Source organism: Ornithorhynchus anatinus, chromosome 2 (genome assembly GCF_004115215.2).
Source record: "Ornithorhynchus anatinus isolate Pmale09 chromosome 2, mOrnAna1.pri.v4, whole genome shotgun sequence".
Lineage (NCBI taxonomy): Eukaryota > Metazoa > Chordata > Mammalia > Monotremata > Ornithorhynchidae > Ornithorhynchus > Ornithorhynchus anatinus.
The window spans coordinates 109,211,632-109,283,311 of NC_041729.1; the positions used below are offsets into that span (position 1 = coordinate 109,211,632).

Below are 71,680 nucleotides of genomic sequence, written 5' to 3' on the forward strand. Positions count from 1 at the left end.
CTTAGAGCTAATGGAAGCCAGGAAGAGCCTATCTGGTTGAGCTTGATTTACGGAAGTGACACGAGGCCTATTTTACAGTACGAACGGCTTCTTGTTTTCCCAACCGTTTACCGTTTTTTTTTTTTTAACGAGAGAGCGTCAGAAAAAGAGCCAGCGAAGGCGAGACAGGGATAGAGAGCTGATGGAGCCAGAGGGCCAGAGGCAGAGACGCAGCAAAGATAGAAAAAAAAAACCCCTCCACTGAATTGATAATAAAACAATGAGATTGATTATAAAAAAAAAAAGTATTCTCCGAGAGCACACTGGGGAGGGATTTACCCATGGAGAAAATATGAACTAATCTCGATCTTACACCTTAGACGTTTACACTGTCTTTCATGTGCACCCATTCGCCGGGACCTAGCGACATCTTTCCTTGTGGCCAGGTTATCGGGCGCATCTCAAAGCGCCTCTAATAACGAACACACCTATTTGGCGTCGAGGAGGTTTAGAGAGCCTGTATCCCTCCCCCCAGACAGCTACACAAACTCTTCCACATAGATGCGCGGAGCGGAGGTGACGGAGGGGGGAGAGGAGAAGGGGGAGGGGTGTTGATTGGAAAGTCCAGTCCGGTTTCTCTGTTGAAACGAGAGTTTCCTTAAAATGATAAAGCTAAGTCGGATGCACTAGTTACCCAGAAGCAGAACGGCACCAGAGCGTTTCTGGATTTAAAAATCTCCCCTTCCTTTCGTATAACAATAATAATAATAATAATAATAACGATAATAATAGGAGTTGAAAAAGAGAACGAGACTCAGAGATGTCACTAGCGGAGGCGGAAAAGCGGAGGGAAGAAGGGGAGGAGTGACAGAGAGGGTCCAAACTTTTTGGCTCTCTCTCTCTCTCTCTGAGCCATCCAGGATCCGTGAGCACAGAGAGGGCCACAGGCCTGCCTCGTAGAACATTGTCTTGCTACCATTCATTCATTCATTCATTCATCCAATAGTATTTATTGAGCGCTTACTAGGTGCAGAGCACTCTACTAAGCGCTTGAAATGTACAGTTCCGGCAACAGATAGAGACAATCGCTGCCCAGTCACGGGCTCACAGTCTAAACGGGAGGTGGGGGGACGGACGGACTACCTCAAGTCTAAACTAGCTCAAGTCCTCCCCCGTGCCGGCCACCAACCCAGACCAATACGAGAGCTTATCGAGGCGGAGGGACAGAAACTTGGGGGGAAACTTAACAGGCTTTCGAGAAGAGCGGCCTCCCCTAAGAGGCTAAAAAACAAAAAAAAAAAATAATAGAAAGAACAAAAATGGGCGAACCCTGACTGGCCTTTGCATCTTCGCTTTCAAATCCTTCGGGCGGGGGTAACTCTCGCCTCAGGATCTGTGGGGCTTAAGCGCTATTTTCTGGAGGACTTTTTCGACCCAAAGGTTTAGGCATCAGACACAGACTATTTCATTCTAACAAATTTATTTTCTCAATCAGCTCTTACGGAATCACTACTCAAATTAAATTACAATCAAATTATCACATCAAAAGATACCCTTATTACCTAACAACGGTCCATATTTTCATTTCATTTTGATTTGTGCTCGTCTGAAAAAAACACGTAATACAAGATCTGGGGAAAAAATAAATTACCGTTTTGCAGCAGTTCATAGGTATTCTGAATAAAATATTAAAAGAAGTCATTTAATGAAAATATAAAGCAAATATTTTTAGATCAACAACGGATCTAACAATTCTCTATTGCCGTCTTTTGAAAAGTCTGTTTATTAAAACCTACCAAAAACACTGCTTGGAAATGGCAGTATTATATAATCACATCCACAGCACCTATTCAATCAAAGTTGGCAACGGATTTAGGAGAGAAGTTCAGATAAGTGCAGCTGCAGATGCTCAGTCTTTCTAAATCCCTTTATCTGAATCAGTCCGGAAATAAAAAATAAAAATATTAATAAAAAAAATATTAGCGGTGGATTTTTTTTTTTAAGGAATCTTCCACGGTGAGTGACAGCCGTCAAGACCCCGTCTTTGACCGCCTGGACGGTTGTCCCTTGATTCATGCAACGTCCTTCTAAGACCTCCAACTTTCGGGGCCGATCCTGTCCTGCTTTTTCCTCCTCCGTTGTCTGTCCCTCTTTTTCCCCCTCCCCTGCCCCTCTTTTTTTTTTGTTTGTTTGTTTGTTTTTGTTTTGTTTCTTTCTCCTCCCGTTCCAGGGTCAACTTTGCGGGGATTTTTTTTTTTTTTGTCTTTCTTTTGTTTTGGCTTCACTCTACCGTCTATTTGCTTTAGTGCTGTGTGCATATTTCCTTCTCTGGATCAACCGGACCGTTTCATGTCAAAGTAGATGTCTGCGCGCCCCCCAAATGATGGGAGTTAGGGTCAAGAAAAGCGGGGTCCTGGAGTGCAGGGAGGCACCCTCTGATCAAACCAGATAAGGCCTTGGCTTCTGCTTCCTTTCTGGATTGCTCCCGGGAAAGGAAGAAAGAAAAAAGTTTTCGTGAATCACATTAGACAGCCCTTCGGAGAGGGGGTGGGGGGATAGGGTGGGGATGGGTGGGGGGAAAGGAGGGACGGAGGGAGAGAGGGCTGGAGGGGGGAGGAGGGAGAGGGCACCTCTTTTGGAGGAGGGTGCTGTCCACCGCTGCGTTGGGGGGGGGGGGGATGAGCTGTTGGTGGGCTCGGTTGGGAGTGGGGGATGGTTGTGGGTGGGTGGGTTGGGGTGGGGATGGTGGTGGCGGTTGGGGGGGGGGGGCTGGAAAGGGACGCACACGCACCACCTCTGCAGTTCTGGTGCATTCTGAATCTCCGTCCCTTTACTCTGGAAACCAGCCCAGCTTCATGGCTCTGCTCGCCCCCTCCCCGCTTTTCTTTCTTTCCTTTTTTTTTTTTAAAATTTTCTTCCTCCAAAACATTTTGTCGTAATTTATATATATATATATATATATATATATATATATATGTATATATATATGTATAGATAGAGGAGGCGGGGCGGGCGGGGAATCAGTCTCCACGGTCTGGACTTTTCAGATTCTGATTAGCCTTGGGATTTGCCTTTCCTTTGACTTTCTCCGTCGTCTATCCGTCTGTCTCTGATAATTTTTGTATTTTAAATCCCCCTGGCCACGGATGTGTGCAGGGGGAAAGGGATCTCTGCATATATATAGATATGTGTGTGTGTGTGTCTCCTGTCCTGCCTTTCCGCGCGTGTGTGTATGTGTGTCTCCCCCTCCCCTCTCTCTCTCTTGTCCTGCCATTCTGCGTGAGTGTGGCTCTCTCCCCCTCTGTGTGTGTGTCCCTCTCCTGTCCTGCCTTTCTGCGTGGCGGTGGCTCTCTGTCTCTCTCCCCCTTTCTCTCTGGGCGTGTGTGTGTGTCCCTCTCCTGTCCTGCCTTTCTGCGTGACTGTGGCTCTCTCTCCCCCTTTCTCTCTGGGTGTGTGACCCTCTCCTGTCCGTCTGCGTGACTGTGTCTCTCTCCCTCTCCGCGTCCCTCTCCTGCCCGGCCCTTCTGCGTGACTGTGTCTCTCTCCCTCTCCGCGTCGCTCTCCTGTCCTGCCTTTCCTCGTGTGTCTGTCCACGAGGCTGTCGCTAGGGTTTGGGGTGTGTGTGGGGGGGGGGGGGGGGGGGGCGCGCCTCTGTCTCCGTTCCCCCCGCCCCCCCAGGTCTCTCTGGCGTGGGCGCGTCTCGCCGCCTCTGTCCCTCCTCGTCTCTGCGTCTGTCGCTCTCCGGTTGGGGGGCGGGGGGCGGATCTCTGCGTGTCCCTGGCCGTCTGTCCCCCCCCCCCCAACTCCCCATCACCCTGGCGTCTCTCGGTGTCTCCCCCACCCCCCTTGCCCCCTCCATCGTGCCCCCCACCCACCCCCCCCTCCCGTCCCGCCCCCCTCCCGCCCCCAGTCCGGCCTATCCTCCTCGGTGCCCCCCTCCTCCCCCGTCCCGCCCCCCTCCCCCGCCCCCCGCTTCCCCCCCCCCCTGCTTGGTGCCCTCCCCCGCGTCCCGGCGGCTCACTGCACGCCGGTCGGCAGGCCGTGGTGGGGGGGCGTGGTGTCGGCGGCCACGTTGCCCACCTGCGAGTACGGCTCGTCGGCCGGCTGCGGCTGGATCCCCGGCGGGGTCATGCGCTTCTCCTTCTGCCGCCGGTTGCAGAACCAGACGCGCACCACCTCCTTCTCCAGCTGCAGGCTGTCCGCCAGGTTGGTGATCTCCTGGGCCGACGGCTTGGGGCACTTGAGGAAGTGGCTCTCCAGGGCGCCCTTGACACTCACCTCGATGGAGGTGCGCTTCTTGCGCTTGCGGCCCTGCGCGGCGATCTTGTCGATGCTGGTGGGGCTGCCGGTGGACGAGTCGGCCTCCTCCAGCCACTTGTTGAGCAGCGGCTTGAGCTTGCACATGTTCTTGAAGCTGAGCTGCAGGGCCTCGAAGCGGCAGATGGTGGTCTGCGAGAAGACGTTGCCGTAGAGGGTGCCCAGGGCCAGCCCCACGTCGGCCTGGGTGAAGCCCAGCTTGATCCTTCGCTGCTTGAACTGCTTGGCGAACTGCTCCAGGTCGTCGGAGGTCGGCGTGTCCTCGTCCGAGTGCGGGTCGTGGCCCGCCAGGCCTCCGGGCCCCCCTCCTCCGGGCCCGGGTCCCGCTCCTCCTCCGCCTCCTCCTCCGGGCCCCCCTCCGGGTCCTCCTCCTCCTCCTCCTCCTCCGCCTGCTCCTCCTCCGCCGCCCCCCAGGAGCGGGGGTCCCGGCGCGTGGTGGGCCGCGGCGTGCACCCCGGGGTGCGGGTGCGGATGGTGCGGGTGCGGGTGGTGCGGGGGGGGCGCGTGCGGGTGGTGGGGGTGCGGGCCCGGGTGGTGATGGTGGTGGTGATGGACGGGGTGCGGGTGCTCGCCCAGCTCCGGCCCGTCCCCCCGCACCAGCCCCGGGTGGACGATGCCCGGCCCGCCCCCGCCGCCGCCGCCGCCGCCGCCGCCGCCGCTCCCTCCTCCTCCTCCCCCCCCTCCTCCTCCTCCTCCTCCGCTCAGCATGCCGTTGACGGTGAAGCCCCCCGGCTGCGTGTAGAGCAGCGCTTGCGGGGGCGGCTGCGGCGGCTGGCCCGCGCCCAGGGCCGGGAGATGCGCGGCGGCGGCGGCGGCGGCGACGGCGGCGGCGGCGGCGGCGGCGGTGCCCCAGCCCCCGGGTGTCCCTGGTGCGGCGGGGGCGGCGGCGGGGGCGGCGGCGGCGGCGGGGGCAGGTGCGGGGGCGGCGGGGGCGGCGGGGGCGGCGGCGGGGGCGGCGGCGGGGGCGGCGGCGGCGGGGGTCCGCGGTGGTGCAGCGCGGGCCCGGCGTGGAGGTCGTCGCGCCCGGCGCCGCCCTTGCCGTCGGGGCCCTGCGGCGCGTTGGCGGCGGCGGCGGCGGCGGCGGCCGGTCCCGGGGGCGGCTGCTGCGGGCTGCCGGCCAGACCCACGGCCCCGCCGGCCCAGGGCGAGCCCGCCTCGGCGGCGGCGGCGGCGGCGGCGGCGGCGGCGGCGGCGGCGGCGGCGGCGGCGTGGGGCAGCGCCGCCACCCACTGGTGTCCGGGCCCCAGCAGGTGGCCGCCGTTGCTGGCCGCCAGGGCCCCCTGCATGAAGTCGCTCTGCACCATCTTCACGGCCGCCGGGTCCCCGCGGTAGCCGCCGGCGCTGACGGCCGCGCCGCCCGGCTGCATGGCGCCGCCCCCCGCGCCCCCGCCGCCGCCCCCGCCGCCGCCGCCGCCCCCGCCGCCCCCGCCGCCGCCGCCGCCCCCGCCGCCGCCCCCGCCGCCGTCCGGGTGCACGATGGAGCCGGCCGACAGCAGCCCGTTCCCCGCCAGGTAGGGGTTAGACGCCGCCGTGGCCATCGCGCTCCGCTCCCGCCACCCCACGGCCGCCACCACCGCGGCCGCCGCCGCCGCCGCCGCAGCAGCAGCCGCCGCCGCCGCCGCCGCCGCCGCGGACCCCGCCGCCCCCGGGCGCCTCCCGCCCCCTCCTCCCTTGCTCTGCTCCCCTCCCCCGCGCTCTCCCGCTCCCCCGCCCCGGGCCCCCGCCTCCCCTCTCTCTCCTCCTCCTCTTCTCCTCCTCCTCCTGCCCCCTCCTGTCCTCCTCCCTCGCTCCCGTCTGCCGCCGCAGCGCCGGTCGGCACGATGCGGGGGTCTCCGCGGGGCCCGCCGCCGCTCCCCGGGCAGGGGCGATGGGCTGTCGGGGAGCCCTCCCTGGCCTCCCTGGACTCCCTGGGCTCCCTGGCCTCTCTGGGCTCCCTGGCCTCTCTGGCCTCCCTGGGCTCCCTGGCCTCTCTGGCCTCCCTGGGCTCCCTGGCCTCTCTGGCCTCTCTGGCCTCTCTGGCCTCCCTGGGCTCCCTGGCCTCCCTGGCCTCCCTGGCCTCCTGCTCCTCTCGGGACGGCGGGGATTCCCCCCCTATCCCCCCGCGCCCCCCCGGCTCCAGCTGGAGTCCGCCTCGGGGGGCGGGGGGCCTCCGAGCGGTCCTCTGTCTGTCTGTCTGTCTGTCCGTCTGTCCGGTCCCGGCCCGGCCCGGCCCGGCCCGGCCCGGCCGGTCCTTTCTCCCTCGGGCCTTGGCCCCTGGCCTCGGGGGTCCAGGAGCGCCCCGCTCCCGGCGCTCAGTTCACCTGTGAGGCAGGGGGAGGGAGGTTTCGCCGGAGGGAGCGGAGCGGCGAAGGGGAAAAGAGGAGAAAAAGAGAGAGGGATGGAGAGGGGGCGGGGGGCGTGTGGGGGGGTGAGGGGCGGGAGAGGAGAAGATCAGCCAACCACCCCTTCTTCGCCTCCTCGCCCGCTCTCCCCTCTTCGCTTTAAGGGTCGCATGTCACTCCCGCCGGCATTTTCCTTCCTTCCCCCTCGTGGAGCAAAACTTTTTCTTCCTTTTTCCTCTTTCCCGCAAGGCGCCTGGGCCGCCGCGGTGGCGGGTGCGGAGGGGAGCAGGCAGGTGGGCCGGTAGGCCGCTGGGCAGGCGGGTCGGAGAGGTGCGGGGTGGGGACTGGGTGCGGGGGTCGGGGGGAGGGGTCGGGGGGGGGCAGGGGAGGGAGGGACGGCCGGGCTCCCGGGCTCCCCCCCTCTCCGGTCCTCGTTTTTCAAGTTCGGCGGGGTGGTCCTAAGCAAACTTCCTGCGATGATGCATGTCTCCGGAGTGGCTAGTGCGGGAGCGCTCTGCTTTCTCTGAAACCAGCCTCCTTCCCCAGCCTCCTCGCAAGAGTTCCCGTCTGGCGAGGCATCTTTCCTTGCGGGCAGAAATGGGGAAAGACACGTAACGAGAAAAGGGAAAAAAAAAAAAAGGAAAGCAAAAGCAAACCCAAAGAGAGGGCGAATCGTTCGGTTTACCTTGATGCCGGTGCTTGGGAGGGTCGGCGCTTTATAGGTAATTTTTATCCCAGCAGCGGTCCGGGGCCCGAGGGCGAGCGCATGGGTAGAGCCGGGCAGGTGTGCGCGGCTGCATAGAGGGTATCCTTGGACACACAATAAACTCCAGGGAAGAAGTTGTCCTCAAGGCTTGTCGAGGGCGCCGGTGCCGGCGCTGGTGCCGGGGGCGGTACGGACGGCGGTGGTGCTGGAGGAGCCGGAGGGGAGTTCTGGGATGAGCTGGGATGAGCTGGGATGAGCTGGGATGAGCTGGGATGAGCCGGGAGCTGGGAGCTGGAGCTGTGGTGTGAGCTCTCTCTCTCTCTCTCTCTCTCTCCCTCTCTCCTCTCTCCCTCTCTCCTCTCTCCCTCTCTCTTTCTCTGTCGATCTGACAGCTCTCCCTCTGTCCCTCCCTCCCCGAGCAGGGACTGTCGAATGTTTACCCTCCGCCGACAGCGCGCACCCACCACCACACTTTCCCAAATACAAGGAAGTCGAGCGCGAGGGCCCCCGTCGATTGGCTGCCCGCGGCGTGATTGACAGCCCCGGAATGACTGGCCCACGACGCGCGGCCCCCCTTCCGGCCGTTCCGATTGGTTGCTTTTTAATTTAGGCAAAACGTCGTCGAAGCTGGAAATCTGTCCCCCTTTCCTCCCCCTCCCTCCCATCTTCCCTCCCTCTCTCCTCTTTCTCCTCCCCTCCCCCGCAAGGCCCCCACACCTCCCCCTCCCCTCCCCATCCACCACATCTTAACTCTTCTCTGTCCAACAATAGCATCTGCCTTCCCCACCACGGCGCAGTATGGAAAGGGTGGAGGGAGGGAGAGAGAGAGAGACAGACAGAAAGGCAGAGAAGGTAAAAAAGAAGGGGAAAATCACCACCATCATCATCATCATCATCATCATCATCAAAAGTCATCCACCCAGCCTAACGAGCTCAATCTGTCGGTGGTTTTCTTACCAAAAAAAAAAGAAAAAGCGCAACAATAAAACTCTCCGCTTCAACCACCTCATTCAGTCAATACCTAGGGAGGGTGGTAGACTTCTATGCCCCAAAGTTTGGCTTTATCGTTCAGGAGCCATCGGCCGCCCCAGCCCAACCGTCTTTCTCTTTCCGCTTTGCTTTTCGTTGCCCGGTGGCCCTCGGCGTGGGAAATCCACCGCCACCCAGTTAAGCACCGTGCCTTCTGGACCCCAAGATGATCCACCCTGCCTCTTCAACTTTGGAGCGTGTGTGCCCGTGTGCCTGCGTGTGTCTGTCTCTGTGTGTGTGTGTGTGTGTGTGTGTACACACGGGGGAGGGCGCCCTCCCCCAGACACCACGCTGGAAAACGACAATAACAACAGCAACGACAACAAAAAAGCTCCAGCCGTTCCCCTTTCCCGGACCCATGTGGAAGAGAGGCGAGAGCCCCCTTCGTGGCCGGAGAGGGAGAGGGCTCAAGGGTCATCCATCTGCCTCCCTTCTCCTAGGGCAGTGCTTTGCCTCCGAGTCCAAGGATGGGGGAGACCGGCCTGCAGGAGTCTGCCCCCTGCCCCCTGCCCCCTGTCCCCTGCCCCCGTCCCCCATCCCCTGTCCCCGCCCCCTGTCCCCTGCCCCCTGCCCCCTGTCCCCTGCCCCCTATCCCCTGCCCCCTGTCCCCGGCCCTGAAAAAGAGGAAGCCCAATTGCAGCCGGCCTCGTCCAGAAGTCTCCCTGGCCCCGCCGAAAGAGTTAAGGGGAGAAGGCAGAGAGGAGCTGGGGGGGGGGGAGGGGAGGGGAAGGCAGTGCGTGCGGGAGGAGGGGAGAGAGGGAGCGGGAGCGATGCGACCAAGCGGAAACGCTGCACACAGGCAACCTCAGTGAACCAAGAAAAAAGAGAAAGTGGCAACGAAAACAAGGGCAAATTGAACACTCCTCGGGGATTTCCAATGAAATAACACAATTCGGACATTCAATGAACACATCTTTACTAATGATGGTCTATGCGTTTTGCAATCCTCCCTCCTCCCATCTTTCCACCCCCCCCCCCCCGCAGCTCACCCTCTAGTATCGATGCAGGCGTGCATGGGGTGTGGGTGTTGGGGGTGGGGCGGGGTGTGTGTGTGTATGAATACATGTATCCTGGCTACACATCTACCATCCTCTCACAGGGGTGCGTGTGTATGTGTGTGTGTCTCTGTGCGTCTCTGCGTGTGTGTGTGTGAAGCGGGTGTGTGCTGCGGAGAGTGGAGGGGGCAGGGGGTCGACAGAAAGCCCCCTGTGTATTCCCGTTTAAAAAAAAAAGAAAGGCGCACCTTTCTGTCCTTCTGCTAATAATTTCCCTGCAGAAATCCAGCTAGAGGAACTCGGGCTGAAAACTGAGTTCCATCCCAATCGCAAGTATGCAGCGTTTGCGTGATTCGAAGATTAACTGTAGCCCGGTAGCATTTATTTAGGACCGCGTCCAGCTCCAGCTTGCACGGTGAAAGATACCATCTTAGGGAGGTTTAGGGAAAGAAAAAAAAAAACACCCATTAATGTGAAGTAGACCGATCTGCAGGGTAAGGGTAACTGAACACCACCCCCCCCCCCGCCCCAAAATATAACCATATTTTAGGGTTTTCTCTCAGTTCTCCAAAGGCTACTTTGAGAAAATCTATCTATCCTATCTATCCATGAATATCTATAGGCAGAGGTGTAGCGACCTATATATGATCCAACACAGATTTCATTGAATAAATCTGAAATCTCCAGGTGCAGACGTTTGAATAGTCCGTGCCAGACCCCTATGTTTTCCTTTCCAGCCGATTTTGCTTGGATCAGGCTCAAAAACCGAGTGAGTCTCGTGGTTTTGTTTACACTGAATGGGGGTGGGGGGGGGGGGATAGGAGCGGTGCCATGGGGCCGCCTTTCATTAATATACAGTGAGGATTTTGTCTAAATTACTGCTATGAATTTCACAGTACAGGCTTTCAAAAGCCGTCTCAGGTGGTCTGATGAAACGTGATAGCACCTCTGCAAACAGATCTACTTTCTTTTTTAAAAAAAAAAAAACGGGGGGGCGGGGGTACCTCTCCCCCCCACCCCCGAAAATGTGGCACACATGGACAACAAAAATATACTTGTGTTGGAGTTTGGCCCCAATCCCCTCCTCCCCCCCCGCCCTCCCCCCTTCTCACTCGATTTCCCTCTCGATCCCTCCTTTACCCTCCCCCCGCCGCCCTTCGCGGAGTGTGATTGTTTTGTCTGGAAAAAAATCCAAAGTATATAACAAGGGGGGAACAGTTAGTGCTGATTTTCATTTGCATAAATTTTCATATATTTTGGTGAAAATAATAGACTAGCGGAGAGCTCGGCTTAGTGGAGTCAGTGGAAAGGAAAGTCTTGGGATAGAGCGTGCCGTTGGAGTTGAGAACATTGCTCTCTCCCTGCCTCTTTATTAAATCCCCCAAAATAAAACTTCTTTCTTTAAAAAAAAATCTAATCCTGGAAGTTTGCTCGGTAAGTGTTTTTTTTTTCCTCTGTTTCCCTCCTGTTTTTCTCTCCGCCCCCCCCCCAACCTCCCCTTCGATTTATTGATTTCATCCTTCCCGTCTTCTTTTCCATCTTCTGAAATGATTTTCAGCGTTTTGGACAGGGCAGGAAACGCAGGGTAAGACTGCGGAAAGAAGCGAGAGATAGGATGGGGGGGAAGTTGGGGGGGGGGGGGGAAGGGGGGCGAGCGGTGGGAAAAGAACGGAAAACCAACTTAGCGAAATATTACCTAAAAAAGCATGGATTTGGTCCAGAAGCTCAAGGCGCTAAAGCGATTCCTTCGTTTTAGAAAGCCTGCTGGTTCCTCCTTCAGTTTTCTGGGCACTGCTCATTATTGTTGATTTTGAAAGGGAGGTGGTGTTGGGTTGCGGGGAGGGGGGCGGGGTGGGGGGGAGTAGAGGGTGGTAGATGGTAGCGACTTGCAAGAGTGGGGTATGATAACGCTATGCTGTTTTCTAATGTTTCTGCGGGAAAATCACTTCCGATGGCAGGAGTGAAGGGGGGAAAAACGCTTTAGTCAGCAGTAGGCCGGCAAACTTAGCGGCAGGGGAGTGAGTGTGCCTAGAGTAGAAGGTAAAAAGAGGAGGGGGTGTTGGACTCTAGCAGGGAACTGGGGTGTGTGTGTGTGTGTGTATGTGAGATGAGGCTGTGACTGGGAAATGGTGGGGGGCTTAGGGGGTAGATGAGGAGTGAGGGAGGAAGAAGAGGAGGAGGAGACGGAGGAGGAGGAAGAGGAAGAGATGGAGGGATAAGGGGAAAGGAGGAGGGGGAAGCGGAGGAGGAGGAGGAAAAAAAGAGGAGGAAGAAGAGCGCTGTGGTTCCCACACGGGGTGAATAGGGTATCTAGGGAACAGGCGGTTTAAAATCCCATCTCCAGTTCGGGAGGGAAAGTCCATCACGAAAAGGGAATGATCAATCAAAACTAACCAGGGCACCCCTTCCTTTTATTCTCTCGGGAGCTGAGAGCTTCAGGCTTGCGAAGCAGATTCCACTTTTGTTTTTCTCCTCTGACAGTCTTTCTCTCGCCAAGAGTTTCCACGGCCCACGAGTCCTTTTTAACTGAGAGGTGCGGGCTGCTGGGCTGGAAACTCTGGTAGGACGCGGGGTTAATTCGAAAAGGACGCAGGGTGAAGTTTAGCAGGCCTCGCCTGCCTCCTGAGAACTCACTCGGTCCCATTTCAAACGGTCAGAACCTGTTCTGGAGGTTTGGTTGGGATTTTTTGTTGGGTTTTTTTCGTGGGGCGGGGGGGGGGGGGGCGGAGAAGATGGGCAGGTTTCTGGCGTGACGGTGGTTGATTTATTTTTTGTTGTTTGTTTGTTTCTAGACAAGAGCGGGATTAGTAGGCGGGAGAACGGGATGATGCTTTATTTCACTTTTGAACACCAAACACGTCGTCCAGTAATAGAATTAGGGACTTCTTTGGGCACGGTCGATGCCCGAATCAATAAAATACCTTGTAAAGCCAGGAAGGAAGAGGTTTCAATTTTTGGGGTGGGGATTGGGGGAGGAGAAAGAGCGAGGGTGGGGGTGGGGGGAGAGAAGGCGGAGTGGGGGCCGGGGCAGGGGGGGAATGGGTAGAAGGAGTATTGACATGCTAGCCGGCGACTCCTTTGACTGGGGTTAACTCCGTGGACTCCACTGGAACAGATGCCATATAGAGCTTCTCCCTGAAGATCATTTGTTTCCTTGATGGGGAACATTTCTGAGCAGAACATATTGGTTGCCATAGAGAAAGAAATAAAAGGAGGAACACTAGTCACATTAAGCTATATGTTTGTGCACTGGGCTTTAGATAAAAGGGCTCTCTAGTTCAGCCAAAAGAGAAGAAGCCGGAGCAGAGTTTCCTAGCTCCACTAGAACTAGCTTGATTTTGTTTTGGACTTTTACGGTTGAAACATATAAGCTAATTTTATTGGTTGTCGTTAATTTTATATGACACGGTTTACTGAACAAAATAAACTTTTGAAGTCTTCGGCCGCAGGACGGAGGGCCAGCAGGGGGCGCGCTAACGCGGTCCAGGCCTCGGAGAGGAAACGGTTAGGGGGGTTGAAGAGCGATTTGGCTCCTCGCAAACTTGCCAGAGGAACCGACGCCCCCAATTTTATGCCCATGCTCAACCGTGTTATGGGTGATATTATCCTGCCTAATAAGGGCGTGATTTCTGTTTTTCTTTTCTTTTCTTTCTTTTTTTTTTGTAAAAAAAAAAATGCGTCAGAAGCGAAAGATTCCCTGCACGGGATGTCGGTGAAGTGGATTTGGTCCAGAAAAGACCCCTCACCAGGTTTAGCTAGGAAAACAGTCATTTGTATAAAGCAAGCCGCTTTAATTGAGCAAACTCTTCACAGCAGTCCTCCAAGTTAGAGGATCCGGGAAATGGACTCGAGCGAGTGTGTGTGTCAGCAGAAATGTATTGCCGGGTCTCTGGTGCACATCCCAACCTTTACCTAAAGAGAAGGCTTAAACGCCGGAAAGAGAGCAGAGAGATTTGGGACCTCTTTACTTCATTTAATCATTAATTGAAAAGGAGCGGGAATATCGCGGAAAGGCCTAAAGTTTCCCATTCGGCGGGTTTGCGTTTAAAAGGAAATGCAAAACATCTACTTACCTACCCTAGCCCTCCCTGTGTGGGTATCCTTTATTTAACCATATCATCCTATTTCACATCACTTGAAAAAGTTCTGAAAAATGGCACGAGGCTTCCCTTCACAGGATTGACGGGACGAGAGTGGAAAGGGAGCTTCCTTGTGAGGGCCGTGCTTCATGGTACTGACAAGGGTCTTAAATTCGGAAAAAAACCAAAACCCCAACCAAACCCAAACCCCAACCAAACCCAACCCCCCCGATAAACAAACCTTTGAAACTTGAAATATTTGAAGAAAATTTTTATTTGACCAACTTATCTATACCACTTGGAGCTTTGCCCCCTCCCCCGATTAATGGTGGCGTTTGAGACTTTTTTTTTAAAAAAAAGATTCCAGCTCTGATACAAACGCAAGGGTTATGCTTTGAAAACCCTCCAGTCCACATCCATAGAACTGTGACCCGAACGCTCAGGTGTTCAACACCTGCAAAAGGGCAGAGAGCCCTAGGCAGGGAGAGAACCCCTTTCACGTCGAGCTGAAAGCGATGGACTGGTAAAAGACATCATCTCTTCAATTGAAACGACACGAAAAGTTGGGTTATTTTTCACTTAAGAATCCTGGAGAGGGTGCGAAACTCACCCAAGTAGCATCTAGTCTAATGTCCGATCATTAATGTCCAGGTTAAAGATAGTCCGGAGATACTAGCAAGGAAGCCCCCCATTCCACCCCGCCCCCAAACACACACACACACATACACACACACACACACACGCAAGATGTGTTTTATGTTTTACCGTTGTTATTTTCCCGGGCTACATCTTCTAAGTACTTCCTCCTCTAGAGAAGAGACAACTCTGTAAGAGAATTAAATATGTTTTTTAAAAATGATTAGAGGCATCTAAATGAAAAAAAAATCAATTTGATCAGACATTTGGCTATCTGGACACTGACAAGATCCTAAACTATTAAGATGTGTTTCCAGAGTAGAATTTTCTTCTCTTCCGTCCCCAGAGTTGGTTATGATCTTTGATTTACCATTGTTTATCATACAGTATGCGTGTGTATGTTTACTTACCCCCACCACACACACACACACACACACACACACACACACACTCACTCACACACACGGCTAAACACACCCGTATGCAATCTTTTCAGGGAAATCTGAGATTCTGCCACCCTGGCAAAAAGTTGCAGTTGAGTTCACTGTATTTAAAAGACAGCACTCTTCTTTTCTATCTTTGGCTGGGTATGAAATCCAAGTAAACCGAAAACCAAACCCCGAAAGGAGCAACAAGTTAATTTGACAGCCGAGAGTTTTGATCCAGACTGTTCTAAAACACTGTAATTATTTCGGGGGGACCTGATCAAGCTATAAATTAAAACCCAAAGGGCCAGGCAAGGCCACAGATTCTTTTAATTGCTGGAGACAGGGAAATCGCCTTTGCCAAAGGGGAGATTGAATAGCAGAGCCGAGGTATTACCAATGCAAAGTGGATATTTATTCATTTGCTTCTATTTGAGAATGATTAGGTGTATACTATTGCAGCCGTGGAGAGCAACCGACTGATTAGCATTTACAAATTAAAATGTTAAGCACACTCGCGATCCATACAGTCGGCTATATGCACGGAGGGAGAGAAGTCTCTAAACGAGACCATTTAAGGGAAAACGGAGGCTTGTCAACTTAGAAGCTGAGGCGGTAGGCTCCCCCCTGTCCTAGCTCCGAGCCCTTCGGGTCGCCTTGCTGGCCCAACTCACTCTGTAAACGATCTGCAGAAAGCAGACAAGTGTGCTTTTGGGACCCGGAACGGGGTGTAGGGAATGGCCAGAACCCCGAAGACTTTCTGATCAGGCAGCCCCAGTGAAAAACAAGCTTTCGGAAGGAAAATTGTGGTGTGGGTGTGGGTGTGTGTCCGTGTCTGTGTGTGTAGGGGCGGAGGGGGGGGGGAATCTATCAACAGAATCAATTCTGAAAATGAGAAATGTTGGGAAAATATGAGCCCACTCTGTTTTAAAGTCAACGATTTCTGTCCGCTCTTGCTCCGCGATGCACTTCACTGCGGGACTACGTGTGCGAAAGTTCCAAGTCACTGGAGCGGTGTCTGTTGACCCAGTGCTGAAAATCGAATTGTCTTCGAACCGAGCTCATTGTCTTTTCTTCTTCCTTATTGAGTTATTTATACAAATACGTGGACATGCCCTAGAGAAGAACAGAAACGACAGTTTCCTGTTTCTTTTTAAATGTGGAAGCATCTATCCGGTTTAATTGGGAATGATGCTAGATGTTTGGAGGATTTAGAAAGCTCGCCATTCCAAGAAGAGCGAGAGAGAGGGAGAGAGAGAGAGAGAAAATAGAGAGAAAGAGAGAAATAGAGAGAGAGAAATAGAGAGAGAGAGAAAGTCTTGGGTATGCCATGGCTTGACTTTTCGCGGCCTGAGACCGGCAACCTCTGAGTGGCTAAGAAGAGTAATTGTGGTCCACCAGAAAACGGTCCGTGCAGTTTGGCAGCTCTGCTTTTTATTATTAGATTTTTTGACATTTGAACTTGTCTATTGTCTGAGGAGCTGGGTGCAGACTAAAGGCTGATCTCTTTTGGCATTTCACACAAACACGCACAGGCTGTCTATTCTTTGTGAATGCCCCATCCCCATTCCCCCCTCCCCCGCCTAGCTCCCCCTCCCCGGAGTGGATGCAACCCAACGGATACTTTCATGGTCGAGAAGGCATCTTTCTTTTCTTCTTCTCCGGACAGCCTCTTTTCAGCATCCCCTCCTCGGTCTTGAGAACTTTCGAATGTTTGACCGTGGACAGCAGCACTATTTGAGTTGCAGCGTGTTCGATGGAGGGGCTTCTCCGGGCTTTCAGAGCCAATGACTTATTCCCCCGGGTTTCACCCCACCCTATTGTGACTCCCACAGTAAAACTTAACATCGCCCTTTAATTCCTGTCGTGTCCCGTAAATTCAACGCCCCCTCCCCTTCCCTCCCCTTCCCCACCCTGCCCCGGGCCCGATTTTTAATAATCCTGGTCACTTGATAGGTCTGTGACGGAGGGGGACGGGGGGTTGGGGGGGGGCGGGGGAGAGAATTCTGAGGTTCAGAGGGACATTGAAACCCTTCCCATCCTGATTCTTGCATCCTCTCCGGAGGAAGAAACTACGTAGCAATAGGCGTGGGTTCTTTATTGGATTAAAATCGTAAAACCAATAAGCAGTCCCATATGACTTCACTTAGAAAAAGTACCAACTCTTAAATTAAAGAAAGGATGCAATGTAGCAGAAGGGAGCTAGGTAGCGGGTCCTGGAGAAACCAATTCAGATTGGGGCTCCATAGAAAGACAACGCTCGCAAAGACAACCTCGCGCCGCGCCCCCGCCCCCCTTCTTTTTCCTTTTTTCTTTCTTTCCTCCCCCCCCCCCCCGACTCTGCCCCTTCACCTCCCGCCGGCCTCCCCTTCCTGGGATTTCCATGTTTCCAATCAACTCCCCCTGACTCGACTACGACGGTGCCACGGCCCGCGTTCAGCGGACAACCGATTTCTTTCCAGTTGCCAGTTCTTGGGTTCAAGAACACAGCCTCCACCCTACATAAAAAAGGGTCCTCTCCCCTCTCCCTCGGAACAGCTCCTTTAAAGCTTCGCTATTGGAACTCCGGGATCTAGATGTCCAACGGGGCAGTGTGTGTTTGTTTTTTAAATCAGGAAAACAGAGAGGGACAGAGAGAGACACACACAGAGGGGGTGGGGGAGAGATAAGAGACAGAGAGAGAGTAAGCGCTGAGTCACTGGATGGGGTCACTTGAGTAAACATGAGAGAGAGAGCTCGCCTTTTGCTGAAAACTCTCCTTCTCCCCGTCAACCCCCGCCCTCCCGACTCCATCTGCAGGGGGTGGAAGCTCTCCCTGCCACCCTGGACTGGTGATTCCAATCTCGGAATCAGGTGGCGAACCTGCAGTCCCCCAGCTCTCCTTTGTCCCTGGTTTTCCTCCTCGGGCACAGCGCCCCCGAGACCCGCTTTTGTTATGAGCGGAAGAAGGCAGAAGCTCAATTTCACATCCAAAGCTCTGCCCCGTTACCCAAGCTCCTCCCCACCTGCCTTCCCGGGGGAAAAAAAAAAGGTGTGTGTTTGTGTGTATGTGTGTATGTGTGTGTTGGGGGGCGGGGGTAGTCCAGGCCGATTCATCCAGGAGTGGAAGGCAATCTATAATAATAATGATGTATATATATATATATACACGGGTATATATATCTCTCTATAAAGAAGAGCTCTTGGGGGTTTATATGATTTTCTTCTCTCTCCCCTCTCCCCTCCCAATTCCCTAACGGAGGGAGGGACAGCGAGCAGTGCGCAGCGTCGGGATCGTCCGGAGACGAGCTTAGTGGGGTGCGGAGGGGATAGGATGGGGGAAGCCAACGCCGTTGAATTTGACCTCGAGGTTGGACTGCCTCGACTTTTCGCCCTCCCCACCCTTCCACTCCATTTCTCCGTCCTCAGCCTCCTTCTCATTCCTGGGCTGGCTCTACTCTCCGCCCACCCGCACCAGCCACAGGGGAGAGCGGCCGCTGCTGCTGCTGCTGTTGCTGCTGCGGTTGTTGCTGCGGTTGCTGTGGCTGCTGCTGCTGCTGCTGCTGCGGTTGCTGCTGCCGGTTGCTGCTGCTGTTGCAGTTAAGGCCACGTTTCAGGGCCCGGGGCCGGGGGGAGTGAGTGAATGAGGGGAGGGCTTTCTCTAGCCAGCCCCGGCTGCGAGGAGGCCAGGCCTTAGCGGGGGAAACAAAAGAGCCAGCGATGTCGGGAGCCTAGAGACGGACACACGTACACACACGGGCAGGCGGAAACACCCCCCCCCCCCCTTCACACACAGACACACCCTCGCTCAGAGTTTTCTCTTGCGCGTGTGGGTGTCGGTGTGTATGTGCGTGCGTGTGGTTGTGCGCGTGTTTTCCCCTTCCCCTCCAAAGGTGAGTGCAGATTGCAATAGTAGCTGCTCTGTTTTTATTTGTCAAACAAGGTCCTCCTCCTGGGAGAGGGGCATGTGGCGGTTCCCAGCCCAGGATTACATTAATCAAAGCATTATTTCCCCAGGGATTCCCAACCCAAATGATAGTAAATCCTAATAAAATTGGATCGCTGAGAAATTGAACGCTTTAAGTAATCTGCTCTGCCTGATAAAAACCTCAAATTTATAAGATGTGGGCTCTTTCGGCCCTCTCCTCCAGCGTCCCCCGGCCCCTCAACACCCATCCCCTTTCCCCTCCGCCCCCCCCCAGGGGGGCTGGGGCGCGGGTGGGCCCGGGGGTGCTGATGCGTGGGACAGGGAGGCCGGCTCAGCCTCAGCCTCAGTCGAGGCCTCCTCCCCGCCCAGCCTCCCCCTCCGGGGAGGGAAGAGGGGAGAGGGGGAAGGGGAGAGGGGGAAGGGGAGAGGGGAAAGGGGGCTGCCTCTCGCCCGCTGATTTGAATCCAGAGCGCCGTTCGGGGCGGGAGCGCCTCCTTCTCCCTCTATTGAGAAAACGGTTGCAGAGCCTCACCCGGGCGCCACCTCCGGGGAGAGACAATGTTCCTTTTCTGCCTTGAGAAGGCGACCCCTCACCCCACCCCCCTCCTCCTCCCCCCTCAACCCGACTCCAAGAAAGTGTAACTCCAAAAAGGGAAGCTTTAGACCTGTCATGGAGAGTAGAAGCCCTCCCCTCTCCTTCCCGCCCCCGCCCCCCCCCCCAATTTTTAAATATCCTAACACCGGGCCCTTGGGGCAGGCTCGGCCGCCTTCCTCTGATCGCCCCTCCTAGGAGCCAGGGAAAGTTTGACGGGAGAACGGGCTGGGGCGTGGGGGGAGAGGAATCAGTCAATCGACGGCACGTCTCGACCACTTAGAGCGCGCAGAGCTCTGCTCTAAACGCTCAGCCGCGGGGCGGGACCCCAAGGGTGGCCAGCAGGCAGGGGACCGACACCCAAGGAGACGAAGCTCCCGGACCCCCAGCTCTCTCGGGTGGACAGGGAAGGGCGGCCGAAGGTAAACGGTCCTAGGGGGGTCTTAATTGCTTTCCCTCTACGTGCCAAGCACTGTTCTAAGCGCTGGGGGAGATACAAGGGAATCGGGTTGTCCCACGCGGCCCCTCCTGACATCTTCTGAAGACTCACAGATCGGGTTGATGGGCGTGTGCGTGGGGGGAAACCTCTTCTCTTTATCTTCCCACGCAAAGGGCAGTGTGGTTCACTCTAGGCTTCTCCACCCGCTGACGCTCATGCACAAAGTCAGAGATGCACACATCCACACAGAAAATAGTCGCACTCATCCACACCGAGCAAAACGCACGCTTTGCACCCATACATACACCCATTCACCCCTCCCCGCCCAGGAATACATATACACGCCTGCCCGAATCACACACGTGCATTCCCCATGCTTTAGCACGCCCCCCACCTCCACCCAAGACCCACAGACACACATATGCATGTATCCAGCGCTTAGAACAGTGCTTAGCCCATAGTAAGCGCTTCATGCATTCGGTCGTATTTATTGAGCGCTGACTGTGTGCAGAGCACTATAGTAAGCGCTTGGAATGTAAAATTCGGCAACGGATAGAGACAATCCCTGCCCAACGACGGGCTTGCAGTCTAGAAGGGGGGGGGGGGGAGACAGACAGCAAGACAAAACAAGTAGTTATTGTTGTTATTATTATAATGCACCTGTATAAGCTAACACACAACACACACACACACAGACACACACCCCTTCTCCGATGCCCTGAAACACAGACATCAGTTAGAACCACCCTGCTTGCTGTTAGCACAGCATCCACACCTTCCGTACCCTTGGGGACACCGATGGGGTGTGTGTGTGTGTGTGTGTGTATGTGTGTGTGTGTGTGTTTAGTGAGGGTCGGTCTGAATGATGCCCCCTCCCCGTTGGAAAGCTTTGGGTTTCAGGAGATAAACCCTCGCTTTCCCGGCCCCTCGCCCCCCGTTTTTTTTCCCCTCTCTCCCCACCGCCCTGCGCCGCCGTTACTTCTCTTTTTTGGGATTGGGGCTGGGGTGGTGGGGGAGGTTCCTGGGTCTCGATGAGACTCTCGTGTCTCCGGGTCCTCCCCAGAGCTGGCCCGGAGGGTGAGAGGGAAAAGCAGCATGGCTCAGTGGCAAGAGTCTGGGCTTGGGAGTCAGAGGTCATGGGTTCTAATGCCGACTCCGCCGCTTGTCAGCTGTGTGACCTTGGGCAAGTTACTTCACTTCTCTGGGCCTCAGTTCCCTCATCTGTAAAATGGGGATTAAAGACTGTGAGCCCTACGTGGGACAAGCCGATTCCCTCGTAGCTTCCCCCAGCGCTTAGAACAGTGCTTGGCACCTAGTAAGCGCTTAACAAATACCAGCATTATTATTATTATCTGTAAAATGAGAATGAAGACTGTGAGTCCCACGTGGGACAATCCGATCCCCTTGAATCTCCCCAGAGCTTAGAACACTGCTTGGCACATAGTAAACGCTTAACAAATACCAGTATTATTATTATTATTATCTATAAAATGGGGATGAAGACTGTGAGCCCCACGTGGGACAACCCGATTCCCTTGCATCTTCCCCAGCGCTTAGAACAGTGCTTGGCACATAGTAAGCACTTAACAAATATCAGCATTATTATTATTATCATTATTTTTATTATTATTATCTGTAAAATGGGGATAGAGTGTGAGCCCCGCCTGGGACAACCCGATTCCCTTGTATCTCCCCCAGCGCTTAGAACAGTGCTTGGCACATAGTAAGCGCTTAACAAATGCCACCGTTATGATTATTATTATCTGTAAAATGGGGATAGAGTGTGAGCCCCACGTGGGACAGCCCGATTCCCTTGTATCTCCCCCAGCGCTTAGAACAGTGCTTGGCACATAGTAAGCGCTTAACAAATGCCACCGTTATGATTATTATTATCTGTAAAATGGGGATAGAGTGTGAGCCCCGCATGGGACAACCCGATTCCCTTGTATCTCCCCCAGCGCTTAGAACAGTGCTTGGCACATAGTAAGCGCTTAACAAATGCCACCGTTATGATTATTATTATCTGTAAAATGGGGATAGAGTGTGAGCCCCGCATGGGACAACCCGAATCCCTTGTATCTCCCCCAGCGCTTAGAACAGTGCTTGGCACATAGTAAGCGCTTAACAAATGCCACCGTTATGATTATTATTATCTGTAAAATGGGGATAGAGTGTGAGCCCCGCGTGGGACAACCCGATTCCCTTGGGTCTCCCCCAGCGCTTAGGAGAGTGCTTGGCACATAGTAAACGATTCAGAAATACCAGCATTAATTAATTAAGGGAAAAGTGCGGCCGGCCGTGCCCGGGTCCGGGAGGACTCCGCGCCCCTCTGGCTCTGTGCGGGGGCAAATGTGCGGGTCCGGGGGAGAAGGGGGAAGGAGCCGCTCCCGGGGTGGCCCACCGGGCCGAGGGGCTTGGCATCCATCCTCTGCCCCCGCCGTCGCCCGGGACCCAAGTCTTTCTTCTCCTCCTCCGCGGGGCCCGCACCTGCCAGCCCGCCCGCGTCGCTCGGACGCGCAGCGCAAAGTTGTGCGCCTGGGCGGAGGGCGGCTTTGGCCTGGCCTGGGGGGCTCGGCGCCGCGTGTGCTTGTGCGGGGATTGCGGTTTTGGGGAGTGGATTGGGCGCCCCTGTCCTAATAATGGTAATGTTGGTGTTTGTTAAGCGCTTACTATGTGCAGAGCACTGTTCTGAGCGCTGGGGTAGATACAGGGTATCTGTCCTGCGTGCAGCAGCGTGGCTCCCAGTGGAAAGAGCACGGGCTTGAGAGTCAGAGGTCATGGGTTCGAAGCCCAGCTCTGCCGTTTGTCAGCTGTGTGACTGTGGGGGCAGGTCACTTCACTTCTCTGTGCCGCAGTGACCTCATCTGTACAATGGGGATTAAGACTGTGAGCCTCATGTGGGACAACCTGATTACCCTGTATCTACCCCAACGCTTAGAACAGTGCTCCGCACATAATAACCGCTTAACAAATACCAACATTATTATTACACGTGCGGGTGGACGCGCCTCGACCTGAGCGGGTGGGTGCCTGTGGAGGGGAGCGTCTACCTGTTGGGGGTGGGAAGAAGGGGCACCCCTGTTCTTTGCACCGACCGAGCTCGCACCTGGGGCACTGAGATGTGACTTTGGTAAAAGCGCCCCCCGCCACCCCGGACTGTAAACCCGTTATAATAATGGTTGCATATGTTAAGCGCTTACTATGTGCAAAGCACTGTTCTAAGAGCTGGGGAGGGATACAAGGTCATCAAGTTGTCCCACGTGGGGCTCACGGTCTTTAATCCCCATTTTACAGATGAGGTAACTGAGGCCCAGAGAAGTGAAGCGACTTGCCCAAAGTCACACAGCTGAGAAGCGGCGGAGCCGGGATTAGAACCCGTGACCTCTGACTCCCAAGCCCGGGCTCTTTCCACTGAGCCGTGATTGTCTCTATCTGTTGCCGAATTAATAATAATAATAATGTTGGTATTGGTTAAGCGCTTACTATGTGCCAAGCACTGTTCTAAGCGCTGGGGTAGATACGAGGTAATCACAGACTCACAGTCTTAAACCCCATTTTTCAGATGAGGTAACTGAGGCCCAGAGAAGTGAAGTGACTTGCCCAAGGTCACGCAGCAGACAAGTGACGGAGTCGGGATTAGAACCCATGACCTCTGACTCCCAACCCCGAGCTCTTTCCACTAAGCCGCGCTGCTGCTAGCGGGTATGCGTCTGTGGAGGGGCGCGTATACCTACCTGGTTGGGGATGGGAAAAAAGAGCACCCCTATTTTTTGCACCCACTGAGGTTGAACCTGGGTCACTGAGCTGTGACTCTGGTTAATTCCTCCTCCTCGCCCCCAACTGTGAGCCCGTTGTTGGGTAGGGATTGTCTCTGTTGCCAAATTGTACTTTCCAAGCGCTTAGTACAGTGCTCTGCACACTGTAAGCGCTCAATAAATACTATTGATTGAATGAATAAATACCATTAAATGAATGAATGAATGAACCCCTCCATCCCCAAACGCAGCAGCCTGACACCCCCCGCCCCCCTCCCCCCACGCAGCCCCGCATCTAGGAAAGCATTTCCAACAACCAGGCTGCGTCCCTGCTCCGACCCGAATAATAATAATGATCACGATGGCCTTTGTTAAGCGCTTACCTCGTGCCAAGCACTGTTCTAAGCGCTGGGGTAGATAGAAGGTAATCAGGTTGTCCCACATAGGGCTCACAGTCTTAATCCCCATTTTACAGATGAGGTAACTGAGGCACAGAGAAGTAAAGTGACTTGTCCAAGGCCACACATCAGACAAGTGGCGGAGCCGGGATTAGAACCCATGTCCTCCGACTCCCAAGCCCGTGCTCTTTCCCGAATTTCGCTGCAAGGTTCGGCGTGATTCGCAGGGAGGGTCGACTACATTGGAGGTAGCCCCAAACCTCCTGACTCTCCGAGTTCTGCATGCGGCTCACTTCTGCTCTCTCTCACCTCCATCCGGCTGCTCTGGAACGGGCCTTGCCCGTTGTGGGCAGGGATTGTCTCTGTTTGTTGCTGAGTTGTGCTTTCCAAGCGTTTAGTATGCTGCTCTGCACTCAGCAAGAGCTCAGCAAATATGAATGAATGAATGAATGAATGAAAGGCTTTCGAGAAGTCTTTCGACCTCAGGGTCTCGAAGAGCCCTCTTCTCCCTTTCCCTTCCTACCTCTCTCTTGTCTCCAACCAACCCCCAAACCCCCCACCCCCAAGCTCGCAATCTCCCTGTCTTCTCTCCCACCGGCTCCTGTGATTTTCATAATTTCCCCACGTTCAAACACATCAGGCAAGGGCTGTCGCCTTGTGGTGCACCAAAATCAAGTCTGCCAAGGTGAAGTACCCGCAGGCCTTTAGACCAGCTACCCATCCCTCCCCCGCCATTTACTCATCCCATATTCCAACATCCAATCGTAACTCTATCGTAACTCTCAAGGGTAAGCCTCGACGGGAAGGCTAAAGAAAAGGTTAAAAAGCAATCCTCTTTTTTGCTCGACTTGAACCTCGGAGACGCGGCCAACATTTTTGAGGAAAAGGAATTTCAGCATCTGGGTTTAAGTCTTGCGCTTGTGCCCCTTAACTGACATATTCTATTATTTACATGATTCTCAAAGATATTAGGCGAGAGAGAAATGTCTTGCTATAGTTTTAGCTTTTTATGATGATCTAGTATCTACTCCAGCCCTTAGAACAGAGCCTGGCACACAGTAAGAGCCTAACAAATACCACAGTTATTATTATTATTATTATTATGCTTTGTTAATGCACGATTTCACTATTGTTCACAATTCTTGCTTCTGTTTTTGGTACCCTATCATTGCCATTCACCTGAGAATAGCACCTTCCATCCTGATGTGCGAGTTAACTAAGAAAGATCCACCTGGAGTTTCAACTTGTGCTTTGGGAAGTTATTTAATAATGGAGTAATAGTAGTAATAGTATTTTTTTTAGCACTTTACTGTGTGCCGACCACTGAACGAGGCACTATGAAATACATGACAAGAATGTAACTCTTAAAACAAGAACACAGAAAACCTTTTCAAAACTAAATTTTGGCCTTTTGGGGGAATTGCATAGGAGGAAAGTCCTGATGGTCAATGACTTTTATATATTTAAGGCTCAATCACAAAAACACAGAATCATTCAATTAGTTATTTAGGAATCATCAGTTTTGCTAATGGATCTGTTAATATTGCAACTCCAGAACTGTGCATGAGATTAATAGGGGCATATAGAACCCTTAGGACAGTGGACTAGAATTACTCATTTTCATTCTTGCAAAAAGCCCTGAAGTTTTAGTTCATCACATATACACAAACTGTATTATACATGTAGACACACAACTTTGTGCAAGCTGAGCTGGGCTTGTAGTGCTCACGGTCAAGTTTGTAAAGACTCCTGAAATAAGAACTTAAAAACCAGAAATAAAAGCACATCTTTCAGCATTTATATAATTATGGGAAAATTTGTTGGAGTTCTGAAATGATATCACAAAGGGGGATCGATCGAGTATTTATATTGAGAAAAAAGCCACCACCATTCTTCTGCAATATGTGTAGCTCTAATTGTAGAAGACAACTACAGAAAAGTGAAAAACACGTGTGAGATTAAAATTTCATAATACCTCATTTAAAATTACTGGGAACGTTGGAAACTTATTTCATATACAGAAAAGGGATAGTGTAAAAAAACATAGACAGTAAACCTAAAATGGAAACATCTTATTGAGTAGAGCAATTTAGTATAAACATCAACCCCGCAAATATTTCTTGTTTTGCTTATGTTATATAGTCATCTTGAAGTTTTAATTCAGTATTGCAAGTAATAAAAAAGAACATTAACTTTATTCCCATTGCACTGAAAGGAAAATATTTTTGAGTAGCTGATTAATGAGATGAAGAGAGTTACTTTAACTCATTCATGTGCCCAAATATATTTTAAAACATTCAAAATATAATGACATCATAGGACACTGACATGTTAAGTATAGGTGTTTCACGTGAAGTGATTTACTTATATATTTGAATAGAACTAGATAATCATTTTGGTGTTAGTTTAATACCATCCTAGAATACTGGGCATTCAAAATTTTTGGGAGAAATTTCTGCAGAAGTGAATCCATTGAAGGGTGTTGGCAAGACGGCATCATTTGATTAAGATACAGATGCTATTTGCGCTGGGAAAAAAATTAAGAAGTGTGTCATATAAGCATTTTTACCTTTTAAAATGATAGTTTTTATTAGAAATAGACAAAAAAAAATTTGTTTGAAAATCACTGATTGTCAAAAAATTCCCACAGAAAATATTTCTTTTTGTTGGCAAATAGTTTTGCTTTATGCCACCATGCTCATGTAAATTTTTATTTGTTGATTTGAAAAATAAGATGCATATCTCCTTCTTTCTATCCACACGTGATGTTTCACATGTTTATTTCAGAGAAAACATTTAAGACGGACAGGCTCACCTGCTGTGTCTAAGGATAATTGATGATCCCATGAGAATAAAAATAGAGCTAATTTAACCCCATTCCAAGATTTGTGCCTTAATTTATTTTTTTTAAGAGTTTGGAAGTATAATGATTTGAGATAGCACAATAGAGTAAAAACATGCATTCACATAGAAAACAGTCAAAGTATTTCACTCTAATAGGGTTTTTAGGTCTTATAATGAAGACAAATCACTTCCCTTTGGAAAGTAGTGCATCTGATGATGAGGTGTGATTTTAATAAGCCCTCACCTTCTACAATATCTCCTACAGCGGGTAAGGCTTATTCTAAAAATGAGGGTTGAGAAATAATTCCATCTAAATAAAGGGGGAAACTTTCCCATCAACCCAGTTAATGAAAGAGGTAAATAATATATAGTAAACAAGCAGCATAAATCTCTCTCTCTCTCTCTCTCTCTCTCTCTCCCTCTCTCACCCACACACACACACACACACACACACACACACACAAATTGGGAGTTGTATTTGGAGGAGTAAATATCTAAAATCCAGCAGCCTGTAAGGAGGACAGAACTACGCACAGTCTAAAAATCCCTCCACAAACTAGGCAACCAAGACTCAATTTCATTAGGACAGTTGGCAGCTGGAGAGAGAGGGAAAACAGATTCTGATAAAGTCAGTGCATCAGCCTAACATTGACACATCTTCAGATTTATATCTAGTTACTCTTTTAGCAAACTTTCACCATGTTTGAGAGCTCAAGTTAGTCAAACAGTTTTTCCTATTGAACAATCATTACAAAACTCCTCATTTTTTAATGTGTATCCTAGTAGACTCAGCATTCTTTTATCCAAAAAGAGGTCGATTAACAGGTATGGTAAAGAAAGACACATTTACGATATTAAGACCTCAACTTTAGAAGATGAGCAAACAACTAGATCACTGAGAATAGCTGTGCTCTCTGAAAAGTATTTCCATTTTCCACTTGACTAAACTCCCCCTCACCCCCCTTTTTTTTTCTGAAAGAGAATGTGTCTAGATCTTCACAGGTAGAATGGGTTGGAGCCTTGGAGCAATTATCTGGACAATTCAGATTTTTAAAAAATGCTCTCCCTGGGAAAAGGTAGTTTTGGGGGCTGGAGTTGCTGAGATTGATGATCGCCACTGTTTCTCTAAATTCCTTTGTCAAGTTACTAAAATGTGTGATTCCTTTGTTACAGGCACAAAAGACATGGACTTTACATATGTCAAATCATCATCCCAGCCTGGTGCTCCACAGAACATTATACTGCCATGGAGAATTTCTGGATGCAGGGATCACCACCCTTTTGAGGTGTATGTGGGCTGGGGAGAGTGAAGTCACTACTTTCCATAGAAGATATTGCACTCTATAAGGTTTAGCAGCATCTCACTAACACCTCTTCTGCTCCTAGGAGCCCTCCTCAACTCATGTAAACTTTGGGTCTTTAATGTCATCCATTATTGTGGACCAAATTCTGTGTTTTGTCAGTTTCCTGTTGATAATCTGTCAGAGATCTTCTGGGTTAAAGGGAAAGCCCACAGTGAATACTGACTGAATTCACCAGGTATTTGCTCATTTTTTTCTCTTGTCTTGACCTGCATGCATCTCTATGAGCAACCATGGCCCAGATTAAGGAAGGGAATAGCTTCAGAAGTGAGGTTTGGGATTTTTAGTGTTGGGCTAGTTGGGATACCACCATGAGAACGAATGAGCTGTGGGAATGCCAGGATCTAACATTAACTGGGCAGAGCCTGCTTAATTCTGCTTGTGGGGACACTGACGCACATAACATACTCATCCACATCCACATCCACGTGCATACTACTGTATCTAATAATGGTAATATTAATGGTATTTGTTCATAATAAAAATAATGGCATTTGTTAAGGGCATTCTACATGCAAAGCACTACATATAACACTGGATACAATATCCCCTCTCAAGGTCTCACCTGGGGAGTTTTCAGTCTCAACTACAGGAGGGAGAGTCAAGCAGAGGCCTATCCATTCCATTCCTAGCTTGGCCAGTGGCTAGCGAGTGGAAGGCAATCTGCTATAAGTAAAACTCACCTGAACTGGGCAACAGCGGCACGGGAAAGAGTCGAGGGTAGAGATTTGGGTTTACTGGGTGGAGGGCGGCAATGGTAAACCACTTCCATATTTTTACCAAAAAAAGTCTATAGATACATTACCAGAACGATTGCAGATGGAGAATGGGGTGTTCTGGGAGAGATGTATTCGTGGTGCCGCTATGGGTCGGAAATGACTGGACGGCATAAGATAAGACAATACAATAAAATCAGACAGTGTCCCTGTCCCACATGGGGCTCACAATTTAAGGGGGAGAGAGAACAGGTATTTAATCTCCATTTTACAGAAGAGGAAACTGACAGATTGATAGAGGTCAAGTGACTTGTCCAAACTCACACAACTGGCAGGTGTTAGAGCTGGGATTAGAACCCAGGTCTCCTGACTTCTAGTCCTGTACTTTTTCCACTGGGCCATGCTGCTTCTCTCCATGGATGAAAGTGTACAACTATGCAAGAGATTCTCTTTAAAAGGCACTTATATTCATGGAGGTGGTCTCACTGTTGGCAGCATCATTCTTAAACCGAAGGTAAGTTCTACTACACATAGATGCTCGTGTGTACCGTGTCTTCCAAACTGAAGTGGAGGGATAAAGACATTTTTAAGATGTTTCAAACCCCAAAACCTGATGTAAAGGAAAAAGAATTCACAATCTGAATTCTCCTGGTTATCTATATTGATTAACTGGTCCACTTTTCACTCCTCACACATACATTTGCCCTCCTCCTAAGACTACTTACTACTCCTAAGATTACTGAAACTACTAAGTAATTCAACTGGCATCTTGAAAGTTATTTACACTTAATGAATTAAAGTGTTTACATTATGCATTCAACAAATTAAAAACTTAGTATTTTATCCTTAAATGTTATGACTTGGAAGCATGTATTAAGTAAATCCATGGGGCCTTTTTAGGGAGGACAATTTTCTAAATGTAATTCACTAAATCCAAACAAGCAGTTTCTTCACTTTCTGTGGGGGACAATAAAAGAGAATGAAGAAATGAGATAATGAAATAAGATAATGTCACATATTGTAGCTAGTAATTTGGTGTGTGCTATCTTATTAGATAAAACAGAAGGAGAGATCCCTGGTAATAGGATCGGTCCAAGCTATATTGCTAAATTAGTCATGTGGACAACAGTTTTGAGCAAAATAAAAGACTTTAAAAAACAAAATGAAAGATTTTCTTCCTTTCTAAATCAACTAACTCAGGACTACTTTGTCTTTCTGGCTGAAAACTTTTGGGAAATTTCATGGGTACTGGCATTGTACATGTGGAACATTCAGGTGGAAGATGATCGGTTTTCAGGGGAGACTTAAAAGGCTGCTATGGAATAGAAACATTTGCATGTTTAAGGAATAATGCCAGGAAAGACTATCCCATCCTACACTAAATTTATTTTAGTTTAAAATCAAATAATCATTTACTGAGCATTTACTGTGTGCAGAGAATTTACTAAGAGCTTGGGAGGGTACAGGTCAACAGAGTTGGTAGACATGTTCCCTGCCCAAAAGGAACTTACAGTCCAGATGGGGAGACAGACATTAATACAGACAAATTAAGGATATGTACATAAATGCTGTGGGGATGAGGGTAGGGTGAATGCCTGGCCCATAGTAAGTAGGAATTATCTATATTGGTTGCTGAATAGTACTTCCTATGTGCTTAGTACAGTACTCTGTACACAGTAAGTGCTCAATAAATACGATTGAATTGAATGAATGGGTGAATAAGCACTTAACAAATACCATCATCATCAAATGCCCAAAGGTCACAGATCTAAGTGCACAGAGAGTGCAGAAGGGAGACAGAGTCAGAGAAAGAGGTCTGAATCAGGAAAGATCTGATCAAACAATTCATATATCTGGCCACATGTAAAATATATGAAAACTTGGTACTGTAACAGTTTTAATATTTGCTCAGCACTAAAAGTTACAGGATCAGGAGAATGAAAATGCATGACAGATGATATTTAGATTCAGGTTGTATTTTTATTGGTTGCCTAGCTGGACTTCTCATTCAAAAATTTCCATGAGACAATAACTTACTGAAATGATTAATGTGTGGCGCCAATAGTTTTTTTTTCAAAATGAAGCTTTTTTTTTTTTTTAGCTTACTGAACCTTTCTATTCTTTGTAAACTCTGGGTTAGAAGTACTGGTTTTTATTGGGAAAAAACAGTCACCACTCAATATGGTGCTGTTATTCTTTGAACTTTTCAGGCTAGGAAAAAAGCAAATAAAATACAATCAAACAGCTGATATATCAATTTATTTTAAAAAGGAATTGAAATTTTTCTTTTGAGTGTGATGGCTTTAGAAGTATTCATTTCTACTTCTCTATAGCACATGGCTCTAGTCTTAGGATCTACCTTTCAGGTTGACCTTTGAGCATGGTAATAATAGTGATATTTGTTGAACGTTTACTGTGTGCCAAACACTGCACTAAACACTGGGGTAAATACGAGATAATTAGGTTGCATTCAGCCCCGTCCCTGCTGGACCTCAAAGTCTAAGTGGGAGGGAAAGCAGGTACCTCATCTGTAAAATGGGGATTAAGACTGCGAGTGCCATGTGGAACATGGACTGTGTCTGAGAAACAGCATGGCATAGTGGATGGAGCACATGCCTGGGAGTCAGAAAGTCATGGGTTCTAATCCTGGCTCCATTACTTGTCTGCGGTGTGACCTTCGGTAAATCACTTCACTTCTCTGTGCCTCTGTTACCTCACTTGTAAAATCGAGATTAAGACTGTGAGCCCCACGTGAGACAACCTGATTACCTTGTATCTACCCCAGCACTTAGAACAGTGCTTGGCACATAGTAAGTGCTTAATAAATACCATTATTATTATTATTAACTTCTCTGTGCCTCAGTTACTTCATCTGTAAAGTGGGAATTGAGACTGTGAGCCCCAAGTGGGACAGGGACTGTGTACAACTCGATTGTCTTGAATTAACCCCAGCGCTTAGTACAGTACCTGGCACATAGTAAGAATTTAACAAATACCATTAACAAACACACATCCCCTCCAACCTCCCCCTCCCAAAGAAAAACAAACCAACAACAAAAAACCCAAAATAAACAAACAGGTGCCAAATCTCCATTTTACCAACAAGGAAACTGAGGCCCAGAGAAATTAAGTGATTGCCAAGGGTCACCCAGTAGGAAAATGATGGAGCCAGGATTAGAATGCAGGTTTTTTTTTTTACTCCCAGCTCTATGCTCTTTCCACTAGGCCACGCTGCTAGTGCAATGGTAGATATCTTTATCATCTTTATCACCTGCAAATTGCAGACATTATTTTACTGTTCAAAATAAGCATAACCAATGAGTTGCATTCAGTTCAGCATTAGTACAGGACAGAGGTGCAAAAGAATATTAATCTAATACATTCCAAAATTCAAATACTTGTGATTAATAAGCATTATTATCTATAAATAAGGCTCTAATGGTACTTTGGCAGTGTTGTAAACACAAAAATCAGTAGCAATTATTGTCATTATTGTTCTGCAAGCACTTCCATGAATATCAAATTGATATTGCTGTCCAGCTACTTGGCAAATACCAGGCTCGTAAAGAAGCAGATGTCAGCCAATCAAGTTGGACTGCTATTAACTGACCTTTGCTGAAGACATAGCAGCAACTAAACTACTGAATACTTTAAAAAATGGCCCTTCTTTTAAATGTAGCCTGATCTAATAGAGAGTTTTGGAGAATAGGAGTCAGAAGGCCTGGGTTCAAATCCCAGCTCTGCCACTGGCTTGCTGTGTAAGCTTGGGCGAGTCACAGACTCTTTAAATCTCAATTTCCTCAACTGCAAAATCTATGTGGGGGGAGGGGGTGAAATCATACTAGCTTCTTCCTACTTTGCATGGATTGTTGAAAGGATAGAATGGGATAAGTAAAGCAAAAGCCCTTTGGTTAAAAAAAAAATTGCGATTATTCAAGATGTTAATATTTTGTAGTGGGGAGCAGATCATGGCTCAAGATAGATTTTGGTCTATGGCAAATAAAAAATGGAAAAATGAATGCTCCAATCCCAGGAGTGTTGGAGCAAACAACACTTTCTTGATTTGTTCCTTATTCTTGACTCCCTTAATTCACTGTGTTGTGCCCAAGTTTTTCTGACTTAAAGTACAAGTTTGTGACTGGCTACAGAGTGAATTTGAGATCCTGCAAGATCCTCCCCACTTCTTACTGAGGTGCTTGGACTTCTACAACATCTTAAGCCCTTATAATATGACATCCCAACCACAGCACAGACGGAGGAGAATTTGACCTGATGTAACAATGACAACAACAACAATATTTGCTAAGTACATACTATATGCCAAGCCTTGGGGTAGGTAGAAGATAATCAGGTTGGACACAGTCCCAGTCTTTCATAGAGCTCAATCTAAAGGGGAGGGAGAACAGGTATTGAATACCCATTTTACATATGAGGAAATTGAGTTACAGAAAATTTAAGTGACTTGCCCAGGGTCACAGAACAGGCAGTAGTGGAAACAGAATTAGAATCCTGGCCCCCTGACTCCCATGTTCTTTCCTCTAGCCAATGCTTCTTTTCATTAAAAAGAAATAGGTTTATCATTTGGTACAAGCCCATGATAGAAAATGAAATCAGGGCCATGATAATTACATTCAATTTTTGGAAAATCCAAGATTATTTTGTCATAAAATGATGTGCTCCAAGAGGAACTAGTTATATTTTGTTTGAGAAGTCGGAGAGTGCTTCTCTCTGCATCTATCCATGTGAAAATCTTCTAATATCCCATATTTTTCTATACTTCTAAATAGATGAAAAATGAGGTGAAGGAATTAAGAAATTGATTAGCTGAGATGAGCCTTAACACATGTTATTGACTCAATAGATTGCTACTGCTTCAAAAGCTATTAGGGTCTCGTGTCAATGTGTATTTAGGTACTGCTTAGTATGTAGATGGTTGACATGATAGAACAGAGTTGTTATGGTCAATGATATTGGTTCGGATGTCCACATTTCTCCCTATGTCAACTTATATGGACATACAGCTAAACCTGGAGATCAGAATGCACTGGCCCTGCAACAGCTTTTCAAGGGTGAGATTCATTCTTGAGCTTTTCCACAAAGGTGCATCTCACACTCTAATCGGCTGCAAAATTCCTTTCGGAAACAATTAGGCCGTTTCGGGTATCCAGTGAATATGTCAGTGAGGTTAGAACCTGATCTCATCTAAAGCCATCATAGCAGACCTTGGCAAAACTAGTTACTGCCCTTGTGCATATTTATCGGCTATCAGAATCTGGCTGGGGGGTGGGGGTTCTGGTGTGCTCGAAGAAAATCGTTTCATCTTCAGGAAGAGGCAAGAGAAGAGAATTGTGATCCGGAATTGTGATACCTGAGCCCTTATATAACCCAAGAAATCTTGCATTTTTGACATCCTAAGAATGATTTAATTTTGTTAAATGAGATGTTTGTCTCTCCAGTTAGCTTCAGAACAGTAAAAAGTTCAAGATTAACATGAAATACTTATTCACTCTTCTACCGAAATCTTAATTTTCTACAAAATGTAAACAATTTAAAATGAAAATATCACTACTCAGTGTTATATTTGAAAGATGTATGGCCTTTTTGTTGAAATATGAATAAAATATGATTTGAACACATATCTCACACCTCTTTCATTCATTCGAACATATTTATTGAGTGCTTACTCTGTGCAGAGCACTGTACTAAGCGCTTGGAAAGTACAATTTGGCAACAGATAGGGACAATTCCTTCCCCAGCAACGGGCTCACAGTCTAGGAAGGGGAGAAAGACAATAAAACAAAACAAGTAGACAGGCATCTCTGCATCGGCGATGTCAGGAATATAAATTTTTTGGGAAAAGCAACATGAATAAAGCTTTTATACAAGAAATCTGGTGCTTCGTTCCCCGAATAATTTTACAGTACAGAAAAGTCCCCAATATTTTTTGGACAGCTTTTAATGGCAGCAATTGATTTATTCACCTAAAAAAGTAAATGTCATACTTATTTAGGTTTTATTTATTGTTTGTGGAGCTTCTTCACTGGAACTCCTACTTCACCTTTCTACTCTCCTACTACAACCCAGCCTGCACACTTTGCTCCTCTAATGCTAACCTTCTCAGTATGCCTCGATCTCATCTATCTTGTCGGCGATGCCTTGCCCACATCCTGCCTCTGTCCTGGAACTCCCTCCCTCCTCAAATCCACAGACAGTTACTCTGCCCGCCCCCCCCCCCCCCTTCAGAGCCTTACTGGCACATCTCCTCCAAGAGACCATCCCTGACTAAGCCCCCTTTCCTCATTTCCCCCTCCCATCTGTGTCACCCTGACTTGCTCCCTGTGTTCATCCCCTCTTCCAGCCCCACAGCACTTATGTACATCTCTGTAATTTATTTACATTAGTTTCTGTCTCCCCAGCTCCAGACTGTAAGCTTGTTGTGGGAAGGGAATGTGTCTATTGTTGAATTTTACCCTCCCAGGAACTTAGTACAGTGTTCTGCGTACAGTAAATGCTCAGTAAATTCAAATGAATGAAGGGCCACATAAAATGGATACTCATTCCCATATAAGAATTGTGTTCAATTTGTGCATTTTTGGCTCTCCTACATCACTATGTCATCCTGGTAAAGAATAAATGCACATCCTTAGAGAACACTTCTGCTTTCTTGAGCAAGTAGTCAAAGGGAAAGGAAATTTCCAGAAGAGAGTTAACTCACCTAAAGTGGATCAAAGGTACCACTTTTCCTCTTTTAAATTGGGTTCATGTAGATGGAATCCTTGATTTGAATGTGACGTCTTCTGTAGTAAGCTTGGAGGCAGCAGATCTGGAATGCAAACAATTACTTCCTAATTGTAAACTCATGATCACTTCAAGTTTATAGAATCAGTTAATGTAAACATGCTCTTGTTTATATCCAGTTATCTTCAACTGATTTAACACCTGTCTGTATTCTGAGAAACAGGACATTATATTATAGAGTGTAAATCAATAAAACGAAAATGTATTCATTGACAGCATTTATATTTTTACCTATTACAGTGGTGTGCTGTTTCTTTGAATGCAATACACTTTTATGCCCCATTAAAGCATGCTTGACATAGCTTCCAACTACTTGCAAACGCTGAGATGTTGAAAAACATAACATTTACAAAAGATACATATGGTGCATATTTAGAAGACTCAGAATAAGGAATCACTTAAATACTGCTGTACCTTCTCCATCTTAGGAGAAAAGTCATCCATTTCCATATGTGGGTAGGCTTAAACTCTCCTTACATAATGATCTCTGTTTTGTTTTTCTTCACGGATGTTAATATTGATCAGGATTTGAATCCCTTCTTTTCAGCAATTTGAACAGCAAGTGTCATGATTAAGAGTTACACATTTAAATTCAAAACATCAGAACATTGCCAAAGGTGACCAGTTGTGTGGTGAGCCAGAAGGAGTGTCCTCACTGCAGAAATCTATCTTGGGTTGATTTAGAAAAAAAGCATTGTCCTTCATATTGCATTCATCTTCAGGTAGTTATTGTGGGGTTTGTGATCTGGATGGTACATTAAGTTGCGTTGAGCAGAGTACAGGGATGAATACATATCAGGTTAAAAAAAAAAAAACCTCACCCAAAACTGTACCGCTTTCCTAGAATGAAGTGTGGTACAGCATATGAAATGCACCTCCTACCCTCCAGCTCTCTCTCACACACACACATTTTAATTAATGTTATGGGTCATGCTTTAAACTGAGAAAGCTGTGAAATTCAAGGTTAAGGACACTCTCTTCCCCACTTACACTCCACTATATGGAAAAAAAAAGGAGACACATCTATGTAAATTAAGGATTTAATAATCTCAGTGTCAATTTCTTATCTTTTGTCAATTTGACAGATTCTTAAACTAGAAGATTACTGAAGTTCTTCTATATTCCCAGGAGTTTGGAGGCTGGGATTCTGGTGCTGTAGTTTTTTGCGATGGCACTTTGCCGATTTCAGCAAGTCCAACACATACATAAGCTAGTCGTGGGCAGTGGACTTGCCTCCAACCCTTGTTTTATTGCACTTTCCCAAGTACTTAGTACAGTGCTCTGCACAGCGTAAGTGCTCAATAAATATGATTGATTGAGTGATGGATACACAAGAACTTTAGGACAGTGGTCCAAAAGCTGCCAAATGCAAAGACCTTTCTTTTGTAGTAGTCAACCTACAGTCAACCAAGAGCCCTCCAGCATGGCACCAGGTTGCTGAGAGAGAATTTTTTCTGTATACCCATGGAACTAAGTGTGGCAAGGGGCTAGATGATGCTTCGAGGAAAATGATGAAGCAGAGGCTTTTGCCCTGTGATTCAAAGAAAACAGAGATCAACAAAAATATTTGTTCCCATTTTCCACCACTTTGTGTTTTCCAAGTTGGAAATCTATTTTACACTATGATTTGTAGAAAAACTAAGACAGATTTTGGTTTGATGCTGAGTTGGAAAATGGTCAGGGTTTAAGCTGCTATGGTCGATTGGGCAGCGATTTTTAATTTGAAGAGTATTAATTGGATAGATTCTCACAGTTCCTTTGTAGCCCTAAGATCTATCATGTCAGTCTGTCAGCTGTGCATGTGAACTAAATCCACATGCACACTAGGAAACAGATTCTAATCTCAGATATAGGCACTCTCCCTCATTTTCTCTCTTTCTGCCTCTCAACAAATATCTATTTCTATTTCAGATCTATTAAAACTCTTTTATCTTAACAAGAAGGACTGACTACTCAAGAGTTCAAATCCCTAGGCAACTCCACACGGGTAGCAGTGCATTTTCCCAGAGCGATCGGGTGTGAAGTAGGCATTTGAGATAAAAATGCTATAGAGCTGACAGCCTCAAAACTCATGTGAAATCTGGGTTAGGGCATACATTTCTAAGTATGCTGGTGGTGACATTTCATAACCTCAATATGCTGGATCATTCAAATTTCTTTCGGGGCCAACTCACCAGGAGCAAGCTTACCAAATTCTAGAACTATCACCTGTCAAACTTTATTTTTCTAAGGTGCACAGCTGCAGGAAAGTAGCTCAGAGTACCACGTATTTCTAATGGGAGAGCATGCCTTTCCATGTCTTCAAAAAAATTGCCAAAAGAGAGATTCTGAGTTGACATATCCTAAACCAAATTTCAACAAGGAAGACGTTGGTAATTTAATAAATCACCTTCCTTAAAGATCCTCAATTGCAGGGTACCAACAACATGTTCCAAAATATCAATATACACTATCCTGCATCCTCCGTTAAGTTACTGAGGCACTCATTATCCTCTTTACACTTTTTTTACCTTGATAAAAACATATGTTTACTCAAATCTGTATACAAATCATTATGAAGATGCAGAAGTTCAGATAAAATTTGACTAATGACACCATGATTCTCTATCCCTGAGCAAAAGGAATTCCACTCTCTGGTTTTGCTGCAACTGTATCTCCAGTGAAAGAGATCTGGAGTGATTGAAACAGACATGTGAGGGTCAGTTTTTTTTTAATTTTCTATTTAGTAATATTCTGAAGGTGAATCTTTAAGTAAAATGGAGGAGAAAAGAGGTAACAGAGTTGAATAAGATCCCCCCTGGGAAAATAATAATAATTATGGTATTTGTTAAGCGCTTACTATGTGCCAAGTGTTATTCTGTCGGAGGAATTATCTCCATTTTATAGATGAGGAAACCAAGACCAGAGTCTCGCAACAGCAGCAGTATAATTAGGATGAGAATTCACTTCTATCTGATATCTGAACTCATATTTTGTCCACTAGGCCTTGCTGTCTCCCCAAGAGGTGGATTTATACCATTACTGTGTCATCTTTTTTAGATCCTTTGTCCTTAAAATCAAATCATCATATGTACTTGTACCCATCTCCAGGACTTATGTATAGGCAGGTGTTTATTCATTATACATTCATTTGTGTATTCAGCTATTTCACCCCAACAAATTCGTACTACTACCAATTATCTTGTCCTTCCTTGTGCTTCCACTATTTGTAAATCATCTATGACCACTAGACTGTAAGCCCTTTGTGAGCAGAGGCCTAATTTTTTACTTCTGGTGTGGCTTCCCATGCACTTAGTACAGCACTCTGGAAACAGCAAATGTTCCATAAATACCATTTGATTACCCTAAAAAAGTAATTTGATCAGTCAAGATTCCCTATATATATACACACACAAAAACATATACATATACATATATATATATGTAAAAAAAACCTAAACAATGTGTATATTGTTGCCCCATTGCCCCTTTATATAGTGGCATCTCACCCCCTCCTACCTTACTTCTCTAGTTTCCTACTACAACCCAGCCCGCACACCTCACTCCTCTAATTATCACCTATTCACTTTACCTCAATCTTTGGTCTTGTCTATTTCACTGCCTAGCCTTTGGCCATGTGCTGCTTCTGGCCTGGAACTCCCTCCCTCTTCATTTCAGACAGAGGATCATTCGGTCTATCTTCAAAGCCTTATTCAAATCATAGGTTCTCCTATGATTTGCTTGTATCCACCCCAGTGCTTAATTCAGTGCCTGGCACACAGTAAGCACTTAACAAATACCACAGTTAATATTATTATCATTAGCAGTAGAGTACTGTACATGCAGTAAGCACTAAATAAATACAATTAACTGAATGATTAATTATATACTTGGGCACACTAAGATTGTGACATTGCACGACTGGTCAAGAGAGCATTAATCAGGGAAGGCTTCCTGTAGAAGATGGTTTTTAAAGGTAGATTTAGAAGGAGGCGAGGGACATAGTTTGAAGTTGAATGGGGAGGAAGTTTCAGGTATGGAAAGAGAAAGTGTCATGGCTTGATGAAGGTGCTGGGAAGGAAGAGGGAGGGATTTACATGCTCTAGAAACCTTCTCATGCAGTTCCTACAATCCAACAATTCCTACCCGCTTCCAATTCCCATCTATTCATAGTTATCTAGAAGTTACAGGATGAAACAGGGATGGATGGAGGAAAGGAGGAGGTGGAGGAGAATTGAGGCTGTTTCTGGTCCAATTTCATACCTCAGAAAACTGGATGGCTTTAGTCTTCAGGAACTTTTCAAGTTATTCCAAATTCCAGTTTGTCGCCTCAGACCTTGAGGAGAAAGAACACTCTTTTAATATTCTTCCTTGATTTTTTTTTTCCTAGGGTCAGTCAGCATCAGAGAGAGTATGCTTTACAAAACCAATTTGCACTTACATAGTACTTATACAGCACTTGCACAGTACTTTACATAGCAACTCAAAGTGCTTTAGGAATGCTGTCAGTCTTCAGTATATCTTTGTGAGGTGGTCATAGTATTATTATTCTGTGTTTACAGATGAAGAAACTGAGGCCTATAGAGGTTTTAGGATTTACATAAGTAGATGTAAATGTAGATGTAGATGTAAAAGATGTAATAGGAGGAGCAGGGACTGAAAAAAGCCATCCAATTTTTAATCCGCGTTCTCTTAACACCACACAGACATCAAAGATAAGATAGGCTTTTTTGATTCCTGCTCTGTTGTAATTATTTCATTAGCTCATCATTTATGCTAATACCAAAAACAGTTTTACTAAATAAACATTAATGATATCCTCAACTGTGCCTTATTAGTATCAATAATTAGAATCAAGAGAGCATCCAATCCACAGCAGCAAATTAACCTTTTTCTTCATTTAATGTGTCTTGTTTTAAGGTAAATTCACATGCCCATCATCATTCATCAGTGCAAGCTGAAATAAAAAAAATGTTCTCTGCATCAAAAGTCCTCTGGAAAACAGAGCAAAGTAGTTCAAGGATGCATCATTTCTAAAGATCAGGTGCTTGGGTAACTCATTGCTGTGCATGATAGGTACCGATTTCTTTGGTAAAAACATAGAGGGAGGCTTGCTTTCTGTTTGCTTGGGAAATAAATACTGTCTGAGTAAATCCAGTAGTTTTTTTTCCTTAGGGTCAGGGTTACATAATTTGACTATTATGTAACAGTAACGAGCCAGAACAGTTTAGGAAGCTGCATTGTGCTGTGCCTGGATTACAGAACACTTGGACAGCATAGCGTTGTCCTTTTTTTTTTTTTGAGATTTCAAATAATTGACCTTCTTAGCCGACTCCCAAGGAGCCCAGGAGCAAGGATCTCAGGACTGAGGAAGGATTTCTAGCCATTCTGTGTTGTTGAGATTCCTCAAATGGGAAATTGAAGGCTGTTGAGGAATCTTGATCTCTGGAAAATATTTAAAAGCAAGGGAGAGACTCATCTCTCCTGGATGGTGTTCCGTCAGCTCTACTTGAAGGTAAAGGTTGTACTGACTGATCAGTATCAATAGCATGATTTGTGCACCTAGTGGTTGCTGAATTAGGCTTTTGGGGAGCATTCAAAGAAGTACACGATCTCTGACACTAAAACATTCACAGTCTAGGTGAGGAGGCTGAAGATGTGAATTGATTGATATACCATAGTAATTGATTCTATTTATTGATATTAATAAGACACAGTTGAGGATATCATTAAGTTAAGAACTTATTAGGTGCTGGGACTGTAGATAGAAGGTAATCATTGTAGACACAATTCCTAGTCCTCCTTAGACTCACAATCTAAGTTCAAGGGATAACAAACATTGAATCCTCATTTTATAGATGAGGAAACTGAGACAAGGAGAAGTTGAGTGATTTGCCCAAGGTCACACAGCAGACAAGTGGCACAGGCAGGAATAATACCTAGGCCCTAGGACTCCTGGGGCCATTCTCTTTTCGCTAGACCACAGTGCTTCTAAAGTTTGTCCAGGCTTATGATTTATTATCCAATGGTTAATTGAAATGCGCTATTTCAAGTTCTTGTTTTGGGCACTGGTCTATAGAACAGCTCCCGCACAATGATTGAATGAATCAATCAATTAATAACATTTATTGAGCACTGTGGACAGAGCATTATACTCTGCACTTGGAAGAGTAAGATAGAGGTAAAAGACACAATCCCTGCCTTCAAGGAGTTTGCATTCTATCATAGATGACTTTAGAAAATGATTTGAAGTTACGAGGAAAAAAGAGAATTGGAGGGTAGATAAGTGAAGAAATAACTGTTTAAATAGTTGGCTCCATTATCAAACCAATGTGTACATAAGTGTGATAGCTGAGAGTACATTAGTGCTGAGACATTAATTGGGAAGATATGACCTGGGAAAAAGAAAATTGCTTCTTGGAAGGGGCAGAAATAGAAGGGCTTTGAAGGCGGAGAGAGCTGCAATCTAACACATTTGAAGAAGGAAGGTATTCCAGGAGTGAAGATAGGCATGAGCACAGGCCTGGAATTGTGAGACGTGAGAGCGAGGGATGGAGAGCCGGCGAGGTTGGGCTTGGCAGGAGTACGGAGTGCAGACTAAGATGTAGTGAGTGAAGGGGACAAATAAATAAGAAGAAAGCTTGTGGACATCCTTAAAGCCAATTGTCTGGAGTTTTTATCTCATGCAAAGGGAAGTTGTACCAATTCTGGAAGAGTACCGTGGGAACAAAGCAATATCTTCTGATGCAAGTCTTCAGGGTATCTGTTTAACTTAAAATACATTTCCCTCCCAATATTTTTAGGAGCTAAACTAGTGTTGAAATATGAATAGTTGTCATTGAGAGTGATTGGGAAGCCTTTAAGCTTTTTGCCTGATCAAAAGACAAAGTGACAATTTCTACAGTGACAGCTGGCTCTCTCTTCCTTGTGCGCTGTGTGTGTACTTGGGAAACAGCATGGCCTAGTGGATAGAGCATGGCCCTAGGAGTCAAAAGTTCGTTCATTCAGTCATCCAATCGTATTTATTGAGTGCTTACACAAAAGACAGACACAAAATTATTTAAAGTTAGGAGGAAAAAGAGAATTGGAGGGTAGATAAGTGTGCAGATTACCGTAATAAGCCCTTGGAAAGTATACTTCAGCAACAAATAGAGACAGATAGGTCATGGGTTCTAATCCCAGCTCCACCACTTGTTTGCTATGTGGTCTTGGGCAAGGCACTTCATTTCTCGGTTCCTCAGTTACCTCATCTGTAAAATAGGAATTAAGATTGTGAGCCCTAAGTGGGAAAGGGACTACATTCAAACCAATTTACAACCAATCCAATCCACCCAAGCACTTAGTTCAGTGTCTGGCACATAGTAAGCACTTAACAAATATTATAATAATAATTATTATTACTTGGATCTGCACTCTTTGGGTATTTGGTATTTGCCCTACACTTAACCCCTCAACACTCATATATATATATATACATCTATACATTATTTATTTATATTACTATCTGTTTTCCCCTCTAGACTATAAGCTTGTTGTGGGCAGGGAGCATGTTTACCAACTCGGTTTATTGTACTCTCCTAAGCTCTTAGGACAGTGCTTTGCACAGAGTGAGCACTTAAAAAATACCATTGATTGATTGATATTAGTAGATTTTCTTCTTTGTGTCTGCTTCCCCCAATCTTACATCATTCATTCATTCATTGATTCAATAGTATTTATTGAGTGCTTACTATGTGCAGAGCACTGCACTAAGCGCTTGGAATGTACAATTTGGCAACAGAGACAATCCCTGCCCTGCAACGGGCTCACAATCTAAATGGGGGAGACAGCAAAGCAAAACAGAACAAAAGAAAAATAAGACATCATCAAGATAACAGAATCAAGGGGATGTACACCTCATTAACAAAATAAATAGAGTAATAAATAATATATACAAATAACCACAGTGCTGAAGGGAGGGGAAGAGGAGGAGCGGGGGGGATGGGGAGCAGAAGGAAAGAGGGGGGTCAGTCTGGGAAGGCCTCTTGGAGGAGGTGAGCTCTCAATAGCGCTTTGAAGAAGGGAAGAGAGTTTGGCGGACATGAGGGGGGGGGCATTCCAGGACAGCGGTAGGATGTGGGCCAGGGGTCGATGGCGGGAGAGGCGTGAACTGGGGTCAGTGAGGAGGTGAGTGGCAGAGGAGCAGAGTGTATGGGGTGGGCAATAGAAAGATAGAGGGGAGGTGAGATAGGAGGGGGCAAGGTGATGGAGAGCTTTGAAACCAAAAGTGAGAAGTTTTGTTTCGTGTGAAGGTTGATAGGCAACCAGTGGGGGGTTTTGAGGAGGGGAGTGACATGCCCAGAGCGTTTCTGTAGGAAGATGATCCGGGCAGCAGAGTGAAGAATAGACTGGAGTGGGAAGACACAGGAGGAAGGTAGATCAAAGAGGAGGCTGACACAATAATCCTATCGGAATATTATGAGAATTTGTACCAGCATGATAGCCATTTGGATGGAGAGGAAAGGGCGGATCTTGTCGATATTGCAAAGGTGAGACCGCAAGTGTTGGTGAGAGTGAGGTAAGGAGAGAGACAGGAGGTTGGGAGATCAGAAAGGAGACTGATGCAGTAATCCAGTCGGGATATTATAAGAGACTGTACCAGCAAGTTAGCAGTTTGGTTGGAGAGGAAAGGGCGGATCTTGATGATGTTGTGAAGGTGAGATGGGCAGGTTTTGGTGAGGGATTGGATGTGTGGGGTGAATGAGAGAGCTGAGTCAAGGATGACACCAAGGCTGCGGGCCTGTGAGACTGGAAGGATGGTAGTGCCGTTCACAGTGACGGGGAAGTCAGGGAGAGAACAGGATTTGGGAGGGAAGATAAGGAGCTCAGTTTTAGATATGTTGAGTTTTAGGTGGCAGGCAGACATCCAGGTGGAGACGTCCTGGAGTCAGGAGGAGATATGAGCCTGAAGGGAGGAGGAGAGAACAGGGGAGGAGATGTAGATTTGGGTGTCATCTGAATAGAGATGAGAGTTGAAGCCGTGGGAGCGAATGAGTTCACCAGAGGAGTGAGTATAGATGAAGAACAGAAGAGGGCCAAGAATTGACCCTTGAGGAACCCCTACAGTTAGTAGATGGGAGGGGGAGGAGGAGCCCATGAAGGAGACCGAGAATGAACGGCCAGAAAAATCAAAGGAGAACCAGGAGAGGACGGAGTCCGTGAAGCCAAGGTGAGACAAAGTGTGGAGGAGAAAGGGAAGGTCGACAGTGTCAAAGGCATCTGAGAGGTCGAGGAGGATTAAGAAAGAGTAGGAGCCATTGGATTTGGCAAGAAGGAAGTAATGGGTGACCTTTGAGAGGGCAATTTCGGTGGAGTGGAGGGGACGGAAGCCAGATTGGAGGGCGTCCAGGAGAGCGTTGGAGTTGAGGAATTCAAGGCAGCGAATGTAGACGACTTGTTCTAGGAGTCTGGAAAGGAAGGGTAGGAGGAGATAGGAAGATAACTGGAAGGGGAAGTAGGGTGGAGAGAGGGTTTTTTCAGGATGGGGGAGACATGGGCGTGTATGAAGGCAGAGGGGAAGAAGCCATTGGAGAGTGAGTGGTTAAAGATAGAAGTTAAGGAGGGGAGGAGGGAAGGGGCTATAGTTTTTATGAGGTGAACGGGAATGGGGTCCGAAGCACAGGTGGAAGGGGTGGCACTTGCGAGGAGGGAGGAGACCCCCTCTGAGGATACTGCAGGGAAGGATGGGAAAGTAGGAGAGAGGGTTGGGAGCGGGGGCGGGGGGGGGAATGGGGAAGGGGGAGGGGGGGGAATGGAGAAAGGGGAGGGGTGACTTTGGGTAGCTCAGACCTGCTAATGTTAATTTTCGTAATGAAGTAGGTGGCCAGATCGTTGAGGGTGAGGGATGGGGGAGGGGGAGGAACAGGAGGCCTGAGGAGAGAGTTAAAAGTCCGGAACAATTGGCGGGAGTGACGGGCATGGGGCATCAATGAGGGAAGAAAAGTAGTTTTTCCTGGCAGAGGAGAGAGCAGAGTTAAGGCAGTAAAGGATAAATTTGCAGTGAATAAGGTTGGTTTGGTGCTTAGACCTTAGCCAGCAGCCCTCAGCAGCTGGAGCATAAGAGCGGAGGAGGCGGACAGAGTATGAACCTCTTGTGAGCCACAGTTCAACACTTCACACATCAGAAAAATTAATGAATGTTTTCACTGATATTGCTGTCTAGATAATGCCCTTCCATATAGCAGAGTCTCCTTGAGGGCAGTAACCATGTCTACTTACTCTGTTGTAATTTAGTACGGCACAGAGTAAGCACAATAAGCACACCATTAGGTTGACAGCAGCTCTAAACGTGTGCATTCATTCTTCTTCAGGCAAATCCCTCCTCCCAGAAATCAAATGACTGTTTTCATTAAACTTCTGTTTGAGTACTGTAACTCTCTCTGGTGGTTTATGGAGTGGTTGCACCTGCCTTATAATGCATGAAACAGAAACTCAAGGAATGGCAAAGGGAACAAGGCATCATTTTGAGGCACTAGAAATTTCAGTGGCTGAGTTTACCACTCTCATGCTTTGTATCTGGAAAAGGGTTGCTACTCAAAATTTCATCAAATCTAACCTTGGGGAAAGGTGAAGTGTCACTTTGTATCCCCAAGTTTGGAAGAAAGTAAACTTTCCTTTATCTCTCCTTGGTGTTGTTGGCAGGTCTTAGAGATACAGTGCGACTATGGCTTTTTTGTATTCGGAAAAATGAAAATAAGGTTAGCGTGAAAATTAGAAACCCATTGAAAAATTGAATCAATGAAATATTAAGTAAGTGAAGGTGCCTTAGTGATATTGGTAGTAGTTGTGATGATATGTGGATTTGTGTGTGTATGTGTGTATGTAAAGTTTAGGGTGATGGAGAGAAATCATTTTTAGCTGCTCAGATTTAGATAAATGAAAATCTGAAGTCTGGAATGCAGTTACTAAGGACCTTACTTAGAAGAGAGTGGCATCGTTTAGACTGTGAGCCCATCATCGGGCAGGGATTGTCTCTATCTGTTGCCGAATTGTATATTCCAAGCGCTTAGTACAGTACAGAGCACATAGTAAGCGCTCAATAAATACTACTGAATGAATGAATTACCACTGGAAGTCATTACCAATGACCTAATTTTAATTTTACCTAGACATCTTCTTTGTAGAAAAGAACTCATTTCCTAGAGTTCCTGGCTACGATTCCATGTGCCCGGATAACAATAATAATTATGGTATTTTTTAAGCACTTACTATGTGCCAGGCACTATACTAAGCACATCGGGTTGGACACAGTCTCTGTCCCACGTGGGGCTCACAGTCTCAATCCCCATTTTACAGATGAGGTAACCGATGCCCAGAGAAGTGAAATGACTTGCCAGAGGTTACACAGCAGACAAGTGGCAGAGTTGGTGTTAGAACCCATGACCTTCTGAGTCCCAGACCCGTGCTCTATTCACTATGCCATGCGCTTCTCGCAAGACTAGGATCTCGTTCCAAGTCCTCCAATATTGTTTTCCATAGGAAGGGATCCACAAATGTCTGGCAGTTCTCATTGCCTATTCAACACTCATGCAGAAAGAGCATCTTGTGTATATGGAGGAAGTGGCCACCTTTCCTATTCAGTGTTTTCCCCAGTACCATTTTGAGGAGTGGGAAAGTTGCTCAGACACTGCCTAATGACCCTGAACTAGAGTGTCTTTTTCACAACTTCTTGTACTCCGTGTCTTTGCTGTCCAGGCTAGCGACCTCTGTGGAGTGATTTGTTGATAATTATAATAATAATACTTGTTAAGTGCTTATAAGCACTGTTCTAAGTGCTGGGGTAGATTCATTCATTCAATAGTATTTATTGAGCGCTTACTATGTGCAAAGCACTATACTAAGCGATTGGAATGTACAAATCGGCAACAGATACAGTCCCTGCCCTTTGACGGGTTTACAGTCTAATCGGGGGAGACGAGCAGACAAGAACAATGGCAATAAATAGAGTCAAGGGGAAGAACATCTCATAAAAACAATGGCAAATAATTCATTCATTCAATAGTATTTATTTATTTTTATTGAGCGCTTACTATGTGCAGAGCACTGTACTAAGCGCTTGGGATGAACAAGTCGGCAACAGATAGAGACAGTCCCTGCCGTTTGACGGGCTTACAGTCTAATCGAAAATAAAATAAATAAAATAAAATAAATAGAATCAGGGTGATGTACATCTCATTAAACAAAATAAAGAGGGTGTTGAAGATATCTACAGTTCAGCGGACGAGTACAGTGCTGAGGGGGTGGGACGGGAGAGGGGGAGGAGGAGAGGGAAAGAGGGGAGAAGAGGGTTTAGCTGCGGAGAGGTAAAGGGAGGGGTAGAGGGAGCAGAGGGAAAAAAGGGGGGAGCTCAGTCTGGGAAGGCCTCTTGGAGGAGGTGAGCTCTAAGTAGGGATTTGAAGAGGGGAAGAGAATTAGATTGTCGGAGGTGAGGAGGGAGGGCATTCCAGGACCGCGTCTACGCATCCAGGGTAGTTGATGATGATGATACGGATGATAAGTATGGAGGAGGAGGAAAAGCAAAAGGAAAAGAGAAGGAAGTCGAGAAAGAACGTAGAGATGAAAAAGTGGAGGAAAAGAAGGCAAAAGACAAGAAGAAAAAGTAGAGGATTATCTTATCAGTTAATCAATCAATGGTGTTTATTGAGCACTCACTGTGCGCGGAGCTCCAAACTAAGCAATTGATTTATTTGTTTCTTCCTAATATGCACATTTCCTGGTTTAATTATCAGATAAGTTCACAGTGCGGGGGAAAGTGGAATGTATTTTTTTTGTAACTCCTAAAAGATTGAGTTAGTGGTATGTTTTCTTCTCTTCAAAGTGCCATTTAAATCTCAATGAAAGAACAATCCCTTGGAGATCAAAATCACCCAGATTAAAGATGAAGACATTAAAGCTTCAAGAGGACAAGTTCTTACACTTTTTCAAGTCTACTCTGAGTCAGCAGTAGAAGAGAGAAAGACAAACTCAGAATCCCACTCTTCCGTTTGTGCTTCATCACCCGCCATTTACTATCAGCATCAAAATCAACACTGACACAAGCATCTTCACCATCATTATTATCTTCATCCCCATCATCATCAGTGAATCACACACATTTCATATTTGCAAGAGGAGAGATGAAACTGGAACAATCTAGCCAGAATACGATTATTCCACTAGTGAAATCATGAACTTTAGAAATGAAAATGGGGAAATCCAGCTATAGTAAGATTATTCCGTTAGTGAGATCAGAATCTTAATTGATTCATTGCTGGGAGAGGAAACAGCTCTCCAGGCTAATCCAGAAGCAGCCTGATTTAGTGGATACAGCACGGGCCTGGGAGCCAGAAGGACCTGGTTTTTAATCCAAATTCTACAACTTGTCTGTTGCGTGCTCTTGGGCAAGTCACTTCACCTCTCTATGCCTCAGTTACCTCATCTGTAAAACGGGGATTAAAACTGAGAGCTCCATGTGGGAGAGAGACTGTGTCCAATCTTAGTTGTATCTACACCAATGTTTAGTACACTATACTATTAAAAAATCTAGATTTTTCTATACTTTTTATGGTATTTGTTAAGCACTACGTGTCAAGCATTATTCTAAGTAATGGGGTAGATAAAAATTTTATTAGGTTGGACAAGTCCCTGTCCCAGATGGGGCTCACAGCCTAAATAGGAGGGAACCATCTAAGTAGGTAGGGATAATAATAATAATAATAATAATAATAATAATAATGTTGGTATTTGTTAAGCGCTATGTGCAGAGCACTGTTCTAAGCGCTGGGGTAGACAAAGGGGAATCTGGTTGTCCCACGTGGGGCTCACAGTCTTCATCCCCATTTTACAGATGAGGGAACTGAGGCACAGAGAAGTTAAGTGACTTGCCCACAGTCATACAACTGACAAGTGGCAAAGCTGGGATTCGAACTCATGACCGTTGACTCCAAAGCCCGTGCTCTTTCCACTGAGCCACGATGCTTATTATTGCGTCGAGCCCACAACAAGCTGCCTATCTAGTCAATGTTTATGATCCTGCAAACAACAACAAAGGAGACACTTTGCGAAGGCACTGATGGTCTTTACTTGAGGGCAGGTGATTGCAGGCCTGTGGGGGCGGAGCATGGAGGGAGGCGTGACTTTCTCTCCCTGTTCTACCTGATAACGGGCCTGGGCCAATCAATGACTGCCATTTAAAGCCCCAGCTGCCTCGCCTAAGGCAGATAAAAGGTGGTCGCTTAGAAACGTAAAGGAGGGCATTTGGAGGCAGCGTACTGAGAAGCAAGTGTGTTGGCGGTAGCAGAAGCTGCGGGAGAGCAGCACTTGGAAGCAGAAAGAAGAAGCATTGGCAGAAAGACCTCCTTTGACTACAGACTGATAGTGGACCCTTGGGTGACTGAGTGAGTGTATGTATGTATGTGTCACTCCCTTGCACGTTGGTAAAAACTAAATAAAAACTTTTCACAGTAACCTTCGTGATCAGCGGTGTGGTTTGACCCCTATGATGTGTCACTGAGGCTCCCCCGGTCCAGGATGGTGCTGGTTGGTATGAATTGGGGGGCTTCTATCACACAAATGGTGATGAGGAGGGGATTTATAGACCTTGGTCACTATGGTCTGGTGTGTATAGAGAAGCAGTGTGGCTCAGTGGAAAGAGCATGGGCTTTGGAGTCAGAGGTCATGGATTCAAATCCCGGCTCGGCCACTTGTCACCTGTGTGACTTTGGGCAAGTCACTTAACTTCTTGGTGCCTCAATTACCTCATCTGTAAAATGGATATTAAGACTGTGAGCCCCATGTGGGACAACCTGATTCCCCTGTGTCTACCCCAGCGCTTAGAACAGTGCTCGGCACATAGTAAGCGCTTAACAAATACCAACATTATTATTTATGGTGTCCTGCTTGCTAATTCGCTTGGTCAGTTCTTCTCTCACCTCCCTCAAGGAGTTCTGGGTTAGGGTTTTGCAGTGCTGGAATATTGTTATCCACCTGGAACTCCTAACTTTGGGCAGCGGTCTGCTGTTGATACTGTGTGCAGTTTTCCTTCTGAGAGGAGAAACTTACTAGTGGCTAAAATAGCTGCTTCTGATAGTATGGCGATCGCTGGAGAAGCCAGACGAGCTGCAAATGAAGCTGTTAAAGTAATTGAGATTATCCTGAAGACTAAATTGAGGAAAACTAGCCAGCCCCAATTAGACGCCATTGTTAAAAGTGGGTGTGACCCTGATTGCTGTAGTGGAGACATCTGGTCTGAAGAGGAGCCAGATGAAGCTGACCCCACTTTCAGGATAGCCCCAGTTGTGGTTGCCAAAACCATTCAATCATATTTATTGAGCGCTTGTTGTGTATAGAACACTGTACTAAGCGCTTGGAAAGTAAGACCACGGGAAGGGCAGGCCCCCTAGTCACACCTCAAGGGATTATACTGGGGTGGAATTAGCTGAGTTGGGTTAGCGATTCTGCAGAGGCGTGGGAGAACCCATACCAGAGTGTCGTATTTAGATTCATGATCATGGAGTGGCTCTACTCACCCTTACTGAAAAGGAAGCCAAGGGTGTAGGTGATCTCACCTCCTCCAAGAGGCCTTCCCAGGCTGAGCCCTCCCTTTCCCTCTGCTTCTCCTCTCCTCCTCATTGCCCCTTCTCCTTCTCTCTGCTCTACCCCTTTCCCTCCCCACAGCACTTGTGTGTATATACATATTTATTACTCTGTTTTGTTAATGACGTGTATACATGTATGATTCTACATCTATTTGGTTGATACTGATGCTTGTCTACTTGTTTTGTTGTCTGTCTCCCCCTTTTAGACTGTGAGACCGTTGTTAGGTAGAGATTGTCTCTATCCGTTGCCGAATTGCAACAGTAATTGCGCACAGCGCTCGATACGATTGAATGAATGAATTTGAGCAGATTAGGGGGTAAGACCATGAGGACCTTTTGTGCTAGCTGAAGAACTCTTTGGAATAGGATAATGGTAGCACAAAGGGAATTTATGAGGTCCCCGGGTAGGTCCCTTACACCCGTAGACCAAGGAAGAACTTAGATGAGGCACAACAGGGACCTCACGCCCTGGGTTTAACGTGGGCTCTCTGGAGCCCACTTGCATCCGGGGAGGACTTTGACCTAGAGCCTGAAGGAGCAGCCCCCCACCCCCCCCACCCCCAAACAGCTTAAGGCAATGCTGAGGACCTTAGTTCAACTCGCCCCTGGCCCCTCTTGGAGTACCCTGGCAAACGACCTAATGGGTCTCGGGAAGGATGCCCCAGTTGCCTCTGCATTAGATCGTCTGTCTGAGCTGGATGAAATGCAGCTCTGGCTCACGGCGGGAGAAAGGACGTCTCCTCCTATACAGGTCCTAACAGTAGCCATAGAAAAGTGAGGCAGACAGAGATGGGCACCTGCTGGCAGGACCCGGGAGAAGTGGAGGCTCTGAGCCATACTGCAACATGGTATGGTGTCATTTTCTGAAATTGGGAATTCGGAAGGTAGAGATTGATGGACTACCCACGTCAGTCTTAGAGGGAATCCTCCGGCCCTAATACAGGGGAAGAGAGGCAGAAATGGGAAAAATCCAGGTAACACGCGGCCAGGAACTAGGGCACTCTCTCCTGCTCCCCCCTTGTCCTAGCTTGGAAGACAAAAAGAGTGGATTAGGAAGACCACGGCGAAGACTCCCAGATACCTGGGAGTGCTCAATATGAGACCATTGGTCACGAATCAAAGGCCGAGAATAATTTTCCCGACATTCCGGACATGAAATATATTGGCTTATATTTGTATTAATGACAAATACGTTTGAGTTGCAGGCACCCAATCAGCCTGTACGAACTACACCTCTTGCGCTGAAACCTGCTGTCACCCCTGATGAAGAAATGTCTCTTGACGATGACCTGAAACCATCTCTGTTCGGTTTTAAGTACCGAAAGAATTGTGTAAATGTGTTAACTTGCTAGTTTATGTAAGAGTGTGTGTAGAACAAATTTGGTTAGATGAACTGGCCAGGGTGGTGGTGGAGTAGTTTGAGAGTGTGTATTGTGCATGGTGAAATTCCTAAGGAGGAAGCTGGATAACTCCACTGTTCAGAAGTTACCGCTTTAGGAAAAAAAAAAGGGGGGGGGGGGAATTTGTGGGAAGGCACCTCCCTCAGCAAATAAACGCCCCTTATTGTGAAATGTGGATTTCCTTATTGGAACCATTAGCTAAGGTGCGAAAATGTAAAGGAAGTAATTAGGAGAGGAGAATTGCAACTTCTCTCTCACCCCGGCAGGAATGCCTGCAGGGGTGGCAACTAAGTACAAATCAAAGAGGTCTGTAAATACGTTAGGAACTGTTATCTTTTCTGCCGGCCAGGGAAAGAAACCCGCTTTTTCATTCATTTATTAAATCGTATTTATTGAGCGCTTACTATGTGCAGAGCAATGTACTAGGCGCTTGGAATGTACAATTCGGGAACAGAGACAATCCCTGCCCCAAAACGGGCTCACAGTCTAAACGGGGGATACAGACAACAAAACAACATTGCGTTAACAATGTGTGTGGTTGGGAGAAAAAATGTCTATATGCCAATACAAAAAGTAGTTAACTGTACAAAAAGATGGTCTTAATGAATGATGCTGCTAGGTTTTAAATCTATGGTTGGGATTGTAACTCCCTAGATTTTAGCCCATCAGGGCACACTGGCTTGAAGACAGGTCCCACTGCTCAGCTGCTTCGCAGAGCGCTTGTCTTGAGTCCAAGCCATGAAAAGGAAAGGACGTGTTCCCACCAGAAGATGAGCCACGAAGAATAAGAAAAGTGTGTGGGTGGAAAAAATGTTATAACTGATGGATTTATGTTCATTGACAACTGTAGGTAATAGAAATAAGTTGTGAATATGTTAGAATCCCACATGTTGTCTTGAGGAGCTGCAAGGTCTCTCCTCAGATTCCTCCTTTTGCCCTCCTATTGATCTTGCTGTTGCTCAGCCAAATGGGAGAGCCAAAGAAAAAGGAGAAAATGGAGAAAACCCTACATCCCAGTGTTCTAGTATATAAAAATACTTAAGTGCTTATGTGCCAAGCACTGTTTTATTGATGGTGATACTGATCACCATATGTGATAACATTTTTCCCTGTTTTGAAGGTTGTTTTGTATAGTTGTTGGGTTTACCCGAATAGTACAGTCCCTATTGAAGGGACTGAGGGTGATATTGATCACCATTCCCATATGATATGGTTTATATAGTTGCTGGATTATTATATTACCAGTTTGGAGCCATCCCTATTGAAGGGACTGATGGTGATATTAACCACCACTCATATGTGTACCTTAATGTAAATTCTCCCTATCAACTGTACTCCTAGATGAATGCAAATGAGTAAACGTCGTTGATCGGGATCAAGGGGTGGAATGGGGTGAGCCCACAACAAGCTGTCTTTCTAGTGACTGTGATCCCGTGAACTACAAGGAAGAGAAGTTGCGAAGGCACTGATGGTCTTTATTTGAGGGCAGGCCATTGCGGGCCTGTGGGGGCGGAGTATGGAGGGAGGCGTGACTTTCCCTGTTCCACCCGGTAACGGGCCTGAACCAATCAATGATGGCCATTTAAAGCCCCAGCTGCCACGCCGAAGGCAGATAAAAGGCAGTTGCTTTGAATCGCAAAGAGGAGCACCTGGAGTCATTCATTCAGTCGTATTTATTGAGCTCTTACTGAGTGCAGAACACTGTACTAAGACCTTGGAAAGTACAATTCGGCAACAATAGAGACAATCCCTACCGAACAACGGGCTCACAGTCTAGAAGTGGGGAGATAGACGACAAAACAAGTAGATGGGCATCAATTATGGATACATACACATCATTAATAAAATAATAAATATGTACATATATACACAAGTGCTGTGGGGTGGGGGGGTAGAGCAGAGGGAGAGAGTCGGGACAATGGGGAGAAGCAGAGGAAAAGGGGGCTCAGACTGGGAAGGCCTCTTGGAGGAGGTGAGCTTTGGGCTTTGAAGGGGGGAGAGCTTTGGGCTTTGAAGGGGGCAAGTGGGCTAGTTTTGACCGATGTGAGTTGGAAGGGCATTCTAGGCCAGAGGTAGGATGTGGGCCAGGGGTCGATGGCGGGACCGGTGAGAACGAGGCACAATGAGGAGGTTAGCGCCAGGGGAGTGGAGTGTGCGAGCTGGGCCGTAGAAGGAGAAAAGGGAGGTGAGGTGGGAGGGGCAAGATGATGGAGAGCTCTGAAGCCAATATTGAGGAGTTTTTGCATGATACAAAGGTTGATGGGCAACCACTGGAGACTTTTGAGGAAGGGGATGATGTGCCCAGAGCGTTTCTGTAGAAAGTTAATCCGGCCAGCAGAGTGAAGTATGGACTGAAGTGAGGGGAGACTGGAGGTTGGGACGTCAGAAAGGAAGTTGATGCAGTAATCTAGGTGGGATAGGATGAGTAATTGTACTAACAAGGTAGCGGTTTGGATGGAGAGGAAAGGGCGATGTGAAGGTGAGACTGCCAGGTTTTGGTGACAAACTGGATATGTGTGGTGAATGAGAGAGCGGAGGCAAGGATGACACCAAGATTATGGGCTTTTGAGACGGGAAGGATGGTTGTGCCGTCTACAGTGACGGGAAAGTCAGAGGACAGGGTTTGGGGCAGTCAGTCTTGGACATGTTGAGTTTTAGGTGGCGGGAGGACATCCAGGTGGAGATGTTCTGAAGGTAGGAGGAGGTGCGAGCCTGGAGGGAGGGAGAACAGGGGAGGAGATGTAGATTTGGGTATCATCCACGTAGAGATGATAGTTGAAGCCAGAGGAGTGAATGAGTTCACCAAGAGAGTGAGTATAGATGGAGAAGAGAAAGGGACCAAGAACTGACTCTTGAAGAACCCCTCAAGGGAGCAGAAGCATGCAGAGAAGCAAGAAGAAAGCATGCTGAGAACAGCAGAAGAGCAGCACTCAACAGCAGCAGAGGGCAGCAGCATTTGGAAACAGCAAGAAGAAGCATAGGTAGAAAGGGTTCCTTTGACTACAGACTGATATTGTATCCTTGGGTGGTTGAGTGAGTATATGTATGTGTCACTGCCTTGCATGTTGGTAAAAATTAAGTAAATACTTTTCACAATAACCCTGGTGATCAGAGGTGTGGTTTGACTTCTACTACTTGTCACCAAGGCTCCCCCAGTCCAAGAAAGTCCTGGTTGGTACAAGCTGGGGACCTGCAGCTGACAAAGTTTGCATACCACTTTGTCATATTATACTCTCCCAAGTGCTTAGTATAGTGCTCTGCACACAATGAGCCCTCAATAAATACGAATTTAGTCTTTTGAATTCTGGGGCAAGGGCATGTCAATCCCAATTTTACAAGGCCCAAACTGAAACTGGTTACTTAAGCTTAACATTAGGTACTTTTCTAGGCCTCATGGACTAATTGTCAGAATTCTCAAAGGTGACACTTTGGTTTAGGTTGCACTCTGATTTTGCCCATCTTGGATCTGCACTAGTTTCTCTTTCTCTAGCTCTCAGTTTTTCTGTATATGCCCCTCTTATGCTCTTATGCTTATGGTTCTGGAGCAACCCTAATGGGGTTCTGTAGTAGTATAGGACAATATTCTAGAAAGGATGGGATACTTCTCAGGCACAAAGCCTTGACACATAAAAGAGCTCTACAAAAGACAGTGCTAAATGGAGTTATAAATAATAATGATGGAATTTAAGCACTTACTATGTGTCAAGCACTGTTCTAAGTGCTGGGGTAGATATAAGATCATCAGGTTGGAAACAGTCCCTGTCCTACATGGGCTCACAGTCTTAATCCCCATTTTACAGATGAGGTGACTGACGTCCAGAGAAGTGAAGTGACTTGCCCAAGGTCACAAAACAGACAAGTGGTGGATCCAAGATTAGGACCCAAATCCTTCTGACTCCCAAGCCTGTATTCTCTCCACTATACCATGCTGCTTCACATGTTATTTCCAGGCACTGGAGATGATTCTTTTCTTTTTCTCACTAAATTGGGTGTTTGTCCTAAAAAGCTGGATGAAATCAAGATTCAACATGAAACTTATGAATTCTACAGGGATCAGCAGCATATTGGGTCAATGCCCATTGGCTGTGTAGTTCTTGGCATCGTTTGCCTGACTATTAGTAGTTTGCATCTGAATATTTGGGGTTGGGGGTGGGAGAAGGACAAAAAGATGGAGGGAAAAGTTTCTGGCCTGAGGAGCCCTCCTGTTCAGCCTCAGAGATTTTTCTCCCCCAGCCCAATTATTAATAAAACAAGGATGTTATTACATTACCAGTCCTGGGCCCAAATGAGTATTTGCCAAGAATTCCATGCCTCCACCTCACACGATGCTTTCTTTCTTTCTGGGATTCTTTTTCCGAATCAGTTTACTTCTTCGTGGTCCAATAATCACCAAATGGAATTCTCTATCTTTCATCCTTCTTCATCTCCCTTTCCCTCTTCAGCAAGTATCATTTTCAGTCGAGAAATAAATATCCCCAAAAGAAAGGCAATATTTATGGAACAAAAACAAGCCAAGGTAGTGGTTTCCTGGTGAATGGAAATGAGAGGGCGATTTAGGGCTCAGTGCCCTAAAACAATGTTTTTCTTACAACCATATTCTCATCTTCATAAAATAACCACCTGATCCCTTTTATGTTTGGGGAGGAGAGTGGAGGCAGGCTGCCTGATGAACAAAAGTGTGTGGGCAGGGTTTTGGAGGATGACATAAAGAAGACTGACAAATCTGAACTTTATTCTGCACTTCTAGGCATAGAGTTTAATCTGTACTGAAGTGAAAAGCTGAGAGGTAGATGTTTTTATGACATTCAGTTACTTACTAGTTACGTTTTGTCCTGACAGAACACATACTCCAAAGTGAGCATTGTCATTACTACTAATATAGCCACTAAAATATCCAAATATCCTTTTGTATTCTCTAATGAGAAGAGAGCTTAAAGAAAAAATCAGGGGGATTGCAGTGTGCAGGAAGATGCAAACTCACGTAGCTCAGGTGAATAAATAGGAGATAATTTTCCTCCGACTATTAATGGGCCTGTAGAATCAGTTCTATTCTCTTGTGAAATTTGTCAGCACAGAAGGATTTGATCAGCTTTAAGTGTAAAAGGAATGAAAGTAATATACAGCAATTTTCTTAGAAATGTAATGCTTTCTCAGAATAGTTTGTTTGGATTTAATACACTTTAGAAATATGTAGTTTGATGTGAGAAGCAGTTTGATTTGATTGAAGGTCAATGTGGGTTGTGTGATCTTGGGCAAGTAATTTAACTGCTCTGTCCCTCAATTTCTTCATTTGTAAAATGGGGATTAAATAACTGTTTTCCCTACCCACAGAGTGAGCCCCATGTAGGAAATGGGCTGTGTCCAATCTATTTATCTGACAGTAATAATAACAATATAATAATGGTATTTAAGTACTTACTATGTGCCAGGCACTGTACTAAACACTTGGGTGCATACAAGCAAGTCGGCTGGATACCATCTCAATCCACATTTTATAGAGGTAACTGAAACACAGAGATGTGAACTGCCTTGCCCAAGGTCACACAGCAGACAAGTGGCAGAGCAGGGATTAGAACCCATGACCTTCTGACTCCCAGGTCTGTGCTCCAGCCTCTACACCAAGCTCCTTCCCAGTGCTTAGTTCAGGGCTTGGTGTGTAGTAAACACTTATGAATACCATCATTATTGTTTATTTGCTTCAAATTTATGAATATTGCAAGAAATTTACCCTAACAGTAAAAGTTATTGTTGATGCTAGGGGACCTCTTGCCGGGGTGGTGACTGAGCTAGACTAGCACCTCCTGGGAATCAAGGACACACAGGGTGGCAGAAAAGCCTGAGTCAGGGGTACAGGTGGCCCTGGTATCCTGATTTGGGAGTAGGGTTAGGGGAGGCTGACAGCCTGAAAAATCACCTTGTAGCAGAGCAAGGTGATTTGATGACATTACTCAGTGAGCTGAGCATGAAGCAGAACGATTTGATGCACCGAGGAGTTTATGACATCATCATGCTTCATCTGGTTTGAGTCTTGATGTGATGTCATGTGTTTCTTGAAGGGTGGCACTTTGAACTCCTGTTTCAGGGCTGGCTGAAGACAGCTTTGGCTAGTTGAAACCTGGGGTCAAGTAGTCACCCCTGGTTATAACTCCAGCCTTGAGGATAAGCAGAATTTTTTTTCTTTATACAATTTCTTCACTACAGAAAACATCCATGGGAGAAGAATGAAACAGCTAGAGCAGACCCCCATCCAGCTGATTTTTCCAAACACCTTTTCCCCACAGAAGTTCTTCCATAGAATTTATAAAGGATGGGCAGCCAGCCCATTGTTATTAATTCAAGGAAAATTATTTTGGCTTCTTCTAGAGCTCTATCACTTTCAAAGATCCCCTGTAGAGGCTAGAGCAACAGGAGTTGCAATTGTTTGGCTGCTAAAAGAGTGGAAACTTTCCCAAGTCACAATGGTCGTGACCTTAATATGATCTTAGTCTAAGTGTCATCCAATCCTCTAAGAGCTGTATTTGCTGTTTTTAAAACTCTCATTTATGATATGGACTGGTTAGGGGAAAAGTTAAGGCTAAAGTGTATTCCAGGAAATGACCTTCAGGCCCTGGAATTTGTTCAGTATTTTGCCTCTATTATGGGTAGGCAGAAAGTAAAAGTTCAGGGAATGCAAAATAGGTTTCTAGAGGCAAAATTGGTCATGTTGGATAACCCAACCCAAATTACGTCTTTTAAAAATGAGGTTGTAGTATAGTAAATCAGTTGATCAATTAATGGTATTTGGGTGCTTACTATGTGCAGAGCACTATAGTAAGCACTTGGAAAAGTACACTCAAAAGAGTAAGTTGATGTGATCCTTTCCCTCAAGAAGCTTACAGTCTACAGAGAGAGACAGTAAAATGGGAAAGGGAGAATAGTAGAAAAGAATATTTAGATAAATATTATGGATTTGGGCTATCACAGTGCTTAAGTAGTACACAATCAAATTACTAGTCAATGCAGAAGGGAGGACGAGTAGGGAAAATAGCTTAATCTGGGGAGACTTCTTGGAGAAGGTATGATCTTGGGAGGAATTTAAAGGTGTGGAGAGAGATGGACTCTTGCATATGAAGGGTGAAGGAATTCCTAGCCTGAGGGAGAATATGAGCCAAGGATCAGTGGTGGGATAGATGAGATTAATTCATTCAATCATATTTACTGAGTGCTTACTGTTTGCAGAACACTGTACTAAGTGCTGGTACACAGAGTAGGCTGATACTAGAGGAGTGGAGTGTGTGGGTTGGGTTGAAGTAGATCACTAATGTAGATGGGATTGAGGCTGATTGAGTGCCTCAAAGTCGATGGTGAGGAGTTTCTGTTCAAGGTGGAGGTGGATGGGCAACTGTTGGAGGATTTTGAGGAGTGTGGAGATATTGACTGAATGGTTTAGAAAAATGATCTGGGCAGCAGAGTGAAGTATGGACTGGAGCGGAAGATATAGGAAACAAGGAGAACAGTGAGGAGGTTGATGCAGTAGTCAAGGTGGGAAATGATGAATGCTTGGATTAGTGGTAGCGGTTTGAATGGAGGGGAAAGGGCAGAGTCTAGAGATATGAAGATAGAACTGACAGGATTTCATGATATGGAGGGTCGAAGGAGAGAAATTAGTGCAGAATAATGCCAAGATAATGGGCTTGGGAAACAGGGATGATAGTGGTGCTGTCTACAGTGCCAGAAAAATCAGGGAGAAGACTGGTTTTAGGTGGGAAGATGAGTTCTATTTTGGATATGTTTACAGTGTCTGAGTGACACAGAGTTGTGCTGGAGGCAAAAAGAAATGAGAAACTGCAGAGAAGTAATGAAGTCAGGACTGGAGAGGTAGAGTGAGTCATTTGTGAGTCATCCATAAAGAGATGGCAGTTGAAGGTATGGGAGTGTATGATTACTCCAAGAGAGTGTGTGTAGATGGAGAAATGAGCCTTGAGGGACTCCCACTGTTAAGGGGTGGGGGACAGAGGAGGAGCTTGTCAAAGAGACTGAGAAGGAGTGGCCATAGAAATGGGAGGAGAACTAGGAGAGGACAGTTTTGGTGAGGCCAAGGTTAGAAAATATTTCCAGAAGAGGGTGGTCCATGTCATCCAAGTCAGAAGAAAGGTCAAAGAGGATTAGGATGGAGTAGTGGCTATTGGACTTTGCAAAGAAGGAGGTCATTGGTGCTTTAAAAGAGGGCTGTTTCTGTGGAGGGAATCAAGAAGAGATTTGGAAGAGGGTTGGAGGAGGAATGGAAGGAAGGCGATGCAGCGATAACTGGAGGCAGCCAAGGGAGAGAGAGAGAGAGAGTTTTTTTAGAGTAGGGGATATTTGGGCATGCTTGAAAGCAGTGGTGAAGGAGCCACTGAAAGGTGAGTGGTTGAAGATGATGGTCAGGGAGAAAAAGGGAAAGGGCAATTTCTTTGAGGAGAAAAGGGATGGGTCAGAAGCACATGTGGAGGAGGGTAGAATTCAAGAGAAGTTGGCAGATCTCCTCTTGAGATACTGCTGGGAAGAATGGGAGACTGGAGGTAGTGCTAGTATTTATTGAGGGCCCACTTGGTGATATGCACTGTACGAGATGCTTGGGAAGTACAAATAAATGATATGCTCTCTATCTGCAAGGAATGTGCACTCTAATGCATGAGGGACAGACAGGACCATATTTATGACTGTCTATATTATTTAATTATTTAATTATTAAGGTTGGTTTCCCCCTCTAGACTGTAAGCTTGTTGTGGGTAGGGAATGAGTCTACTAACTCTGTTGTACTGTGCCCTCTTAAGTGCTTAGTACAGTGCTTTGCATATAGTAAGCACTCATTGTGCCTCAGTTACCTCATCTGTAAAATGTGTATTAATACTGTGAGCTGCATTTGGGACATGGACTGTGTCCAACCTGTTTAACTTGTATCTACACTAGCACTTAGTACAATGTCTGGCATATAGTTAACGCTTAACAAATACCATTTAAAAATAAAAAAAATACTACTCTACTTTCCATTTTAATAAATGCTATTCTAGTCTACCTATACACATACTATAAACTTATGCATTTTATTATATATGCACACACACACACAATTGTGTCATGGATGGGTATAAATAAATTCATATGAGCTAGAGAGCTGATGGATTTATATGACTTAGGTTGCTGGGAAACTACAGGGGCAAGCCTTGAGTAGGAATTGGGGTTTTAGAAGGACTTTGAATGTAGGGAGACATGTAGTCTTTTGGATTTGGGTGTGCATTTGTATAGTCATTGGCTTTTCTTTCAAAGGCAGCTTGATTGGGATAGGGTACTTGGAAAATGGGTTTTGAAGGTGAGAATAGCTTAGACCCTGCAGTGTTTATTAGAAGGAGGTGCTTAGTTGCAAGTTAGCCTTCTTCCAGAACTAGTAGTATTAAGCACCTAATGTTTGTGGAATCCTGTTCTAAGTGCTTGGGAAAATATATTAGAGGTAGAAGACAGAGTACTGACCTAGAATAGTTTTTAACCTATAGTTTGTAATGTAATATATCAATATAATAATTTACAAAGGAGAGCAGAACTCTAAACAATTACCAGGCACTAAAGAGTTTCAACAGAGGTACTTAAGCATTCAGAGAACTAAAAGTGCCTAGAGTGGCTTTTACATAAGGATAATCTGATGCAGTAATAATAACTGTGGTTTCTGTTAATTGCTTACTGAGTGCCAGGCACTGTATTAAGCACTGGGATGGATATGAGCAAATCAGGATGGACACAGTTCCTGTCTAACATGTTCTCAATCCCCATTTTACAGATAAGGTAGCTGAGACAGAGAGAAGTGAAGTGACTTGTCCAAGGTCTCACAGCAGACAAGTAGCAAAGCCAGAATTAGAACCCCCAACTTTCTGATTTCCAGTCCCATGCTCTAGCCACTGCACCATGCTGCTTTTCATAGTTATCACAGCTCCAGTTCCCACCAGTTAAAATCAGTGTCATATCAGCAAAAGACAATTGAAGTCCACCTGCTGATATTAAATTGAGTCTGAATATATTTTCAAGATGCAAATTTACAATTAGGTCTGACATTTATTAGAATTCCATTTGAAATCCAGTCTCTTCTTTACAAGATCAATTTGCTTGGTTTTCCTTATGAGTTTTTCTAAGCTTGCCACCAGTGCTGTGATTTTTTTTTTCTCTTTTAAAAAGATTCTGTGAAAATGTTGACTTGAAGGTCTGAGCTGAGCTCTCCGCCTGGGGTGAAAGGGTGGTTCTGGAATTGGAAACATGACATGTATTAATGAGGCATGGGTGGCAGTGGGCTGCAGAGGTACCGGAACCAATTCCAGAACTATTTTTTACACCAAACTGCCTGGTTGGAGCAATCAGGCCTAGAATCTTGGCAGAGCCTAACTGAACTGCAGGAGGATACTAGATCCCAAGGGCAGCTCATTTTTCAATCAATAAAGCATGGGACTGGCTTATCCCCACAGGAAATGTGGGCACTGGTTGGCAGCATATGTTTAAGCTACAATTTTTGTGCTTTCCAGAGTGCTGTTTATTATTGTACTCTCCCAAGTGCTTAGTACAGTGCTTTGCATACAGTAAGCACTCAATAAACATGATAGAACTAATCAATGCTTCCAGTTTCCAGAAACCCTTCTGAATTGACTGGATCTGCTCTGTGAAGGCAATCCTACCACAAGCAGGAACCATTTAGGGCACAACAGAGACTCTGCAAAGAGGTTGGCAAAGGATAGAGACATCAGGGCAGTGTCCCGCTTCTTTCCAAAGCAGATCCAGGAGCTTAATCAACAGTAACTCATCTTCCCTTCAGGGAGAATTTGCTGGATGATTCCTCTGGCTTGGAGCAGGCAGAGCAAAGCCACCGTTGAGTGGGAAGCTGCACATGTCAGATCTTCAGAAGAGGAGGATCAGAAATAGATTTGGATTTCCTCCTCATCTGAGTCTTTTTTTAAATATTAGGTAAGCACTTACTATGTGCTAGGCACAGTACTAAGCTTTGGAATAGATGCAAGCTAATCAAATTGGACACAGTCCCTGTCCCACATAGAGTTTATAGTGTTGATTCCCATTTTACAGATGAGGTAAGTGAGGCACAGAGAAATTATTTGCCCAAAGTTGCACAGCAGACAAGTGATGAACCTGGAATTAGAACCCAAACCCTGTCCTCTCCCAAACTTTCCTGTCACTATAGATGGCACAACCATCCTTCCTGTCTTACAAGCCCATAACCTTGGTGTCATCCTTGACTTCACTCTCTCATTCAACCAACATATCCAAGACGTCATCAAATCCTGTCATCTCATCCAAACAGCTACCAACATTAGTACAATCACTCATCCTATCCCACCTAGATTACTGCGTCAACTTGCTTTGTGACCTCCCACCCTCCTGCCTCTCCTCACTTCAGTCCATACTTCACTTCTTTGCCCGATTTATCTTTCTACAGAATGTTCAGGACATTTCAACCCCCCTCTGCAAAAATCTCCAGTGGTTGCCTATCCACCTCCATAAAAAAAACAAAAACACAAAACCCAAACCTCCTCACTACTGACTTTAAAGTTATCCATTACTTTGCCCCTCCTACCTCACCTCTTTTCTCTCCTTCTACATCCCAGCCCGCATACTCCATTCCTCTGGTGCTAACCTTTCACTATGCCTCGATCTCGCCTGTCTCACCACAGACCCCTGGCTTATGTCCTACCTCTGTCCTGGAACGCCCTCCCTTCTCAAATCCACCAGACAATCACTCTCCCCCTCTTCAAAGCCCTACCGAAGGCACACTTCCAGGACCCCTTCCCAGACTAAGCCTCACTTTTCCTCAGCTCTCTCTTCCACATCATCATGACTCATTCCTTTTGCTCTCCCCGCCCTGCAGCACTATATGTATATATCTTTAATTTAATTTATTTATATTGATGTCTGTCTCCCCCCTTCTAGACTGTGAACCCATTATGGGCAGGGATTGTCTCTATTTGCTGTCTTGTACTTTCCAAGTGCTTAGTGCAGTGCTCTGCACATAGTAAGCACTCAAATATAATTGAATGAATGAACCCAGGTCCTCTGACTCCAAGCCCATAGTCCTTCCACTAGACCAAGCTGCTTCTGACTTCATTGTTACCTTGCCATCTGAAAGGTCCCAAAATAGAAATGTCCCTGGGTTCAGGGGAATGAAGTACAAACCAACTTACTTGTAAGGGTGGGGTGGTGTTTAGCTAGGCCCTTGGAGGCTTTTGGTATGTGGTGTGTCCTTTGTACTGAACCTCTGGGATGGGAAAATGATTCCATTCATGTTGTCTTTATAATATGGGGCTTGGCCAAACTGATAGAGAGCACAGAATTCCTTTAGAAACCCAAGTGGACAAAGACTCTGACAAACAAAAGACTTGTATGTGGCTTTCTTCCCTCCACCCCTCTCTGTCTGTCAGCACTCTAGGAGAAGAGATGAGAAGCCTGGCCAGTGGGGAAGACAACCTGGGTCACAGGGACCCTAGATGTGTGGCTGTAATCCTTCCATGACAATCAGCTTCATCACTGGACACTTCTTGGATCTGGCCAGAATATTTCTCTCCTTGACTCACTTCTTCCTGGATATCACACTGAAGATCTCTCAGTCTCCAAAGGCCTTCTGAACAGCCCTCATGGACATCACTTTCCAGACATCAAATCATGCCCACTATAAACTGTAAGCTCGTTGTCAACAGGGATTGTACTTAACAACTCAAGTGCTCAGTAAATACCCTTGATTGATTGATCCTATAGGGCTAAAATCAGTAGGGAAATATAAAGCTCAGTTCATTGGAAAACATTACTTATCTTTGAGTTCTGATACCTTCCAATCTCTCTCCCATTTTACCCTTCTAAGATTGAGAGGGGGGTCTTCTGTTGCCTTTGGAACTGACCCAAAGTCAGGATTGGACTAACTCCAGAATTCTTACTGGGAAATTGAGAGTGATGGCTGGGTGGAGTTTGAGGAATGGACATGCTTTGATTTGTATTAGCTGTAGTGCTCTTCTAATTGAATCTGAATGACTCCTTACTCTCATGGGGCCATTTTGCAAAGTGGCTAAGTGGATGATAGCCAAGGTGCTTCTGTGAGCCACATGGACCCAAATGTGGCCCACAAAGTCTCCCAAGAGCCTCAGTGGCCCCCTCCTCCTGATTCTCCTGGCATCCTGACTCATGGATCCTGGTTCAGTGCTCTCTATGTAATGGATGTTCAATGAATACTGCTGACTGGCTGGAGGAAAGAACAGAACTCTGGAAGATGGGTCCTTAAGAAGCCTCAGTTCCCCCAAGACAGTACTCTAAGAGGGGAGAACATTAAGATCCAGAACTGATCAGGGTCCCTCCTCAAAAGATTAGTCCTCCATTTCCAAAGGGAAATTAAAAACCTGTACCCAGTTATGGAATGCTAAGATGGTGGGTTTGTGGTAAGTGGACTTTGCTTTGACAAAACCCCCAGTCCCCAAAACAACTCAGTTCTCCAATAGTGTTTATAAGCAGCAAAGCTCTCAGCACCATTGCTGCAGTAAAATTTTATTAATGTGATTTTTATAAATGCAGCCCCACTTATCAAATATTTATACAGAGACAGTAAAACCCAGGCTGGTTTTGGCAGCCACGGGGATGGGTTCCCCCCACAGCGGGGTATTATGGGGACAGGTAAGACCCTTGAATTTTATGTCAGGGATGCCTGAGTGATCTGCTTTTGGTGTGGATTTTCCTTGGCTCGGGGCCGATTCTCTGGCCCTTCAGAAGTCTCACTAAGTCATACCCTGTTTGGAACTGCCTTTGAAGTCCACAGGAGCTCTGTGAGCAGAAAACAGAAGCCACGGGTGTTGGTGTGAATAAGAATCAGGCCTCTGTGCAGAGGTATAAAGGGGTTTCTCACCCAAAGTATTATCTCGTTAGCGCATAAAAGTAGAGTTTGGTTTTAAGTAAAAGAGCTGGAAAAGCATCCTCCAAGGAGAGGATATCTAGATGATTATTGGAGAGTTTTAATTAAAGCAATAGATAAAATAAGAGCAAAGCTGTGTTATTACTCTTAACATATCAATAGAATAAACACTCTCATTTTTCAGGGCAGTTTGCTAAATGAAAACATAAACAGTACCATCTTCTGAAATCTTACCGATCCAGTAGGATAATTTAGAAAAATATCTCCATTAGGCATAGTTATGGATATTTTTGTTGGAAATGCAATTGTGGAATGTGCATAGAGCTGCAATCTCTAGACAGGTAAATTAAATCACTCACTGTCTTTTTTTTTTTTTCAATCGCTCTAAAGTTAAAAGTAATTTGCAAAGAAAATACTCCGTTTCAATTGGTTTGTAATATCTGTTAATGATCTTTAAAAAAATCCACTTATTCACAATCCTGTCCCTGAGGGACTTCTGGTGTGCTAGCAGAAATTTTCCCAAAGTCTGAAATATCATTAACTAGTGATTTCTTTGAAGTAAAAAGCTGTTAAGGAATAGATTGAATAAGGTATCCAAGTGAACAGGACAATCACTTTAATGAATAATATGCAGTTTTTTCATGATGCTTCCTGCCAAAAAAGGCAACAATTTAAAATTCAAGTTGCTAAACGATTTAGCGCTCTCTGAATTACCTCAGTGGGTATCTCTGTTGGGTTTATTTTTCACTTGTATTGAATCTTTACGTATATTTACTGATTGTTGATGGGAAAACAGTCATGCGGGGAACAATTTTGATCACATTCATTGTGTTTACCTTTTAGGAACAAACACTGCTGCCTAAATACAGTAGGGCTTACCGGGGGTTGCCAGGTTTACATCAAACAGGAGCCGTTTAATACCGAATCCTAGATCAGAGAGTGGCTGATGCCAGATACTTTGACTGAAGGTGTAAATACTGTGCGGCATCATGAATTGTTCAATACTAGATAACGGAACTGTGAAATACTACACCAAAGGGAAAATTTTCTTCCTGACCCCAGCTGGCGATCAGTTTATGCCTGGAAGCAGTGTAGCCTTTGAAATAGAATCTTAGCCAGCATAACGTATGGATGCTGGTTTGAGTTCTATAAATAGCTAATCCTTTTTTTTCTTGATTTTACTAAACTCTTTTCCTCCCTGAGTTCCACAGGTTAATTATACACTGGGTGAAAAAGTGCTTCCTTTTAGCCATCTTCAATTGGTTGCCTTTTAATCCTCCTTTATATGATAAAGCAGTGAAAATAAGAGTCCCTGGATGACCATCTTTGGATCGTTCATTATTTTATATACAGTGCCTCTAGCAGGGGTCTTAACTGATTCCTTAGCCTCTCCCAGAACTAAACGGGCTCTCAACTTGTTAATCTCCCATCCGTTGGAATGGTCTCTTTCTCTTTTTACTCTCACTCTTCACACCACCTTCCTCTTACAATCAGTTCCACGGCCCCTGTCTGGGCCTTTCCAATTTTCGCTAATTCTTTTCTGACATGAGCACTGTATTTCCAGGTAAGAACAAACCAAAGACTTCATTAATGACATATTCATATTTTCAAGATGATAACCTTGATTTCTTTCTCTCCTTTAAGGCCAGAACATTTTGCAAATAGGAGCTCTCTGTGCCTCACTAGGGTGAATGCTCCTTGTGGGCAGAAAACGTGTCATAGTCTATATTTCCATTGTGTCTAGTACAGTGCGCTGCACTAAGAGGGTGCTCTATAAATGCTACTAATACTATTACTGCTGTTGATGCTGTTCCCTTCCCATCAGTAATCTCTTTCCAGAGGTTAGTTCTGCTTCTCAATTTGCCCCCAAGTATCTTGCCAGCTCTGGGATGTTATGATTCTCCCTGCTTGCTTACCTGGTCCCTTCTTCCTCTTACTTCTCCATTCTTCCTCCTTCCCTTTCATCTCTCTCTCTTTCTCTCTTTCCTCCCTTTTGCTTGTTTCTTCTCCTTTCTAGTTCCTGGTCCTGCTCCCACTATGGCCCAGTCCTTCCAGCTAATCAATGCCCAGGAGTCTGAACCAATCAAAATGTTCAAAAGTTGCAACCAAATGGAATCTTCTACTTTGTATAGAGAAGATTCTGTTTCTCTTTCAGTAATGCTTGAGCCATTGTAGTTTACTCTGAGAAGCAGCATGTCTAGTGGATAGTGAATGGGTCTGGGAGTCAGAAGGACCCGGATTCTAATCCCTGCTCTGCCACTTGTCCAGTGTGTGACCTTGGACAAGTCACTTCACTTCTCTGTGCCTCAGTTTCCCTCACCTGTAAAATAGGGTTTAAGACTTTAAGCACTATGCGGGACAGGGACTCTGTCCAACCTGTTTATCTCATATCTACCGCAGCACAGTCCCTTGGCACATAGTAAGTACTTGATATTTGTTTATTAACAAATATCACAATTACTATTATTAATGTTACCCCCTTTCTTTGCCTCTGCCCATCCCCTGGAAAAGACAGTGTTCTAAGTGCTGGGGTAGATATAAGATATTCAGGTTGGACATAGTCCCTGTCCCACAATGGGCTCACAGTCTTAATCCTCATTTTATAGATGAGGGAACTAAGGCCCAGAGAAGTGAAGTGACTTGCCCAAGGTCACATAGCAAGCGTCAGAACCCATGAACTTCTCACTTCCAGGCCCATGCTCTATCCTACAGGCCTCGCTGTAGGAGAGTGGGGGTTGAAGGTGCCAATGAAGAGAAGCAGGGGACCTAGACAATCCATCTCCTGGGTAGATGAGAGCGGTCTGGTGACTTTATCTATGCCTGAATTCCCCCTCTTGCACTCCCTCCCCCACCATGCACACACACTGGGGTCATTTGTTTTGGATAGCCTGTTCCTTGCCAGGATTCTTAAATTTGCTGTTAATGATTTTCTTTTTCCTTTTTATAAAAATATTTCATGGAATCTTTTTGAACCTTTTCCAACTTTCTCTCCCTTTGCCCCTTAAAACAGAAGGTAGGGTTTAATTTGGATCCCGTCTAATGAAAATAATTGGTCTTTCTTAACTGGGTTCTGCAAGTTTAATTAGTTTAATGTGGATGGGTGCCGTGAGGTTTTGTTTTTTTTTTTGTAAAAAAACCAAAAACAAAATGAAAAGTGATCTGGTCTGTTTCCCATGAAAAAGGCTTTGTGGCATCAAAATTTTTCCATGGTTTTGTAAGCATGGCCTTTGGTGGACCTAATCCACATCTTCTGCAAGGGGGAAGCTCCCAGATGGGGCTGATGGAGATGAGGACTGAAATGGAGAAACAAAATCTAAGCTTCAGCCTTCTCTACTTTCAGAATACCTCAACTCAAGCAGCAAAACAAACTAATTTATGTTTCAGTCCAGTAAATGAACCATCACCAGAAAAGCCAAAGTGCAAGCAGCAAGAGGAAGAAGGAAAACATAGGATCATGAGCAATGTCAAATCCAGGTCAGACCAATGGCCCATCCATTTCACAACTCTATATCCAAAAGAACCACCAAGGTGGCTTGGGGTGACCATGTTCTGGTTGCCCTCCTGGACATCGATTCTCATGGGTTGGTTTGGATCATTAAACACCACTAATTTCTCCTCCCTAATATCCTACTTGAATCTATTGTCTATGAATCTACATTTTCCTTGAATCTTTCAGCAGCTCTAACATTTCCGATGTCACTGTGAGGTAGACATTTATTTATAAATTCATCCAAAAGGAAAAGGCACTGTAATGATCCCGGCTCTGCCGCTTGTCAGCTGTGTGACTGTGGGCAAGTCACTTAACTTCTCTGTGCCTCAGTTCCCTCATCTGTAAAATGGGGATTAACTGTAAGCCTCACATGGGACAACCTGATTACCCTGTATCTCCCCCAGCGCTTAGAACAGTGCTCTGCACATAGTAAGTGTTTAACAAATACCAACATTATTATTAATAATCCACAAACTGAACAATTAGGAGTTCCCTATACATTAACATGTGCCATATGGGTTTTGCATTTGCTATTCAAAGACATAAACAATATCCAGCTCTTAAAATCTGGACCTATTTAAAGTTTGCTCTTGTATAAAACATTTATTCATTCAGTTGATCATATTTATTGAATGCTTCCCGTGTGCAGAGCACTGTACTAAGTATTGGAAAGTACAATATAGTGATCGACAGAAAGTCACTGCCCACAATGGGCTTACATCTAGAGGGGGGAACAGATATCAAAACAAGTAAACAGGTAAATAAATAGAATTATATATACATGCGTATGTATATAATATATATATATATATAAAATTCTATTTACCTGTTTACTTGTTTTGATGCCTGTTACCACACAAAAGTGCTATGGGGTGGGTGAGGGCGGAAAGCAAAGGATGAGAGTCGAGGTGATGCAGAAGGGAGGAAAAGAGGAAAAGAGGGCTTATTCTGGGAAGGACTATAATTATGGTATTTAAGTGCTTACTATGTGCCAAACACTGTTCTAAGCCCTGGGGTAGTTATAAGGTAATCAGGTTGTCCCACATGGGATTCATAGTCTTAATTGCCATTTTACAGATGAGGTAACTGAGGCACAGAGAAGTTAAATGGCTTCCCCAAGGTCACACAGTTACAAGTGGAGCTGGGATTAGAACCCATGTCCTCTGACTCCCAAGCCCCCCTGCGCACCCCCCTTCCCCCACCTCCCAAATAGCACCAGATACAAGTGAAGTGACTTCACTTCCAAAAGACAATGGGAGAAAGACAGATTTGAATTTTACATTGTCAAATAAAACCCCTCCAAAATTTGGAAGTCCTTTAAATACCAAGAAGCTTTGCTAATAATTCATGTAGAAGGAATTCCAATTGCTGAATCATTTTTATGGCAAAGTATGACATCTCACTGGAAGGGGATTTGCTAAAACCATATTCTGTGGTGATGCATATGATGGAAGTTCTGGAATTCTGAGTTATACTGAATCTAGTTACTCTGCATTAAGTCCAAAAGAAGCTGTTTTCTCCCTAGGCTGAGAAGCAGCTTGACTTAGTAGTAAGAGTTTGGGTCTGGGAGTCAGAGGATCTGGGTTCTAATTCAATCTGTCATGTACCTGCTATGTGACCTTGGGTAAGTCACGTAACTTCTATGTGCCTCAGTTTCCTCATCTACAGAATGTTCTCCCTCCTACTTAGACTGTAAGCCCAATGTGAGATCTAGTTATCTTGTATCTACTGCGATTTTTTTTTAAATGGTATTTATTAAGCCCTTAGTATGCACCAGTCACTGTCCTAAGCTCTGGGGTAGATAGAAGATAATCAGGTTGGACACACACCATGTTCCACATGGAGCTCACAGCCTTAATCCCCACTTTACAGATGAGGTAACAGGTACAGAGAAGTTAATTTTCCCAAGGTCACAAAGCGGTTAAGTTATGGAGCTGGAGTTAGGACCCAAGTCCTTCTGACTCCCAGGCCTGTGAACTAGCCACTAGGCCGTGCTACTC

At 46.2% G+C, this 71,680-nt stretch overlaps 1 protein-coding gene and 1 long non-coding RNA gene across 2 annotated transcripts; one reads left to right on the forward strand and one right to left on the reverse strand.

Moving 5' to 3' along the window:
- Window positions 1-3,963: 3,963 nt before the first annotated feature.
- Window positions 3,964-5,876, reverse strand: POU3F3 (POU class 3 homeobox 3). The gene is made up of 3 exons (XM_029082668.2): window positions 5,246-5,876; window positions 4,783-5,171; window positions 3,964-4,641 (listed from the first exon to the last, which is right to left on the reverse strand). The coding sequence occupies exons 1-3, from the start codon at window positions 5,832-5,834 to the stop codon at window positions 3,997-3,999; spliced, it is 1,623 nt and encodes a 540-aa protein (XP_028938501.1). The 5' UTR covers window positions 5,835-5,876; the 3' UTR covers window positions 3,964-3,996.
- Window positions 5,877-10,541: 4,665 nt separating this feature from the next.
- Window positions 10,542-27,957, forward strand: LOC114806519. Its single transcript, XR_003754556.1, has 2 exons — window positions 10,542-10,781; window positions 27,596-27,957. It is a non-coding gene; the product is annotated as an uncharacterized LOC114806519 (long non-coding RNA).
- The last annotated feature ends 43,723 nt before the right edge of the window (window positions 27,958-71,680 follow it).

What these genes read in the sequence shown, in the direction of transcription:
- POU3F3 (XM_029082668.2), bottom strand. Translation starts at nt 5,834, where the DNA reads ATGGCCACGGCGGCGTCTAACCCCTACCTGGCGGGGAACGGGCTGCTG. An exon ending in GCCGCCCCCGCCGCCGCCCC is followed by an intron (nt 5,172 to 5,245) that starts CGCCGCCGCCCC and finishes CCGCCGCCCCCG; the next exon opens with CCGCACCAGGGACACCCGGG. An exon ending in ACGCGCCCCCCCCGCACCAC is followed by an intron (nt 4,642 to 4,782) that starts CCGCACCCGCAC and finishes GGGGGGCCCGGA; the next exon opens with GGAGGAGGCGGAGGAGGAGC.